This window comes from Trematomus bernacchii, unplaced genomic scaffold (assembly GCF_902827165.1).
Source record: "Trematomus bernacchii unplaced genomic scaffold, fTreBer1.1, whole genome shotgun sequence".
Classification (NCBI taxonomy): domain Eukaryota; kingdom Metazoa; phylum Chordata; class Actinopteri; order Perciformes; family Nototheniidae; genus Trematomus; species Trematomus bernacchii.
Window position 1 is genome coordinate 1,879,991 of NW_022987581.1, and position 72,089 is coordinate 1,952,079.

At 40.4% G+C, this 72,089-nt stretch overlaps 2 protein-coding genes across 3 annotated transcripts in view; both read left to right on the top strand.

Moving 5' to 3' along the window:
- The first annotated feature begins 1,798 nt into the window (after positions 1 to 1,798).
- Positions 1,799 to 45,922, top strand: smarca4a (SWI/SNF related, matrix associated, actin dependent regulator of chromatin, subfamily a, member 4a). Of its 2 annotated transcripts, none has more exons than XM_034127069.1 (34): positions 1,799 to 1,908; positions 5,073 to 5,335; positions 6,173 to 6,308; positions 8,549 to 9,034; positions 9,275 to 9,373; positions 9,962 to 10,217; positions 10,776 to 10,902; positions 11,440 to 11,613; positions 13,165 to 13,338; positions 15,349 to 15,519; positions 15,605 to 15,649; positions 16,669 to 16,799; positions 18,066 to 18,129; positions 18,222 to 18,373; positions 19,731 to 19,881; positions 22,595 to 22,758; positions 22,851 to 22,917; positions 25,229 to 25,339; positions 26,769 to 27,011; positions 28,915 to 29,028; positions 30,780 to 30,887; positions 30,980 to 31,066; positions 31,344 to 31,390; positions 31,474 to 31,640; positions 32,763 to 32,926; positions 34,623 to 34,886; positions 35,803 to 35,886; positions 36,835 to 37,053; positions 37,515 to 37,777; positions 40,392 to 40,500; positions 40,613 to 40,714; positions 40,959 to 41,097; positions 43,455 to 43,594; positions 45,230 to 45,922. In XM_034127069.1, the coding sequence occupies exons 2-34, from the start codon at positions 5,114 to 5,116 to the stop codon at positions 45,260 to 45,262; spliced, it is 5,013 nt and encodes a 1,670-aa protein (XP_033982960.1). In that variant the 5' UTR covers positions 1,799 to 1,908; positions 5,073 to 5,113; the 3' UTR covers positions 45,263 to 45,922. The 2 variants fall into 2 exon arrangements, with proteins under 2 accessions (XP_033982960.1, XP_033982962.1); XM_034127071.1 differs by having other exon boundaries at positions 6,176 to 6,308.
- A 13,221-nt stretch (positions 45,923 to 59,143) lies between these two features.
- Positions 59,144 to 72,089, top strand: part of ldlra (low density lipoprotein receptor a) — a 22,185-nt gene continuing 9,239 nt past the window's right edge. Inside the window, exons 1-9 of the mRNA XM_034127156.1 lie at positions 59,144 to 59,350; positions 64,019 to 64,144; positions 65,474 to 65,596; positions 66,242 to 66,625; positions 68,074 to 68,196; positions 68,656 to 68,778; positions 68,890 to 69,009; positions 69,990 to 70,115; positions 71,244 to 71,415. Coding sequence (XP_033983047.1) covers positions 59,266 to 59,350; positions 64,019 to 64,144; positions 65,474 to 65,596; positions 66,242 to 66,625; positions 68,074 to 68,196; positions 68,656 to 68,778; positions 68,890 to 69,009; positions 69,990 to 70,115; positions 71,244 to 71,415 — 1,382 coding nt within the window. The 5' untranslated portion in view covers positions 59,144 to 59,265. The remainder of the gene's footprint in view (positions 59,351 to 64,018; positions 64,145 to 65,473; positions 65,597 to 66,241; positions 66,626 to 68,073; positions 68,197 to 68,655; positions 68,779 to 68,889; positions 69,010 to 69,989; positions 70,116 to 71,243; positions 71,416 to 72,089) is intronic.

The window sequence follows — 72,089 nt, forward strand, 5'->3', positions numbered from 1 at the left end:
GTCCCCAAGGATAACCAGCCTGGTGAAAGTAGGGCATATAGTTGTGAGTAGGCTTGAGAAGTCTGAGATGAAGGTTTTATTTGCCTTTGGTGGTCTATAGATCACCAAAGTAAAGACACTACATACTGATATACACTTGAACATCAGCAGGAGAGGACTCTTTAAAGTAGAGACACTATATACTAATATACACCTGAACATCAGCAGGACAGGACTCTTTAAAGTAGAGACACTAATGAACCTGAAAATGATCAGAATATGGCCCCGGCAACTATGAGATTTGTTTCTGCTTCAGGCCAGGCTCACTTTATGCTGCGTTTCCATTACAGTTTAGGAACTGGGGTAGTAACGCAGTGTAGGCGGGGCGAATCTTCAATGCGAACCACAAAACCAGAATTACAGGGACATTCTCCCTGGGGTAACTAAGGATTAAGTGCCTTACTCAAGGGCACACTAGTGGTGGTGTTCCTGTCGGGATTTGAACTCACAACCTTCCAATCTTCAGCCCACCTCACTATCCATTAGACCACCACTATCCTTTTCTTTTTTTTCATTTTTTTGCACAAATTGCAAAGTGGCAAAGTATTATAACTTATTGTTCTAGCAAAGGGATTGCACAATTGTATTATGTATTAATCTTTTGGAGCACACAGACCTCTGGAGCATTGTTTTATTATCACTGTTCTAGCAAAGTGATTTTTTTATTTTTTTGAAAGGAATGCTCACGTTCATATTGATGTATTTTAATAAATGTTAACTTGGCCCATTACGTGACTATTTGTGTTGGGGGGGGCCCGACTTTTTTTTTCTCCCAAAGGGGGGGCCTGACAGAAAAAGTTTGAGAACCATTGAGTTAGTGGATGTGGCTAGTTCCTAAAACTCAAGCCTCAGCAAGAAGAAGGGATTACTGAAGGAGCCTCCATCCAGGGGACATGGGACCCCCAACCATTGCCTACAAAATGATACTCAAAGTACCATAGGGCAACATAAAAAAGACTATAAAGACTTCAAACAAATGCAAAAGCCTTAAAGAGATGCTTAACGACTGCGAAGAGAGACACAAAACAACTACAGAGAGACACATTATGACTAAAAAGACACCAAAATTCAAACATAGCTACAAAAAGACCAATATTTTACATTAACAATAGGTACATAAAAATATAGTAACATCAAAGTTGAATTAAAAATGTGCACATTCTACAATATACCACTGTTAACATGTATTTACTGTTTGTTTATTTATTTATATTATAGATTTTGATTCACATTTTGATTTCAACTTCTTATATTTATATACATTTTTATTCTATGTCATTCCAAAAAAACATAACAAATAAATGTACAAGAAAATATTGCAATAGACTAAATTAGGCTATTTTGAATGAAATAAATAAGAACTGTATGCATTAGAATAAGATAAAACATGTACAATACTGTAAAGTCGCCAAAAATATATGCAATATGTAGTAGAAAAGTAAAATCCTTTATAAGTCTCTAAAATAAAAACCCGGGGAATGTTTGTTGTGTTTAACCTATTACATATACCATATTAAAAGCCTATATAATACGTGGACATGGGGACTATGAACAGGTGTGTACTGCATGTGTGTGAGTATTTCCCTGGTGTTTTCTCATATAATCAGAAGCGTGGTTCTTGCTGTTCTCTCCCACAATTCCCATCCCCCACGCCGGCTCCATCCCTGCCTGTTAGCGCGGTGGAGGAGGGGGGCGCTGCGGAGCCACAGAGCCCGTGTCTGTGATACAATCTGCGGACAGAGAGAGAGAGAGAGGGAGGGGGGTGGAGAAAAAAAAAAAACCGACTGGGTGAGTCGCTCTTTGTTTCTGGCTAGGAGGAAAAACCTAAAGACGTTGCACCCGGCAAGGATTCAAACACCAACCATTCGTGTGAGTAAAAACCATCATGTTTTTGTGATTTTAAGAGAGTTTTTTCTGTGCTTTTCGCTGGGGAAATGAGCGTTTATTCGGTGTTTTTCTCGGGTGAGGAAAAAGCCGACATTACAGTAGCTGTGGCGCGACAGTGTGCAATGAATGAATTTTTGGAAATGTGCTGAGAGTGGAGCACCGTGCCAAGGGTACGGGAGGCGCGATGGATCAATCATAGGATGAGGGGTGATTACCCGTTCACATGTCCCGGAATCTGTGGAAACTCATCGAAAAAAACCTACATTTTCCTAATTAGTCCGGGAGGGCATGGCCGGCTAACGCTAGCATGCTAGGCACAGTCGGCAGCCAGCCTATATTGTTTCAATACAAGAAGCTAAGCTAATGCTAGGTAGCATCTGCAGGCAGCTTGTCTCCATGTTTGCCTGTTTATGTGTTTATCATGTTAACCTCTTAAAATATTTATTATATTGTACGGTGTCGTGAAAGGCGCACTTAAATAACATGTATTGTTATTATGCTGTATCAATGCAAGAAGCTAAGCTAATGCTAGCACGAGTCAGGCCGGTGTTCTTTGTCACTTTTCGGTCGAATTACCCTAATTTTACGGTCAAACTGTGTGTTCATTGAACACCAGTAAACTCATAATGCACCGTAGAAAATATGAGGTTAAAAAGATGGGTTTATTGTGTAATAACAGCCGTAATGTGACGGTAACGGTTAATAACGGCTAGGCCAGGTTAGAAAAGCTAGCAATGCTAATGGATAACCAAACTGTTTTTGTTTGTAAATGTAAACATTGCACCATTGAGTTACACACGTTTTAAATCGGGATAAAAAGCTTATTTGTATTGCTTATAGTAGTTGTTTATGTGTATGAGCAATGGTTTTGAGCGTCGTCTATTTAGTTTTATAACAATAGTTGATTGAAGTGACAGTTTAGATGACCTCTTGTGTGTTTTTAAATATTATATTTTCATTTCTTTGTTGTGTGACTTGTTGCTCACATGTGTTGTATCAGTTTTGTGAATAACATTGCTCATTTATGTACTGGCCATCTGTCCCACTTGAAACAAAAGCAGCGTCTCTCACAACAACACAAAAACTATTCCTGTGATGAGTTTAGTTTACACACAACAACAAACATTTGAAAACACACATATTTTTTGTTTTAATAATGACCCAAGAATGTGAAATGATCCACAAAGTTTATCAAGAGTTACTTTAATGGTCATTTTACGTTAGAACGTGCTCTTTGTTGTGAGACTTGTTGTTTGTGTGTTTGTGAATAACATTGTTCCCATTTAAGTACTGACCATATGTCACACTTGAAATGTTAAAAAAGCACTGAAAAGCAGCTTCCCTCACAACAACACAAACGCTATTCCTGTGATGAGTTGTTTAATTTACACACAACAACATTAGTTGCGGTTTTGTTCTTACCACACAACAGATGCCTTGTGTGTGTGGTTTGCACTTTACAAAGCACCTAAACATACATTTGAAAAACACATCTGTCATAAATAATGACTCGAAATTATGAGTTTTATCAAGAGTTACTTTCATAACTACATCGCCAATTATCCACTACACTGTTTCTGTATGACTGTGATCAACAGTGTGACTGTACTTTGAAAGAAACACTATGGTCCCAGCCTACAAATGGAAATCCTACATACTTCATAAAAACAAATACATGTTATGTAAAGATGCTCTTAAAAAAACCACACCATGAAGATTGTATTCTCATAATTGGACTTATGTTTCAAAAATTATAATTCCCTCTCATATTTCACAAATGCAATATCAGTCAAAATCTCGCAGTTCAATATAAAACCGTTTTTAAATATATTATTTTGATATTATTTTTAACTCGTGCAATTCCTTGTCAACATGCTGCTGTCGCATAACAATTGCCCAAATTGGAATAAAGAATGTACAACCAATCTGTTTTTTATTATTAATATTTGTATTAATACTAACACACTACTGTTAATACTGTAATATACACATTTTTCCATATTTATGTTGTTCTAATGATATGTTATAGTATAGTAATCGGTTGTATTAATGAATCAAATCATAGTCAATATCACAAAACACGTTTGTCTCAGTGGGATTTACAGATAAACAAACATAGATGACGGTGTACAAGATTATTACAATGACTAGAAAATTATAAACGCCATGATAGAACGCGAAATACCAAAAAAATATATATAAAAAAGACAGTAAAAATATAATAAAACAATAACATAAAATGTAGGACTAAGGAGGACAAACAGGCTAATCTGAAACCAGTGCTAACTATAGGCTTTATTAATAACGACGGTCTTCAACACACTCTTAAGAGAAGACACACTTTATTGATCCTACATGTATTCGTTACAGCAGCATGTAGAAAACAAACCAACATAAAATAGAAAAAAAAAAGAACTAAAAAGTTAACCTTGAAAGATAAAATGCGGTGTAAATAAACATATATATATATATATATATATATATATATATATATATATATATATATATATATATATATATATATATATATATATATATATATATATATATATATATAATCGTCTGATCACAGCTAGATCAGAAACTTGGTTTATTCCAGGTAGGTTGACACGTACGAGGAGTTAGACTTGGTGTCGTGGTGCCTACATAAAAGTATTTTTTTGTTGTTGAAAAACACAGATAAATAATTATTTTAAGAACACTGTATAACATTAGAAAAAATGAAAGAATCTAATAAAGCAGTATTTAGATCTGGATATTACCTTGAATGTGATGGTTAATAACGGCTAGGCCTGGTTAAAAAAGCTAGCAATGCGAACCAACTGTTGTTTGTAAATGTAAACATTGCACTATTGAGTTACACACGTTTTTAAAAGGCTTATTTGTGTTGCTTATAGTAGTTGTTTATGTGTATGAGCAATGGTTTTGAGTGTCGTCTATTTGGTTTTATAACAATAGTTGATTGAAGTGACAGTTTAGATGACCTCTTGTGAGTTTAAATATTATATTTACATTTTGTTGGTGTGTGACTTGTTGCTCACATGTCTGATATGTGGTATCAGTTTTGTGAATAACATTGTTCCCATTTATGTACTGACCATCTGGACCTGACCTTGACTCCTCTCCTCTCTCCTCTCTCCTCTCAGGGGTTCTTTCTGCTGCCACACATTCCCAGCTTCCCTGAGAGATGTCCACCCCTGACCCCCCGATGGGAGGGACCCCTCGTCCGGGACCCTCCCCAGGACCGGGGCCATCTCCGGGAGGCATGATGGGTCCGAGCCCCGGCCCCTCTCCAGGCTCCACCCACAGCATGATGGGACCCAGCCCGGGGCCCCCAGGGTCCGGACACCCCCACCCGGCACAGGGGCCCTCGGGATATCCTCAGGAGAACATGCACCAGATGCACAAAGTACGAACGCTTTTATTTCTTTATTTAAGGTTGAAAATATTCAGCTTTAATTTTCCATAGAAGTTAATATATATATACCGTATGTAAATATAATAAATGTGTATTTAATTACAGAACGTAAGTAAAGGTAATACACTTAATTCCACCACTACAAAATACACAGTCAGTGAGCAGAAGGCAGACATACACACACACAGAGGCAGACACACACACACACAGAGGCAGACATACACACACACAGAGGCAGACATACACACACACAGGCAGACATACACACATACAGAGGCAGACATACACACACAGGCAGACATACACACATACAGAGGCAGACATACACACATGCACAGTTGGAACAAGTACTCAGATCCTTTATCTAAGTAGAAGTAGAAATACTACAAGTGAAAGTCCTCATTCAAAATGTTACTTGAGTAAAAGAACACACATTTTATACTCAAACGTGAAAGTATTGAGTATGCTGATTGGCTTTTAACAGAATTATACTGTTATTAGAGGTGTTATATTTGTATATCGCGCTTTGAGACCTAATATCTTCTTAGATTTGTGTTTCGTTATATCGTATGTGTTGCTTTTTCCTCGCTTCCTAAGGCTGCTTAACAGCAAAGTGATGTCATGTTACAATAGATTAGTTCTGTAATTGTCTATATTCAGCAATTAATATATGTACCATATTTAAATATAACAAGTAGTACCGCAAAATGTGTACTTAATTACAGAACATGAGTAAAGCTAATGCACTTAATTCCACCACTTAAAAAATCGTAAATGCAGCTTCACTTGAAAATATTTATTTATTAAAATTCTCGTTTTTTTTTTTAGCAGCCAATGGAAGCCATGCATGAGAAAGGAATGCCCGACGACCCCCGCTACGCCCAGATGAAGGGCATGAGCATGAGGCCGGGGGGGCACAGCGGCATGGGACCCCCTCCAAGCCCCATGGACCAACACTCCCAAGGTAACATCTCATAATGACCCACTTCACAATCATACTTATGATTCAAGATGCAAGGCTTTTCTTGTCATGTGTACAATATATCAATGACAATCTGAGCTCACAGGCTCCTCCAACAGAGCAACACAATAACACGGATACAATAGTGCAAGTAAAGGAGAGGAGAGTCTATACACAAGTCATTGGAATATGATACATTAGATAAATATGAAAGGACTGGATAATGTTTATGGATGATAAGCTGCCTTCATCAGATATTGTGCTTCCTGTGATCTGAATATTGCACCAGTCCATATTCAGATTTAGATATTTATATATCTTTGTGCTGCAGTGTGCGTGCCTGGTGAAGGTCGCTGGTTTCAATCCTCAGATTTCTAGAGTTATGAACATCATAAAAATGTAGCGACACTAAAAAAAAAACCCAGATCTTTCTGTCCCTGAAAAGCTCCACACAGGAAGAGCAGCTAACTCTGACATACACAGACCTAAAGTGCGTGTGTGTTGTGTGAACCCATCCAGCCGGTTTCTCTTATTCTTGTGTTGCTCATGAGCAGACAGCAGCAGGCGGGAGGGGGTTTCCCCTTTCAGACAACAACAAAAGAAGCTGCCTGTACGAAACACACAGTCAGTGAGCGGAGGGAAGAGATACACACATACAGAAGAAGATCCTTTACGATAGTGAAAGTAGAAATACTACAAGTGAAAGTCCTCATTCAAAATGTTGCTTAAGTAAAAGAACACAATCATTTTAAAAGTGAAAGTATGCAGTTTGGCTTTTAACAGAATTATACTATTATTAGAGGAGTTTGAGACCTAATATCTTCTTAGATTTGGGTTTCGTTACATCGTATGTGTTGCTTTTCCCACGTTTCCTAAGGCTGCATAACGGCAAAGTGATTTCATTTTCTTAAAGTGGACCTATCATGCTATATTATAATAATACAACCCAGTCTCACGGCATTTCGTGTTATTAGTCACGAAATTAATTTAATCTATTGATTCGTGTTCACCAACACGATTTTCACCTTTTTTTCGTGTCACACAGAACGATTTTAAAAGCAATGTATTTCTATTGGTAGTATGTTTCGTGCCTGCAACACGTCTTTTTGTCCGGTCGGGTCTTGGAAGACCAGAAGCTGTGTGGTTCATAAAAACATGTTCTTACTCAATATCTTACCCTAAGCCTAACCCTATCCCTTTTATTTTAAATTGTATAATGTCGGAGTTTTTTTGCCGTCCGCGAGGAAAAGAAATGGCTCAGAGCCTCAGAATACTGACATCTGTATTTTTTTTAATCTGTTTTTCCTTCTAATTTGTTATTATTTACATTGCTTTTAAAATCGTGTGACACGAAAAAAATGGGAAAATCGTGTTGGTGAACACGAATCAATAGATTAATTTCGTGACTATAACACGAAATGACGTGAGACTGTGTTGAATAATATAGTGTAGGACCATACCTATATAAGGCATATTTATACTTTTTTTTTTCTTCAAAATACCAAACAGATCATGCATTTTAGCCATGCCTCATTTCGCTCAATTTGCACTTTTTTACCCCTGTTTTTGCAAGGGCTGATTCTGTGAGAACAGCACCACCTACAGGCCTGGCATATGTACTACAGCGTCTCCAGCGCTTTCGAACGGCAATGGCTGTCTCCTCCTGATTGGTGGAGTTGGCCCAATAGCCGTAGCGCCACCGTCCTGACGTCAGGACAGTGTTCAAATCTGGATCAGTTTTTATCAGATCCGTTGCAGCCCCTTTTTTAGAGATTTGGGTATGGAGGAAAATAGAGAGGGTTGTGTTTTCTGACACTTGGTGAGTTCCCTGGAACACCGGGGACACATATTCATGTATAAAAGACGTACAAAAGTGCATTTTGCATGATAGGTCCCCTTTAAGTTAACACCCTGTTCTTGCCTTTACACACTCTGTCATTAAATGTCATATTTAAATATTATGTGACGGCACCACAAGTCAACCCTTCAATATCAATATTGGACATCATTTGATTATTTTCATACCCATGATGCATCTGTCCCCTAGGTTACCCCTCTCCATTGGGAGGTTCAAGATGTTCTTAATATCGCCCAGCCCTCATCCTGAATAATAATAATAATAATAATAATAATACATTACATTTTTATAGCGTTTTCCCCAAAATCAGAAACAGAAACGGCACAAAGAATGCCTTATTTATTTGATGTTCATACCCATGATGCATCTGTCCTCTGTCCCCCAGGTTACCCCTCTCCATTGGGCGGTTCAGACCACGCCCCCAGCCCAGTCCCATCTAACGGCCCCCCCTCTGGTCCCATGATGCCCGGCGGACCCCCCGGCCCCGGCCCCATGGAGGGCGGCGGGGACCAGAACCAGAACCAGGGGATGGGCCAGCCGAACCGTGGGGCTCCTCAGGGTCCAGTGGGTCCAGGGGGTGTCGTGGGAGGACCAGGAGGGCCAGGAGGACCAGTTGGACCAGGTGGACCAGGTGGAGCTGGAGGACCGGCCCCCTTCAACCAGAACCAGCTGCACCAGCTCCGGGCTCAGATCATGGCGTACAAGATGCTGGCCCGCTCCCAGCCGCTGCCCGACCACCTGCAGATGGCCGTGCAGGGCAAGAGGCCCATGCCCGGGATGCAGCAGCCCAACATGCCCAACATGGCTCCGTCTGCTGGGCCCGGAGGACCAGGAGCCGGACCAGCACCCGCAAACTACAACAGACCTCATGGTGAGTGGCGTCAGGAAAATGTGTTTTCAATCCATACCTGTATATTCATTGTCATTAGCTACTGTGTGTTTGTTGGCAATTCAGAACGGACTTACCTGTTTTAATAAGGGCTAAACATTGAAACAAAGAAAGCAGAATGTTATCGCTCAGCAGAGACACCTGGTGGCTGGAGATGAATGTGTTATTTATTAGCCATCTTTATATTCACTAATAACCTAAAAAATGAATTTGTTGTTTTAGGCATGGTGGGTCCTAACATGGTGCCTCCTGGACCTGCAGGAGTTCCCCCCGGTATGCAGGGCCCCCCCACCAACGGACCCCCTAAATCCTGGCCTGAAGGTAAGAACTTGATTTTGATTCTCACTTTAACACTTTCAACAAAAAATTAGCATCCTTCCAGTTCTGTGCTGCGGCTAGTTTAGCTAGCAGTGGGTTCAACCTGCGAAACACCTAAGAATCAGTTTGCTTTTCGGCTAATCAGCCAAGAGAAGCCGTCATGACTTATTAGTTTTCATCGCTGCAACTCCAGTGAGACATTAACAACCATGATTGTCTGGGATGGAGACAGAGACCTCGTTCCCATGCAAAGTACCTAATGACTCAGCAACTGTCGCCTCACCAACTTTTAGCTTACCCTCCCCTGAGTCATATTTACCCATAAATGCATATCTTTTTTCAGTTTGAATTAACAATTTCTGGCAATATAGCCTGTAAAATAAAGAGTTGAATGATGAAGTTTCTCTCTTACTATATGGATGATGTTAGCCTAGCCACCGAAGCCAGTCTGACTTACCAACAATACGATTTAGAGCCACAACCGCTGAAGTAGAAACCGGCCCTCAACCCTCGGTGGAAAATGGGTAAAAGTCAGCACATCATGTTCATGTTCTCATTCAGCCAGTCCAACCCTCTGCTTCCTCTCTTCAGGGCCGATGGTGAATGCTGCCGCTCCCTCTAACCCCCCTCAGAAGCTGATCCCCCCCCAGCCCACCGGCAGACCCTCCCCCGCCCCGCCCTGCGTCCCCCCCGCTGCCTCCCCAGTGATGCCCCTTCAGACCCACAGCCCCGGGCAGCCCAACCAGCCGCCCCCCATGATGCTCCACCAGAAGCAGAACCGCATCACTCCCATCCAGAAGCCCCGCGGGCTGGACCCGGTGGAGATCCTGCAGGAGAGAGAGTACAGGTGGGGGGGCGTCCTAAACATAAGAGTATAGTAGCTTTAATGTGCATCAGAGAGGGTACAAGTACACACATCCTTTACTCAAGTAGAAGTACAGATACTCGTGTTTAAAAATACTCTGGTGAAAGTAGAAGTATGGAAAATGTAAGAAGTAGAAAGTACAGGTATTTGTGTTCAACATGTAAGAAGTAGAAAGTACAGGTATTTGTGTTCAAAATGTAAGAAGTAGAAAGTACAGGTATTTGGGTTCAACATGTAAGAAGTAGAAAGTACAGGTATTTGTGTTCAAAGTGTAAGAAGTAGAAAGTACAGGTATTTGTGTTCAACATGTAAGAAGTAGAAAGTACAGGTATTTGTGTTCAACATGTAAGAAGTAGAAAGTACAGGTATTTGTGTTCAAAATGTAAAAAGTCGTCAGAAAAATAAGTAGTGGAGTAAAGTACTGATACCAGAAACATGTACTTAAGTACAGTAACGAAGTATTTGTACTCCACTACTTCCCTCCTCTGCTGTGCATCATATGTTTGCGTGTGTTGCTGATACCTTTAACGTGTTCTCCAGGCTTCAGGCTCGTATTGCTCACCGGATCCAGGAGCTGGAGAACCTTCCGGGTTCTCTGGCCGGAGATCTGAGAACCAAAGCCACCATCGAGCTGAAGGCCCTGAGGCTGCTCAACTTCCAGAGACAGGTACACATTCAGGAAACGTTCAAATATAGATTATATTTAACATGTCATTGTGTTCCTAGTAGAATAAATAAAGGGTTCATTACGTCCACCTTTTTCCACCTGACTTCATAAATATCGAATTAAAACTAAAACACCACTCTGTATATAGTTATATTTTATACATGTCGTATTTTGGAGTACAATGTGGACTGTATAAATATTCATATTTAATCTTGTATGTACTCTAACCTTTTATGACTATTTATTTATTGAACATTTGATTTGGTCTTCTTAAGTGACATTTATGATCCTATTTTATTTAACCAAAAATATGTTTATATCAATTATTTAAACTTTTTATTTCACCTTCTTACTTAAACTTCTTTGTGTTAATTTTGTATTCCATTTTGTTTATTTTATTTTATTGTACATTATTACTTTTACTTCTGATGGTTCCATCTTTTTTAATGTATTATTCATTGTTTTAAATGTCATTCTAAAAAGTATATTTCCCGTGGAATAAATAACACTCCTGACCCTGATGTGATTGTCCTGCAGCTGCGCCAGGAGGTGGTGGTCTGCATGCGTCGGGACACGGCGCTGGAAACCGCTCTGAACGCTAAAGCCTACAAACGCAGCAAACGGCAGTCTCTGCGTGAAGCTCGCATCACGGAGAAGCTGGAGAAACAGCAGAAGATCGAACAGGAGCGCAAACGCCGGCAGAAACACCAGGTACAAAACAATTTTGTAATAATATATTGTTGTAAATTGTTTCTTTATTGAATTGTATTATCAAAGTCAACTTTAATGTCCATTTTTCTGTGTGTTTGTACGGCAAGGCAAGTTTATTTATATAGCACATTTCAACACAAGGCAATTCAAAGTGCTTTACAAAAATGAAAGACATTAATAGCATTTAAGAAATATATTATGAAATGATATCTAAAAACACTCATTTAAAAGCAAAGACACATGAATCACAGTTACAGTGCAGTGTGAGATACACACATCTGAACGAACCCCCCTTTGGAAAATTATAATCTGACCCCATGGTACCTTTTTACTTTTTGCCGAAACTATTCCTCTTTTTTATTTTTAAATGCACATAGTTAAAGGCGGGGTAGGTAATTCACTTCAGAAACACTTTTTGTTATATTCCATGGAATGCTCTTAATATCCCGATAGCAATGAATATATTAAATGCTTTGACAAAAAATCCATAACAAAATGTCATCTGTGGAAGCTGTAGTACTGTAAAAAGCACGACCAATCATTTGAGCCGGCCCGGCTAAAATAACTGGATGGCCTACCTGCCTGTCAGCCTTCCATCTGTGCACAAACTTATCTCGTGCCCTCATTGGTCATGTGCGCGTTCGTGTGTGTTGGAGGAGGGGCTCTGTAAGGAAGTGGCAGATTTTCTCCGGTTGTGTATTTTCAAATTCCAGCGCACTCGAGCTGGTTTCTCCATTCTTACATACCCCACCTTTAAGTTTACTTTGTCTTTCTAGGACTTTTTTTAGTATCCTCCGTGAACCAGGGTCTTGAAACCAAAACTAATTCCTGTACCCCATGGTACCTTTTTAGTTTTCACCCAAACTATTCCTCTTTTCATTAAAGGCACATTAGTTACGTTTAAGTTGTCTTTTCTAGGACTTTTTTGGTGTCCTCTGCGAACCAGGGTCTTGAAACCAAAACGGCACACGTAGGGGACTTCAACCCCAATAATGACTTTAACTACCTACGGGGGGACTCAACAAGGCAATTCAAAGTGCTTTACAAAAATGAAAGACATTAAGAAAATGGCATTTAAAAAGCAAAGATAATCAAAGTGACAGTGCAGTGTAATGTAATGTGAATATATCAATTAAAAGCAGCGGCAAAAAGCAAAGTCTTCAGCCTGGATTTAAAAGTAGTCAGAGTTGCAGCGGACCGGCAGGTTTCTGGGAGTTTGATCCAGATATTTGGAGCATAATAACTGAACGCTGCTTCTCCATGTTTATGTACAGACAGAGAGATCGAAATAGCGTTTCCAACAATCCCAAATACAATAACCTAAATATGTATATCCTCTATGTATACAATCAACAGACACATTTACACACATTAAGATAAAACACAGCAATCAATATATACAAAATAACGCTTTGGCAATATTGTTCAACTGACAGTCGTGCCAATAAAGCGCCACGTTGAATTGACTTGAAACCAAAGTGTTGGAATGACTTGTAGATATTCTAGAATCTTAATCACCCTGATGTTTATCTTTGTTTTTGCCGTTGTCAGGAATACCTCAACAGCATCCTGCAGCACGCCAAGGACTTCAGGGAGTATCACCGCTCCATCACAGCCAAGATCCAGAAGGCAACGAAGGCCGTGGCCACGTACCACGCCAACACGGAGCGCGAGCAGAAGAAGGAGAACGAGCGCATCGAGAAAGAGAGGATGCGGAGGCTCATGGTGAGAGTCAGAGCTAATGAGGGGAGAGGGGGGAGGGGGGAGGGGGGATGCATTATCCCGCCTTCCTGTCAATCAGCATTCTCTGTTAAAGCTGCACTAGTGTGGAGCTCCAAAGCCTGTTGTTAGCCTCTCTGCATGTTTTTAAAAATGTGATTATATTGTTATTTTTTAAATATTATAGCTTGCAGGGTTTAACCAGGGAAACGGGGGCGCTAGGCCTTCATACAGTGATGCAGATTTTCCCCGTGAAATGTTAAAGTGATGCCAGAAAACCATATTTCTGTTTGCCATCGACTGTTAAATCACTCCAAAAATATGAAAATGGTGTCGAGTAGAGCGTCAGACGGCAGAGACAGCTTTGTCTCTACGGAGCTCGTTGTTGTTTACGTCCGCGGCGACATCTTGTATACAGGCGTCATGTTCTTGACATAATTTAATTATCTTATATACAAGATCAGCGACACAGTATCACCTAGTACTATATCTTTCTAGAAAACCTAGCTTGTTTTTAGGATGACTTTGTAGAGTCTGTCCAGGAACTGCAAATGGATACAAGCCTCTCATTTAGAGCACTGCTTATTAATGTAACTGTTAATTACATAATAAATACAGTTTAGAAGATAGACAACTTAATAAGCACTTAGATCGGTCAGCACTAAAGAATTTACTGCACTTTTCCTGTCCTTTTTCAATTATCTTTTCTTATATAGAGATATCCTGTTTTGTGAGCCACTTATGTTTCATTTTTTATGATTTTATTACATTACACGTCATTTGTTAGACGCTTTTATCCCAAAGCGACTTACATACATTCAGTACTGTGGACATCAACCACAGGAGCAATTTGGGGTGAAGTGTCTCAGGGACACAACGACATGCTGACTGCAGTGGGACTCGAACTTGCTACCCTCTGATTCGAAGATCAACGCACTATCCCACTGAGAAAATTAACTTTTTATATTTTAAAATATTAGTTTTTACAATGAATCTTAAACGTCTATTAACTACAGAAGAAAAACAGCCTCTCTGTGAACTCTGCCACATTTACAGCAATGTCACTTAACGTGCACTGTTGAATAAACTAATATAATAATAAGGAAAACTTAAATACAAAACGGTTTTAGAACTCTGTATTAAAGGCTGACACCCAAGAGGCGCGTTCACACCGGAGTACTTTTCCCTTTTAGTTCCGATAGTTCCTGGGATTTTGCTTTCACACCAAAAAGAGAACTTTTCCCCCCTTTTCAGTCCCTGCTAGAGAGGTGGTACTTTCCTGGGGAGAAAAAAGTTCTGATAGGCTGGGCGAATTGCAAACCACCCCCCGTAAAACTCTGAAAGGTTTTGTGTAGCCGCCATTGTCTTTGCTGGCATTAGCATTATTAGCATTAGCATTAGCCCCGCGCACCAACGGAGAGAGAATAACTTATGGCAACACAAAAAAAAACATGGGAGCGGTGGAGTGATGAGGAGGTGTCGGCGTTCTGGCGATTTACTCTGAAGGCTTCAGTAGAAGCTGCTGGGAGTCCCAGCAGCTTCTACTGAAGCCAGTCCCCAACTCCGGGGACTTCCGGCCGGGGACTTCGGGTGGCAGTATACGCCGTGAAGTGGTTTGCGGCCTGCCAGTAAACCCAAAGCAGAAGAAGAAGAAGTGACGTCAGCGGCTTCATTTGCGTAATCTTCCCTCAGGGACTTATTCCGGTGTGAACGCGATCGGCTCTTAGTTCCATGGGGGTACTAAGTGCTGGGTACTAAGTGCTGGGTACTAAGTGCTGGGTACTAAGTGCTGGGAACTAAGTACGGCAAAGTACTTGGTGTGAAAGCGTCCAAGGACACCGTACAATTTGTTAAATATTCTGAGCGGTCAAAGCAACAGAACATGATACAAACATACCATCATGGAGAAGACAATTAAAGTGGACACAAATTATAGGGACAGGTTATTTGGGGGAAACAATCCTGTGATGCTTTACTCTTCTAAACACTGAACCCCTCTCTGTGGCTCTTCGTCAGGCTGAGGATGAGGAGGGGTACCGTAAGCTGATCGATCAGAAGAAGGACAAGCGGCTGGCCTACCTGCTGCAGCAGACGGACGAGTACGTGGCCAACCTCACGGACCTGGTGCGCGCTCACAAGGCCGTGCAGGCGCTCAAAGAGAAGAAGAAGAAGAAGAAGAAAAAGAAGGTACGATTTAGGAGACTGTGTGAGGCATTTTTCCAGCAGTTTGAATCACACATGGACTTAAATCTTGTTTTCCTCATATTTTCAGAAGCCAGAACCTGTGGAGGGAGGTGGTCTGGGACCAGATGGAGAGGTGAGTCTGAAATGGGGTTATTACTTCATTTTGTTATGTAATCATAGTCCTTTCCTTTTTAGTAAGTTAAGATTGTTTTAGTTTAAGTTAAAGGTCACCTATCATGCTATTTTTAGGCAATAGCATAGGTCTCAGATATATAAAAATATATAAAAAACATGTCTATGAAGTCTTTTGCTCAAAATACCAAACAGATCACCCATTCTAGCCATGCCTCATATCCCTCTATTTCACTTCCTGTTTCAAAAGTGCTGATTTTATGAATAAAGCTTTAAAAAAAAGATAAAAAAATAAAAAAAGGAGGGGGCTGAGCTCATGCGGGACCCGGCAGCTACCGTCTAAACTAAATACTGCCGTGATGAAACGCCATATCATGGATTATCAAGGATTATCTCTGAAACAGTATGGAGCTCAAAGGCTTTCTCTCTTGCTGGTTATACCACAAGGTGAGTTCCTTTTTATTTCCTGCTTCTTCACACACATGCTCTCTCCAGTACAGGTTAGCTCTGAGTGTTAGCGATGCTAATGTAAACAAAGACCATATTACGTCCAAAACAGTCGGGCATTGTTTCTGATAGCAACTTTCTGATAGGGCCGTGGGTCCACATTTCAGATATTACGTCATATCGGACGCAAATCTGGATCAGCTCCGTTGTACCCCCGTTTTTAGAGATTTGGGTACGGAGGAAAAGAGAGAGGGTTTTATTTTCTGACGCTGCGTGAGTTCCCTGACACACCGGGGACACATGATACCGGTAGATGTTTCTTGGTCAATACAAAATGTAACTATATCATTTGTAATCAAGGAAAACTACGATATAAGTCATTTTAAAGAGGCCCCATTTAGCTTTTTGTGGTTTTCCCTTTCCATATAGTGTTGTATAGGTTGTTGTGAAAGTAAATGGTCTCCAAAGCCTAACATCCCGGTGTTCCCCTCCAGAGGGAGTTTCTCAAAACAACATTGAACCTGATGTGGATTGTTAATAAACCTAATGTGCTTTATTTTCTTCCTCTCGCAGCCGTTGGATGAGACCAGTCAGATGAGCGACCTGCCGGTGAAGGTCATCCACACCGACAGCGGGAAGATCCTAGCGGGCATGGAGGCTCCGAAGGCCGGGCAGCTGGAGACCTGGCTGGAGATGAACCCAGGGTCAGTGCACCGTAATGCTCATTTAATAGCCATAGTGGGATGAAATGTGGTACATTTACTCAAGAACTGTGCTTAATGTATATTTTGAGATACTTTATCTGAGTTTTTCCATTTTATGCTACGTTCTACTTCTACTCCAGTACAATTCAGAAGCTGATATTGTACTTTTGGGTCAGTGTTACCATAGATATCCATTTAATAGCCATAGTGGGATGTAATGAAGTACATTTACTCAAGATCTGTGCTTAATTTCTGGATGTACAACATGTAGAATTATTGACAATAAAGCTGACTTTGACTTTGACTTAAAGGTGGGGTAGGTAATTCACTTCAGAAACACTTGTTATATTCCATGGAATGCTCTTAACATCCCGACGGCAATGAATAAATTAAATGCTTTGGCAATAAATACATTAAAAAATGTCATCTGTGGAAGCCGTGGCACTGTAAAAAGCACGACCAATCATCTGAGCCGGCCTGGCTAAAATAACTGGATGGCCTACCTGCCTGTCAGCCTTCCATCTGGGCACAAACTTATCTCGTGCCCTCATTGGTCATGTGCGCGTTCATGTGTGTTGGAGGAGGGGCTCTGTAAGGAAGTCTGAAGGAAGGGGCAGATCTTTTTCGGCTGCGTACTTTCAAATTCTAGCGCACTCGAGCTGGTTTCTCCATTCTTACCTACCCTACCTTTAAGGGAGATTTTGAGATACTTAATCTGAGTTTTTCCATTTTATGGTACTTTCTACTTCTACTCCAGTACAATTCAGAAGCTGATATTGTACCTTTGGGTCAGTGTCACGATAATGTTCATTTAATAGTCATAGTGGGATGTAATGAAGTACATTTACTCAATAACTGTGCTTAATGTATATTTTGAGATACTTTATCGGAGTTTTTCTATTGTATGCTACTCTATACTTCTACTCTGAGGACACCACAGACTGTGGATGCTTTTAACAAAGGCCTAAAAATGCATCTTTTTAGAATAGCCTTTTACTAGATCTTTAAAACCCCCACTTGTTGCCATGCCGGCCTAAACGTCACTGTTTTTATTCTGCTCCATTATATATATATTTTTTTGTTGTTTTGTTTCAACCCTTTTACTCTGTAGCACTTTCTGTTTTGTTCAAATGAAAAGTGCGCTTATAAATATAATGTATTATTACTCAAGTACAATTCAGAAGCCAATATTATACTTTTGCAGCAGTATATCAAGTAATTAGCTATTTTCACTTTGTCTAAAAGATGTTGTTCCTTGTGTTGCAGATACGAAGTGGCGCCGCGTTCAGACAGTGAAGAGAGCGGCTCGGAAGACGAGTACGAAGACGAGGTATGGGACACGTTGATCTCTACCTTAAAACCAAATGCTCACCTGTCATTTCCTGCACTCAGTTTCCTGATCTCCCTTTATTCCCATCACAGGGAGAAGAAGAGGAGCAGCCTCACACCTCTGCGGCTCCAGTAGTCGTCGTCGCTCCGGTAGTAGTAGTAGTAGCGCCACCTGTAGAGACGAAAAAGATCCCCCACCCCGACAGTGATGAAGTCAATGAAACGGACGTCCTGCACATCATCGAGTAAGATTTTGGTGTTAATAGATCCTTCTGTCATGGAGTTGGAGATGTACTTTTGTAGGCCGATCCAGAAGTTAGCATCTCCTTGGTTCTCTCCACAAAAAGCTGATGGGATTTCTGCATGGGGTTTTTGGGGTTTTTGCAGGAAATAATCTGTGTCAAACAAACGATTGTGATTCGTAAATGTCGTGTTCAGCAGGATGATCTCCACACATTAACACCACTTTATGATTTCTGAAGTAAAAAGCTAACGTTAGGCTATAAAGGAACTACAGCACGGTCACATGACTTCACGTCACCACCGCTAAGCTAAAGGTGGCTAATGTTGGGCTATAAAGGAACTACAGCACGGTCACATGACTTCACGTCACCATCGCTAAGCTAAAGGTGGCTAATGTTAGGCTATAAAGGAACTACAGCACGGTCACATGACTTCACGTCACCACCGCTAAGCTAAAGGTGGCTAATGTTGGGCTATAAAGGAACTACAGCACGGTCACATGACTTCACGTCACCACCGCTAAGCTAAAGGTGGCTAATGTTGGGCTATAAAGGAACTACAGCACGGTCACATGACTTCACGTCACCACCGCTAAGCTAAAGGTGGCTAATGTTGGGCTATAAAGGAACTACAGCAAGGTCACATGACTTCACGTCACCACCGCTAAGCTAAAGGCGGCTAATGTTGGGCTATAAAGGAACTACAGCACGGTCACATGACTTCACGTCACCACCGCTAAGCTAAAGGTGGCTAATGTTGGGCTATAAAGGAACTACAGCACGGTCACATGACTTCACGTCACCACCGCTAAGCTAAAGGTGGCTAATTTTGGGCTATAAAGGAACTACAGCACGGTCACATGACTTCACGTCACCACCGCTAAGCTAAAGGTGGCTAATGTTGGGCTATAAAGGAACTACAGCACGGTCACATGACTTCACGTCACCACCGCTAAGCTAAAGGTGGCTAATTTTGGGCTATAAAGGAACTACAGCACGGTCACATGACTTCACGTCACCACCGCTAAGCTAAAGGTGGCTAATGTTGAACGTGATGACGTTTAGTCGTCTCATTTAGACACTTGTTAGCAACCACCATTTTTTATTTTATGTCGTAGAACAAAACGTTAAAATCTCTTCAGCTTGTTGTAACCGCAGACCTTATTTTCAGGCTAACAACCAAACACACATTCACAAATATGTTGACTTTGTGACGAGAAAACAGAAAGTGCTAATCTTTCTGTGTTTGAGGACCGATTCCTGCAGCACTCTATAACTCTAATAATATGTTGGCTATTGCTTTCCCATGGTTTCTTGCAAAATCTCATTATATTTTGTCCTGTCTTTCGTCCTCCTCCAGACACGCCAAGCAGGATGTGGATGATGAGTACGGTACAGCCGCCAGCTTTGAACGCGGCCTGCAGTCTTATTACGCTGTGGCTCACGCCGTCACTGAGAGGGTCGACAAACAGTCATCGCTGCTCATCAACGGCCTGCTCAAGCAATACCAGGTACACGGCCTAAAGAGAATATATATATATAGACATTTATTTATTAGGATAAACCCCTTGAGATGCACCGTCTCGTTGTTCAAGGGTGACCCGACAAAAGCAACGTCTTACGGGCCCGTCCACACAGCAGCGTTAAAAAAATCTTGGAGGTGGGCGTATCTGAAGCTTGGGGATTTTTTGCGAGCAAGGCACCAACAACCAATCACATGAATCTCCCGCCATACTCTTCGCGACATACGAAGCAAAAAAGCCCGAAGTAAACTGGATATAAACTCCCCAAACAGGCGAAAACCTACCACTGTCTCTGCCACCTCCCTCCATGCCTGGCTCCTCCGGTTTATATCCCGGTAGGTCTGGTCATAAAGCACCGGGTGATTGATTCGCTACCGCTAATTTCTCCTCCATTTTTTGGAATATGAGGAAATGACATGCGGTATGTCTCTCCCAGCATACACGCGGTTTGATTGGCTAGCGCTTGAACTGTCAGATTTGCATACACGCGGTTTGATTGGCTAGCGCTTGAACTGTCAGATTTGCATACACGGGGTTTGATTGGCTGATGATTCCACCTCAGCTTCAAAAGTTGAACATTGCTCAACTTTGAATCCTGAAAATCCTGAAAATCTCCGCTCTGCTTCCCACAATGCAGTTCGGCGAAAAGTGAGGCAAAGTGACGTCACCCTAATTCAAAGTGAATGGGCAGAAGCGTTCCAAGATTTTTTTTAACGCTGCTGTGTGGACGGGCCGTTGCAGACATACATGAACAAAATAACAGAAAGCAAAACATGACAAACAAGGACAAAGCACGTACCGTCTGTTAAGTACAATTCATGAAGTAATACATACAATCATTACAATTTGATAGACGGTAGTGTCTCAGATCAGTTTCATCAATAACAAGAGCAGCTGAAAGTGAGATGATAATGCTGAAACTCAAACAAACGCTTACAGCTAGTCCAAAACGCGGCTGCACATTTGCTGACTGGTCACAAAAAGCGCGACCACATCACCCCTATTCTGGCCTCATTACACTGGCTTCCAGTTCGGTTCAGAATTGATTTTAAAGTCCTTTTATTTGTTTTTAAAGCCCTAAATGGGCTGGCTCCGGCTTATATAACTGAACTGCTCCAGCGCTACACCCCAGCCAGAGCTTTAAGGTCTGCTGACCAGCTGCTGCTGGTAGTGCCCAAGACCAGGCTCAAAACCCGAGGGCACCGAGCCTTCGCAGCAGCTGGCCCCAGGCTCTGGAACACTTTGCCCCTCCATGTGAGGTCGGCCCAGACCCTAGGGGTTTTTAAATCCACATTAAAAACACACTTCTTCTCTCTGGCCTTCTAATTAGAGCGGAGCATGACTCCTGACTTTTCCGTGTGTTTTATTCTTATTTTGTTTTTTAAGTTATATCTGTTGTAATTTATTGTCGTTTATTGTGTTTTGTAGTAATGTGTTTTTTATTACATGTACAGCACTTTGGCTCGACCAAAAATCGCTTTTAAATGTGCTTTATAAATAAAACCTGATTTGATTTGATTTGATTTGAAACATACCCAATGATGCAAGAGATCTAATAGCAGTCTGTTGGGGCTTTAAACATCAACGCTCTTCTGCCAATAGATTGTTTTGCAGAGGGGCACAGAGAAATAAATCTGGACAGTGTCTACCTTGACGAGTACGGTACAAAAGACTGCTTTTAAACAGGATGGAACAATCTTATTGTAGATTTACTGAGCTATGGTCCGATTGGGTTTCCTTTATTCGCCAGAAACGGCCACATTTCATAGACTTAACAAACTACTGATGAGCTGATAACCAGTTCTATCACCAAGACAAAAAGGCTGCTTGGTCTATTTACCAAAATATTGTAATGTTCTTGTTAGTTTGACTGGCAGGGTTGCCCTTCACTAAGTCAATTATGCCTCTGTCGCGAAACATCCCTTCTGTTATCGTATAAAGTTCATGAACATTGTATAAGATTCAAAGGTTTTATTGTCACAAAGCTACAGTGTAGACATGGCAATGCAATTCTTCTGACCTGAGCTCCTCCAACAATGCACAGGGTTCTTACGGTCATTAAAAACCTGGAAAAGTCATGGAAATTCAAAATACTAATTCCAGGCCCTGGGAAAGTTTTGGAAAAGTCATGGAAATGTAACTAAAGTTGCATCAAATATAATTTATATTTTATCTAATCGCCGAAATAGTAATACTACAATGATAATAAATACTGTATAGTAATGAAACGTAAAATGGCATTTAACTGACGAGGTGTTTTGCTGGTGAGAGATTTTAGTTGCTTTAGCGTGTAGAAGCTAGTAAGCCTACTATTTGATTTGTTTTAGATAGGCACAACATGTTTCATATGCAGACCTTATTTTCCTGTTCCATGTTAAAATAAACCATTTTCAGTGGTACGCTGAGAAAGAGTAATGTTTTTGGTCATGGAAAATTAGGTAAAGGTCATGGAGAAGTCATTGAAAATCATTGGTGAAAAAGTGTATGAACCCTGAATGCAACATATATAATAAAATAAAAAGTAGTGCAAAAAGGGTTTCAATGTATACTGTTCGCTTATTGCAAATGTTGACTACTCCCTGTAACTGCAAGTCTATTTCATTGCAACTGGTGACATGTGATGATGATGATGATGATGATGAGGGAGTCAGACAGTAGTGTTTGGTGTTGATTTGTCTGACTGTGACTCCTCTCCGCTCAGGTTAAAGGCTTGGAGTGGCTGGTGTCTCTCTACAACAACAACTTGAACGGTATCCTGGCCGATGAGATGGGTTTGGGGAAAACCATCCAGACCATCGGCCTCATCACTTACCTCATGGAGAACAAGCGCCTCAACGGGCCCTTCCTCATCATCGTACCTCTCTCGTAAGACTCCTCACCTCCCTGCAGCGCTACATGTGCAAAATGAAATGTGAAATTCTCATGTTCTCACGTTTCTGTCGTGTCTTTTGTTTCAGAACTTTATCAAACTGGGTCTACGAGTTTGATAAGTGGGCCCCATCTGTCGTGAAAGTGTCCTACAAGGTGAGAGAAAACAACTTCTGTATTCTTGTCAGTCACTTTTTGTCATGTAGTGCTTTATCTAAGCATTATCTCGCAAAACTAGAAAAAGACGATTAATAAATGAGGGAAATAGTTTCAACAGATTGAAAACCTGAAGCTGTTTCAGGGTCTTTTTGCTCCCATCACATTTTACTTAAAGGGGACCTATCATGCAAAATGCACTTTTTGATGTCTTTTATACATAAATACGTGTCCCCGGTGTGTCAGGGAACTCACGCAGCGTCAGAAAATAAAACCCTCTCTCTTTTCCTCCGTACCCAAATCTCTAAAAACGGGGCTACAACGGAGCTGATCCAGATTTGCGTCCGATATGACGTAATATCTGAAATGTGGACCCACGGCACTATCAGAAAGTTGCTATCAGAAACAATGCCTGACTGTTTTAGACGTAATATGGTCGGTGTTTACATTAGCATCGCTAACACTCAGAGCTAACCTGTAGTGGAGAGCATGTGTGTGAAGAAGCAGGAAATAAAAAGGAACTCACCTTGTGGTATAGAGTGGCGAAGTCCCTCCCCTTCCGGTTGAGCCCCATGGGACCTTATTTCGGAAAAGTTATGCATTGAAGTCAATGGAGAGAGAAAGATTATCTTTCGATCCCGTTTGACTTGTGCCACGAATTACACATATGATGTTTGTCAATTTAAAAGATAATTTTGCAAGTCAAAAAAATTAAAATGTGTCGTAAAACTGTGAAGTAACACATTTGTTTGTGTGAAAGGCTCAATGAACTACATCTCTGGTCAACCACACACGTCACCAAGATGGCCGTCACTACTGTCTTGTCAACAAACGATTCACTATCACCACAATGAAACACGTCCTGAAGAATGTCATGCAAAGCCTGCCTTCCTTTGATTCTCTCTGAACTGCCTGGTCGTTTTAATGTTTAATGTCAACCATTTGTGCAGATAGCATGAAGTAGAAAAGATCGCCGATGCTAACGTTAGCGTTAGCATTTCTCCCCCGGAATTAAATGGTGTATTATAGAATGATCACACCGGTGACAGTACTATTCAAAGGGTTCACGAAATATGACTACTACTCTTACTGTTTAACATTTTGGGTTACTTAATGTTACTTCATGTTAAGGCTAATAAAAATGACAAGGCTGTAATGCTAACTAACGTGCTAGCTACTAGCTAGCATGATCCAGACACTGCTGGTCCTTTCATCAGACGGGAAGCGAAAGAACGAGCAAGACCCATTGCTGGTATAATAACAACCTGGTACTAAGCACACAGGCATCTTGTTAAAGTTATCTTATCTTAGCCAGCGCCATATAGATAGATTATATCTATATTGCGCTGATCTTAGGTATCTGAATGGTGGAGGTAAACAATTGTGACATCACTTACGCGACTCTGGGATTTGTAGTCTTTCTAGTTACGTATTTTTCATAGTCTTATATTTCAACAGTTTTACGACAAACTGTGACTTTTTTGACATGGAAATGATTTTTTAAGATTGACAAACATCATATGTGTAATTCATGGCACAATTCAAACGGGATCGAAAGATAAGTTTTCTCTCCCCATTGACTTCAATGCATAACTTTTCCGGAATAAGGTCCCATGGACCGGAAGTAAGTGGGAGGGACTTCGCCACTCTATAACCGGCAAGAGAGAAAGCCTTTGAGCTCCATACTGTTTCAGAGATAATCCTTGATAATCCATGATATGGCGTTTCATCACGGCAGTATTTAGTTTAGACAGTAGCTGCCGGGTCCCGCATGAGCTCAGACCCCTCCTTTTTTATTTTTAAAGCTTTATACCCTAAATCAGCACTTTTGAAACAGGAAGTGAAATAGAGGGATATGAGGCATGGCTAGAATGGGTGATCTGTTTGGTATTTTGAGCAAAACACTTCATAGACATGTTTTTTATATATTTTTATATATCTGAGACCTATGCTATTGCCTCAAAATAGCATGATAGGTGACCTTTAACTTTTTTTTAATTGTTTTTAATGTGAAATGATCCTCTATGAATAAGTAGAGAGAACTAAACAATATATTTTCTGCAATATAATTTAGTTTTAACCATATTTAAAAAAAAAAAAAAAAATACAAACACCAGTAGAATTTCTTTCATTATGACTTTTTTTAACGTTTTATTTTTCTAAAATTGGAACCTATTTATTCTTACACTTATATTTATTAGTGTAAAATAGTCTTTGGGCCTCATGGGGGTTTAAAGCCGAGGTCAATAATATGGTGTGTGTGCACTTCTGTTGTTGAACATTAATTAAAATAATTGCTGTTCTTCCTCAGGGCTCTCCTGTTGCTCGCCGCGCGTTCCTTCCCATCCTGCGCAGCGGCAAGTTCAACGTGCTGCTCACCACCTACGAGTACATCATCAAAGACAAGCAGGTGCTCGCTAAGGTAAGGAAACATCCCTCAGATTCAGATATTCATTCATGCATCAGTCTTTTATTTATTGTTTAAAGGGGACCTATCATGCAAAATGCACTTTTGTCTGTCTTTTCTACATGAATATGTGTCCCCGGTGTTCCAGGGAACTCACCAAGTGTCAGAAAACACAACTCTCTATTTTCCTCCATACCCAAATCTCTAAAAAAGGGGCTGCAACGGATCTGATAAAAACTGATCCAGATTTGAACACTGTCCTGACGTCAGGACGGTGGCGCTACGGCTATTGGGCCAACTCCACCAATCAGGAGGAGACAGCCACGGCCATTGCCGTTCGAAAGCGCTGGAGACGATGTAGTACATATGCCAGGCCTGTAGGTGGTGCTGTTCTCACAGAATCAGCCCTTGCAGAGCAGAGCTAAAAAAAAGTGCAAATTGAGCGAAATGAGGCATGGCTAAAATGCATGATCTGTTTGGTATTTTGAAAACAGAAACGTATAAATATACCTTATATAGGTATGGCCCTACAATATATCATTTAAATATACCATGATAGGTCCACTTTAAGGAGGGGCTGCCCTAGCAAGTTGTTGTTGTTACCAGTTTGTGACCGGGTAACTCTCGGTGAGAGATAGTTATTGTTGTGGGACACCTGGAACACATCCTTCTCGGGGTGTAGATGACCCCGAGCCATAAGCGACAACAAATGTGATTCAGTGTCCTCAGCTGTTTAGTCTATCGATTGAAGAATGTTGATTATTACACTCTGAACTAGTTAAAACCTGGAACTACAGGAGGGGTTTTCAGAATTGATTGTGGCATCTCAACCGTGTGGTCAACTCGTGGCCCGTGACATGTCTTGTGAATTCTCCGGCCTAAGCTCCAAATAAACCGTCAGTGTTTGCCATCAAAGCTCCAGCTCTCCTCTCTCTTTGAGTCCTGACTCCAATTGCTTCAGAAGTTTCCCCCACAGAAATAAAATAGCGTAAAAAGTTGAAAATATACACGTTGAATTACAAATTTAAACATATAAAGCAGGATATTCTATATACATAAGTATGTGAGGAATGGAATATTAAATATTAGATTGATATTTCTTTGAGTGCCTTGGATCCTATGAACTGGAAGGGACTCATGTTGGTGTTCTACCCAACTGGATTCTAATAAACTGGATTGAAGTATATATATCTATATATCTGTGTGTGTTATTTTGCAATGAAATATAACTGAAAAGAAGGGGATTGGTTTTGCACTGCATTGCGGTTTATGTGCTGGATTATTGAATGACTTTGTGTATGGTTTGACTTAACTATTTTTGTTCCTTTTTTGATTATTATTTGTCAGACTTGTTTCTGACTGGCACCCCACTCATTAAAACAACAATTACAAAATGTAAAATGTACAGTGTGATGTTTTAACTCCTCCTTTCCCCCCCCCGTAGCTCCGCTGGAAGTACATGATTGTGGACGAGGGCCACAGGATGAAGAACCACCACTGTAAGCTGACTCAGGTCCTAAACACTCACTACCTGGCGCCCCGCCGCCTACTGCTCACCGGCACCCCCCTGCAGAATAAGCTGCCCGAGCTCTGGGCGTTGCTCAACTTCCTGCTGCCCACCATCTTCAAGAGCTGCACCACCTTCGAGCAGTGGTTCAACGCCCCCTTCGCCATGACCGGGGAGAAGGTGGGTCAAAGGGTTTATACTCACCTATTATGCAAAAATCCACTTCTTCATGTCTCTTCTACATCAACATCAGGGCTCTCTTCTTCATGTCTCTTCTACATCAACATGTGTCCCCTCTTCTTCATGTCTCTTCTACATCAACATGTGTCCCCTCTTCTTCATGTCTCTTCTACATCAACATGTCCCCTCTTCTTCATGTCTCTTCTACATCAACATGTGTCCCCTCTTCTTCACGTCTCTTCTACATCAACATGTGTCCCCTCTTCTTCATGTCTCTTTCTACATCAACATGTGTCCCCTCTTCTTTCATGTCCTCTTCTACATCAACATGTGTCCCCTCTTCTTCATGTCTCTTCTACATCAACATGTGTCCCCCTCTTCTTCATTGTCTCTTCTACATCAACATGTGTCCCCTCTTCTTCATGTCTCTTCTTCATCAACATGTGTCCCTCTTCTTCATGTCTCTTCTACATCAACATGTGTCCCCTCTTCTTCATGTCTCTTCTACATCAACATGTGTCCCCTCTTCTTCACTGTCTCTTCTACATCAACATGTGTCCCCTCTTCTTCATGTCTCTTCTACATCAACATGTGTCCCCTCTTCTTCATGTCTCTTCTACATCAACATGTGTCCCCTCTTCTTCATGTCTCTTCTAACATCAACATGTGTCCCCTCTTCTTCATGTCTCTTCTACATCAACATGTGTCCCCTCTTCTTCATGTCTCTTCTACATCAACATGTGTCCCCCTCTTCTTCATGTATCTTCTCATCACATGTGTCCCCTCTTCTTCATGTCTCTTCTACATCAACATGTGTCCCCTCTTCTTCATGTCTCTTCTACATCAACATGTGTCCCCCTTCTTCTTCATGTCTCTTCTACATCAACATGTGTCCCATCTTCTTCATGTCTCTTCTACATCAACATGTGTCCCCTCTTCTTCATGTCTCTTCTACATCAACATGTGTCCCCTCTTCTTCATGTCTCTTCTTCATCAACATGTGTCCCCTCTTCTTCATGTCTCTGCTACATCAACATGTGTCCCCTCTTCTTCATGTCTCTTCTACATCAACATGTGTCCCCTCTTCTTCATGTCTCTTCTACATCAACATGTGTCCCCTCTTCTTCATGTCTCTTCTTCATCAACATGTGTCCCCTCTGTGGAAAGAGACTCTAAAAGTTTCAGGAACAAAGATTCTCTCTCTTTTTGTCCTGATCCATTTCTATAAAAACCTGTCTGAAAATGAGCTGATCAGATTTTGGCCACTTTATGATGTCATAACGATGTTTTGTCTTGTGTAACCATTAGCCAATCAGCAACCAAGGTAACCCCCCCCCCCCCCCCCACCGTATCACCTGAATCTCCTCCTAGAGCACCATTGAGTTCTTTGTAACCAAATATCTCTCAGAGGGGCGTGGGGAGGGGCTCCTTATTTTCATCTAAAGTAACAGACAGAGAATCAGCACTTTGGAAACAGGGCTGAAACAGAGGGGATTATGGGATGCTGCAATGATCTGTTTGGTGTTTCAGCCAATCAGAGACAGGCTCTGGATATATCTGAGACCTGTGATATATTGATGAAAAACAGTATAATGGGGGATCTTTTAAGCATACAATGTACACTATCTGTTTGTTGTGTGTTTTGGATCGCATTTCATCTTCAGTGTACATATATACATATGTAGTTAAATAGTTTTACAGAGTGGTCCGTCTTTTCAATAAGCACACAAGAACATGGGGTGTTTTCTTTTCCATATAAAACATTGACGGTATAGATCATTAAATAAGAGATTCAAACGGTTAAACAAAAGAAGGGCGTATCAGTGTAGTATACGCTTTCCATTTCTCCCAAATAGAGATTTCAACTCTCCCTCCTCATCCTCACTTCTCTTTTCCCCTGAAGGTGGACCTGAATGAAGAAGAGACCATCCTCATCATCAGGCGTTTACACAAAGTGCTCCGGCCCTTCCTGCTGCGCCGACTCAAGAAAGAGGTCGAGGCTCAGCTGCCTGAGAAGGTAACATACTGTCGTCATGATTTCACTCCTGCACGAACATTAAAGCTCCAGATCCCAATGTTTTTGTTCATATATTGAAAATACAATATAAGATCAGAGATGGCCAAAGTACACACATCCTTTACTCAAGTAGAAGTACAGATACTCGTGTTTAAAAATACTCTGGTAGAAGTACTGACTAAACTTCTTTACTCAAGTCAAAGTAAAGAGGGCTTTGAAATGTACTTCAGTAAAAAGTACCCATAACTAGCAGCTGTTTTAAAGAGTACCTGACCTCCCTTTATATTAATAGAACAATAATGTCATTGTTAGCTAATGAATGTTTCCATGCTGAACAACGGCAACATGACAACGTTTTCATTGGTCCCTCTTCTTTAGAGAAGACCAGGAAATGATGGATACACGGATCGTGTTCAAATCAATAGGCACGCAATGACTCTAAATAATAATGATCACGCCACCAAACACACATTCAAACTAAAGGAACCAGCCTGTTTGGGAAATGTGAGAAGTAGAAAGTACAGGTGTTTGTGTTCAACATGTAAGAAGTAGAAAGTACAGGTATTTGAGTTCAACATGTAAGAAGTAGAAAGTACAGGTATTTGGGTTCAACATGTAAGAAGTAGAAAGTACAGGTATTTGAGTTCAACATGTAAGAAGTAGAAAGTACAGGTATTTGGGTTCAACATGTAAGAAGTAGAAAGTACAGGTATTTGAGTTCAACATGTAAGAAGTAGAAAGTACAGGTATTTGTGTTCAACATGTAAGAAGTAGAAAGTACAGGTATTTGTGTTCAAAATGTAAGAAGTAGAAAGTACAGGTATTAGTGTTCAACATGTAAGAAGTAGAAAGTACAGGTATTTGGGTTCAACATGTAAGAAGTAGAAAGTACAGGTATTTGGGTTCAACATGTAAGAAGTAGAAAGTACAGGTATTTGAGTTCAACATGTAAGAAGTAGAAAGTACAGGTATTTGTGTTCAAAATGTAAGAAGTAGAAAGTACAGGTATTAGTGTTCAACATGTAAGAAGTAGAAAGTACAGGTATTTGGGTTCAACATGTAAGAAGTAGAAAGTACAGGTATTTGTGTTCAACATGTAAGAAGTAGAAAGTACAGGTATTTGAGTTCAACATGTAAGAAGTAGAAAGTACAGGTATTTGGGTTCAAAATGTAAGAAGTAGAAAGTACAGGTATTTGTGTTCAACATGTAAGAAGTAGAAAGTACAGGTATTTGGGTTCAACATGTAAGAAGTAGAAAGTACAGGTATTTGGGTTCAAAATGTAAGAAGTAGAAAGTACAGGTATTTGTGTTCAACATGTAAGAAGTAGAAAGTACAGGTATTTGGGTTCAACATGTAAGAAGTAGAAAGTACAGGTATTTGTGTTCAAAGTGTAAGAAGTAGAAAGTACAGGTATTTGTGTTCAACATGTAAGAAGTAGAAAGTACAGGTATTTGTGTTCAACATGTAAGAAGTAGAAAGTACAGGTATTTGTGTTCAACATGTAAGAAGTAGAAAGTACAGGTATTTGTGTTCAACATGTAAGAAGTAGAAAGTACAGGTATTTGGGTTCAACATGTAAGAAGTCAAAGTAAAAAGTCGTCAGAAAAATAAGTAGTGGAGTAAAGTACTGATACCAGAAACTTGTACTTGTACTTAAATACAGTAACAAAGTATTTGTACTCCACTACTTCCCACCTCTGGATAATGTGGTGTCTTTGTTAATTTCCCCCTCTTATTGTTGTCTTCCAGGTGGAGTACGTGATAAAGTGCGACATGTCGTCCCTGCAGAGAGTTCTCTACAGACACATGCAGGCCAAGGGAGTGCTGCTCACTGACGGCTCAGAAAAAGACAAGAAGGTGAGAAGAGAAGACGTATTTCTTTCGGACATTTAAACTATTTTAGAGCCAAAAAACGGAGACTAAAAGGTGTTTTGTTTTTCCTTCTCCAGGGTAAAGGTGGCACGAAGACCCTGATGAACACTATCATGCAGCTGAGGAAGATCTGCAACCACCCCTACATGTTCCAGCACATCGAGGTAATCTACACATTATATCTAAAGCTCACTAGAAGATTAGAAACTGAGGATTTTCTCTGGCTCTTAAAATGTCGCTGGATTTATAGTCGGCATTAGCACCCAGACAGACCTGCATGAGGTTTGGTTAAATGGTTTTATTCAGATTCATTTGATCTGAGAATATGTAGTCCTAAAGCACTCTTTATATGGCATTCCTATCAATGTTGTTGAGAGGATTTTGGGGGGAAATGGATATGCTGAAGGAGTATATATGACCGCTTTTGTGTTTGTTTTACAGGAGTCTTTCTCTGAGCATCTCGGCTACTCTGGAGGAGTCGTGAGCGGGTGAGTACATCTTGATATGGTTTGTGTTTAGTCACAGGAAGTGGAAATATATTGGCTCATTCTGTTTATTTCTACCCGTCCAGCCCCGACCTGTACCGCGCCTCTGGTAAATTTGAGCTGCTGGATCGAATCCTGCCAAAGCTGTGTGCCACCAACCACAAAGTGCTGCTCTTCTGTCAGATGACCACGCTCATGACCATCATGGAGGACTACTTCGCCTTCCGAGGCTTCAAGTACCTGCGTCTGGATGGTGAGACTCCTCCTGACCACTAATTACTTCTCTGATAGTTCCTTTATAGCCCAACATTAGCCTCCTTTAGCTTAGCGGTGGTGACGTGAAGTCATGTGACCGTGCTGTAGTTCCTTTATAGCCCAACATTAGCCACCTTTAGCTTAGCGGTGGTGACGTGAAGTCATGTGACCGTGCTGTAGTTCCTTTATAGCCCAACATTAGCCACCTTTAGCTTAGCGGTGGTGACGTGAAGTCATGTGACCGTGCTGTAGTTCCTTTATAGCCCAACATTAGCCTCCTTTAGCTTAGCGGTGGTGACGTGAAGTCATGTGACCATGCTGTAGTTCCTTTATAGCCCAACATTAGCCTCCTTTAGCTTAGCGGTGGTGACGTGAAGTCATGTGACCGTGCTGTAGTTCCTTTATAGCCCAACATTAGCCACCTTTAGCTTAGCGGTGGTGACGTGAAGTCATGTGACCGTGCTGTAGTTCCTTTATAGCCCAACATTAGCCTCCTTTAGCTTAGCGGTGGTGACGTGAAGTCATGTGACCGTGCTGTAGTTCCTTTATAGCCCAACATTAGCCACCTTTAGCTTAGCGGGTGGTGACGTGAAGTCATGTGACCGTGCTGTAGTTCCTTTATAGCCCAACATTAGCCACCTTTAGCTTAGCGGTGGTGACGTGAAGTCATGTGACCGTGCTGTAGTTCCTTTATAGCCCAACATTAGCCTCCTTTAGCTTAGCGGTGGTGACGTGAAGTCATGTGACCGTGCTGTAGTTCCTTTATAGCCCAACATTAGCTTTTTACTTCAGAAATGATTAAGAGGTGTTAATATGTGTAGATTTTCCTGCTGAACAAAACGTGTAAGTATCATAAATGTTTGTTTGCCTCAAAGATTCCCTTTTTATTATCATATAATCTTTTACCTCCTTGTGTCTCCTAACCTGTTAAAATATTATAGTTTGCTGCATGAACCTGTAAAGTTCTTAACATCTCATTTTGTGTTGTTTATTTTTAACTTGTAATGGGTCGCCATTTTGTAAAGCACTCTGAGCTGCATGTGTGGTATGAAAAGTGCTATATAAAGAAAGCTTTATTATTATTATTTCTTCACACTCTTAATCTCTCCTCCCCCCACAGGAACCACTAAGGCAGAGGACCGTGGGATGCTCCTGAAGACCTTCAACGACCCGGCCTCGGACAACTTTGTGTTCCTGCTCAGCACCAGGGCTGGAGGTCTGGGCCTCAACCTGCAGTCAGCTGACACCGTGGTCATCTACGACAGCGACTGGAACCCACATCAGGTACTGAGATAACCTCATTTGTTTCAAATATTTTTATTGAGAAGAAGCATACAAGGGTACACTGGAAAAAATGCTGCTCCAAAAACAAGTTGTTCTCACTTAAAATAAGTACAAAAAGCTGCCAATAGAACAAGTGAAAATTAGCTTGCTAAGATGTCTTGAAATAAGAAGGGATATTTAGATAAATCAGATCTTGTAATTAGCTGGGAGAACTCATTTTTAACTATTTTTCACCAGAATCAGGAAATGTTGTTACAATATGAGCTGCAAATGCTCAAAAGTGTTCTGTTTTCTGATGTTAGTTGGTGATTAAATATGTGAAAAAAAACAAGTTTCAACTGAGATACAACTCAAAATAAGATGTTTTGACTTAACAAGATGATGCATTGTCTACAAACAAGACCTGATATCTCACTGCAATGTTTCTTCTGAAGTTATTGTGTCTAATATCTAGTCAGAATATGTCTCTACTCCTGATATAAGACAAATATACTGGGCAAGATTTCAAGTTTTTGTAGTGTTAGCAATAGAGTTCTTTGGGGTGGAAATCATACTTCCCCTTTCAACCTGGAAGACAAACAGAACAGCCAACAAGAAATAATAAAGAAAAAACACAGCATGACAGGAATACCATACTTAATGACACACATAGTCATAGTGGGAAAGGACATACAAAATAAAGGGTGCAGAGATAACCTAATTTGAGCCTTTTTTACAAAGTCTGTCTTGCCTACTTTGAGTAAGAAGTAGCAGGTCGCGGAGGTATCAGTTCCAGCAGAGAGCCCCAAACGTTCCTTTCCCTCATCAACCAGCTCTGACTGGGGGATCCCAAGGTGCTCCCAGGCCAGCGAAGAGATATAATCCCTCCACCTGGTCCTAGGTCTACCCCTCGGTCTCTTCCCAGCTGGACGTGCCTGGAACACCTCCCTAGGCAGGCGTCCAGGTGGCATCCTTACTAGGTGCCCGAACCACCTCAAATCGCTCCTTTCAACGCGAAGGAGCAGCGGTTCAACTCCGAGTCCCTCCCGGATGACTGAACTTCTCACCTTATCCCTAAAGGAGACGCCAGCCACCCTGCGGAGAAAACCCATCTCGGCCGCTTGTATTATTATGCCGTTTAACCAATTATTTAAATGTGTTTAAACCGCATCATGTAAGTTGCGCTGACGGGTGAAAGAGGTCCACACACTGCTTCCCCGCAGCGAGGCTCCCCCCGCCCTCCTGCTCACAGTTCACGAGCGTCGAGCTCTACCCTCAGTTCACGATCGTCGGCACACTGATCCCAATTTTTTATGGCAATTTCATATCAAAAAGGTTGCCGACCCCTGATTTAGAGTCATTGCGTGCCTATTGATTTGAACACGATCGTGTATCCATCATTTCCTGGTCTTCTCTAAAGAAGAGGGACCAATGAAAACGTTGTCATGTTGCCGTTGTTCAGCATGGAAACATTCATTAGCTAACAATGACATTATTGTTCTATTAATATAAAGGGAGGTCAGGTACTCTTTAAAACAGCTGCTAGTTATGGGTACTTTTTACTGAAGTACATTTCAAAGCCCTCTTTACTTTGACTTGAGTAAAGAAGTTTAGTCAGTACTTCTACTTTCACCAGAGTATTTTTAAACACGAGTATCTGTACTTCTACCTGAGTAAAGGATACATAAACTAACCCTCATGTGTTTCTCTCCTCCAGGACCTCCAGGCCCAGGACAGAGCTCACCGCATCGGGCAGCAGAACGAGGTGCGCGTCCTCCGCCTCTGCACCGTCAACAGCGTGGAGGAGAAGATCCTGGCCGCCGCCAAGTACAAGCTGAACGTGGACCAGAAGGTCATCCAGGCCGGGATGTTCGACCAGAAGTCTTCGGGCTGCGAGCGCCGCGCCTTCCTTCAGGCCATCCTGGAGACCGAGGAGCAAGATGAGGTCGGGGCGCAGGCAGGAGCCCGGCCCAAAGCATGGGTGGGTCCTGATGCACAACACACACACACCCTGCCTCCAGTCTCATTGTCTTTCTCACCCCTTACTTTGGTTTTCCCTGTCAAATTTGACCTTAACACAATTATGGACCAAATGTTATTTAACACCCTTTTAAGCTGTAAACAAAGTCTCAGACTACTGGTACATGAATAACTGCAGTGAATATACAAAGCACAGACACGGAACATATTTTCCAAAACTATGGATGTCTATAGATGACACCTACGTCACTTCCGGGCGAAAATTACGTCCCCGCCCACTTTTGGGGGAAAACAACGCTGTCATTTGAACGGCGGTCGATACAAATTCTGAAGTTTTTGCCAATCCGATCAGAAATGTTTGAAAACCGTGGATTTTCTGATTTTCAAAGAACCCGGTTACGATGGCCAGTCAGGCAAACAATTACATGAAATCGACGATCGGGATCGATATATGGTTAAATTAAAATCAGTAGGCGAGGCTGTAATTTTCGCCAGCTGTTACTCTCATGAGCGAGGCAGAAAATAATACTTGTATCATGCCAACAAGCTGCTGTGTCGTTTATTACACCTCAAACATTAAAACAAATCCAGGTATCGAAACACAACAGGAGGGTAAAGTAAAAGTAGCGTACTATATTTGACTAGAAAACCCCCTGACTATTATAGAAACATTACTTTGTCTGAGGTTTTTTATTTTAGGGTGAAATATTGTGACAGATTCTCACAAAATACCTCGATAGAAGCTTTTATTTTCTTCGGTACAGCCCTAATAAATAATAATAATAATGAAATCCTCTGTATAACGCTTTTCTCCCTCTTTCTTGTAGATTAGTTTGAACTAAAGTGGCTCTGAGGTGCTACTTACATCACCGTTGGACTTCTGTCACTAAACATCCTTTGTTTTTGTATTTTTTCAGCAACAGGAGGAGGACGAGGTTCCCGATGACGAAACCGTCAACCAGATGATCGCCAGAAGTGAAGAGGAGTTTGAGCTGTTCATGGTATGTCCCAAAAAAATACTACATACTGATATACACCTGAACATCAGCAGGAGAGGACTCTTTAAAGTAGAGACACTACATACTGATATACACCTGAACATCAGCAGGAGAGGACTCTTTAAAGTAGAGACACTACATACTGATATACACCTGAACATCAGCAGGAGAGGACTCTTTAAAGTAGAGACACTACATACTGATATACACCTGAACATCAGCAGGAGAGGACTCTTTAAAGTAGAGACACTACATACTGATATACACCTGAACATCTGCAGGAGTGGGACTCTTTAAAGTAGAGACACTACATACTGATATACACCTGAACATCAGCAGGAGAGGACTCTTTAAAGTAGAGACTCTACATACTGATATACACCTGAACATCAGCAGGAGAGGACTCTTTAAAGTAGAGACACTACATACTGATATACACCTGAACATCAGCAGGAAAGGACTCTTTAAAGTAGAGACACTACATACTGATATACACCTGAACATCAGCAGGAGAGGACTCTTTAAAGTAGAGACTCTACATACTGATATACACCTGAACATCAGCAGGAGAGGACTCTTTAAAGTAGAGACACTACATACTGATATACACCTGAACATCAGCAGGAGAGGACTCTTTAAAGTAGAGACACTACATACTGATATACACCTGAACATCAGCAGGAGAGGACTCTTTAAAGTAGAGACACTACATACTGATATACACCTGAACATCAGCAGGAGAGAACTCTTTAAAGGTAAAATATGTGAAAATGTCTTCTTTGGAGCTGCAAACAGTATTCTACAGATTAATAACAATCCTTGTTTGGTGCAGATCATCTTATAAAAATCATGCCATGATAAAACATTTTCAAATTATGCAACTCTACTTTGAATGGCCTTGTTGTTGAAATGTACCTTTATAAACAAACCTCACTTATTGTATTATTCCAGCGCATGGATCTAGACAGGCGCCGCGAGGACGCTCGCAACCCAAAGAGGAAGCCCCGTCTGATGGAGGACGAAGACATGCCCAGCTGGATCCTGAAGGACGACGCTGAGGTGGAGAGGCTGACCTGCGAGGAGGAGGAGGAGAAGTTGTTCGGACGAGGATCCCGCCAACGCAAGGAGGTCGACTACAGCGACTCGCTCACTGAGAAACAGTGGCTGAAGGTGAGATGTTACCCTGTATCTCAGGAGGTCAAAGTGAAACCCTAGAGTGGTGTTGGAAGGAAACCAGGAAATGAGTTTTAGCACTCTTGTTTCAAAGTCAGTAGTTTTCTGAATGTGTTTTTGGTTGTTCGCCTGTAAGAAGGTCTGTGGTTAACCCAAGCTGAGAGATTTTTATTCTACAACATAAAATAGGTCAGTAATACCCCACTGGTGAATTAAAGAACCGGTTGCTAACAAGTGACTAAACATCATCACGCCCAACATTAGCCACCTTTAGCTTAGCGGTGGTCACGTGAAGTCATGTGACCGTGCTGTAGTTCCTTTATAGCCCAACATTAGGTTTCTACTTCAGAAAAAAATCATAAAGTGGTGTTAATATGTGGAGATTATCTTGCTGAACAACCTCTAGTTAGTACATTTAGGCTCAGATTTAACTCTGTGATAACCTCTCCTCTCCACAGGCCATCGAGGAGGGGAATCTGGAGGACATCGAGGAGGAGGTGCGTCACAAAAAGACGACCAGGAAGCGTAAGAAGGACCGGGATCACGACAGCGGTCCGGCGACGCCTGGCTCCAGCAGCGGCCGAGTGAGAGACAAGGACGAGGACGGGAAGAAGGCCAAGAAACGAGGCCGTCCCCCTGCAGAGAAACTCTCCCCAAACCCCTCGGCCCTCACCAAGAAGATGAAGAAGATCGTGGACACCGTCATCAAATATAAGGACGGGTGAGGACAACTGTTCGACCACACTAAGATAACTTTATACACACTGAAGTTGGGCTTGGTGTTAATGTCTCTGTTTAGGCTACAGTAATTCCTTTCAAATAAACTATTTAATTTAACTTGTGTTTTTCCTGGTTGAATAGTTTGAATTTAAGAGGTAACAGAGCTCGTTTAAGAGATTTAAGAGGCCTTTTATTTTACAAATCAACATCAGAATGTCCTGATACAAGAGGCCTTTTATTTTGAAAATCCACATCAGAATATCCTGATTTAAGAAGCCTTTTATTTTTTGAAAAATCCACATCAGAATATCCTGATTTAAGAGTATTTTTATTTTGTAAATCCACATCAGAATGTCCTGATACAAGAGGCCTTTTATTTTGAAAATCCGCATCAGAATATTTTTATTTAAGAAGCCTTTTATTTTGAAAATCCACATCAGAATATCCTGATTTAAGAAGCCTTTTATTTTGAAAAATCCACATCAGAATATCCTGATTTAAGAGTATTTTTATTTTGTAAATCCACATCAGAATGTCCTGATACAAGAGGCCTTTTATTTTGAAAATCCGCATCAGAATATTCTTATTTAAGAAGCCTTTTATTTTGAAAATCCACATTAGAATGTCCTGATTTAGGAGTATTTTTATTTTGTAAATCCACATCAGAATGTCCTGATACAAGAGGCCTTTTATTTTGAAAATCCGCATCAGAATATTCTTATTTAAGAAGCCTTTTATTTTGAAAAATCCACATCAGAATATCCTGATTTAAGAGGCCTTTTATTTTGAAAATCCACATCAGAATGTCCTGATTGAAGAAGCCTTTTATTTAAAAAAATCCACATCAGAATGTCCTTATTAAAGAGGCCTTTTATTTTGAAAATCCTCATCAGAATGTCCTGATTTAAGAGTCTTTTTACATTACATTGCATTTAGCTGACGCTTTTATCCAAAGCGACTGACAATAAGTGCATTCGACCAAGAAGATACAAACTTGAAGAAAACAGAATCATATAAGTACATCAGGTTTCATAGAGCCAAAACATTTCAAGTGCTACTCAACTGGCTTTAGATAAGCCAGTCCTTTATTAGTATATAAGTGCTTTGTTAGTAATTATATCGCTCGAAGTGGAGTCGAAAGAGATGGGTTTTCAGTCTGCGCCGGAAGATGTGTAAGCTTTCTGCTGTCCTGATGTCAATGGGGAGCTCATTCCACCATTTAGGAGCCAGGATATCAAACCCACGTGTTTTTGCTGATGGGAACTTGGGTCCCCCTCGCAGTGCGGGTGCAGCGAGCCGTTTGGCTGATGCAGAGCGGAGTGCACGTGCTGGGGTGTATGGTTGAACCATGTCCTGGATGTAGGAAGGGCCAGATCCATTCACAGCATGGTACGCTAGTACCAGTGTCTTGAAGTGGATTCTAGCAGTTACTGGAAGCCAGTGAAGGGAGCGGAGGAGCGGTGTGGTGTGGGAGAATGTAGGAAGGTTGAAGACCAGACGAGCCGCTGCATTCTGGATGAGCTGCAGAGGTCGGATGGCACATGCAGGTAGACCAGCCAGGAGGGAGTTGCAGTAGTCTAGGCGTGAGATGACGAGAGCCTGGACCAGAAGCTGCGTCGCTTTCTGGGTCAGGAGGGGACGTATCCTCCTGATGTCTTTTATTTTGACAATCCTCATCAGAATGTCCTGATTTAAGAGGCCTTTTATTTTGAAAATCCTCATCAGAATGTCCTGATTTAAGAGGCCTTTTATTTTGAAAATCCACATCAGAATGTCCTTATTTAAGAAGCCTTTTATTTTGAAAAATCCTCATCAGAATGTCCTGATTTAAGAGGCCTTTTATTTTGAAAATCCTCATCAGAATGTCCTGATTTAAGAAGCCTTTTATTTTGAAAAATCCATATCAGAATGTCCTGATTTAAGAGGCCTTTTATTTTGAAAATCCTCATCAGAATGTCCTGATTTAAGAGTCTTTTTATTTTGAAAATCCACATCAGAATGTCCTTATTTAAGAAGCCTTTTATTTTGAAAAATCCTCATCAGAATGTCCTGATTTAAGAGGCCTTTTATTTTGAAAATCCTCATCAGAATGTCCTGATTTAAGAGGCCTTTTATTTTGAAAATCCTCATCAGAATGTCCTGATTTAAGAGTCTTTTTATTTTGAAAAATCCTCATCAGAATGTCCTGATTTAAGAGGCCTTTTATTTTGAAAATCCTCATCAGAATGTCCTGATTTAAGAAGCCTTTTATTTTGAAAAATCCACATCAGAATGTCCTAATTTAAGAGGCCTTTTTTTTGTATAAGTCCACATCTGAATGTTGTGCTAAAAAAATCAAAAAATGTATCTTTCCTTTGACTTTTTATTACAATTTTTCTTTTGTTTATTTATTATTACTATCTTATTGAACTAATGCTTTATTGCCTTTTACGTTCACCGAAAGGTCGCTCTTATTTTGAAGTCACTTCTCACACTTTGATACCATAACGCCTAGTAATTACACGTACCGATTACCATGCAAACCATACCGTGCATTACCCATTTACTAAGTGTTCATTTGAGACTCAGCATTGACTCTCAGCGATGCGTGCTAAGAGAAATATTCTGTGTTTCAGGAATAACGGGCGACAGCTGAGCGAAGTCTTCATCCAGCTGCCGTCTCGCAAAGAGCTGCCCGAATACTACGAGCTCATCCGCAAACCTGTGGACTTCAGGAAGATCAAGGTGAGCCTTTCTGCTCTTCGTGTTTTAGGGTTAGGGTTAGCAACAACAGTTATTTTCTTGTGTGTTTTCTCGTCTACTGTTTGTCTGACTGTGATTTCCTGTGTGCCATTAGGAGAGGATCCGCAGCCATAAGTACCGCGGCCTGAACGACCTGGAGAAGGACGTGATGCTGCTCTGTCAAAACGCCCAGACCTTCAACCTGGAGGGCTCTCTGGTGAGATCACATTAGAAATGATCAGAGGTGGGAAGTAGTGGAGTACAAATACTTTGTTACTGTACTTAAGTACATTGTTCTGGTTTCAGTACTTTACTCCACTACTTATTTTTCTGACGACTTTTACTTCTTACATTTTGAACACAAATACCTGAACTTTCAAACAAACAGAGAGTGATGGAAACATAAATATATTTCACATGAATGCAACTCTAAAAACCTCGATGTCTCCGTGCTCCTCCAGATCTACGAGGACTCCATCGTGCTGCAGTCCGTCTTCACCAGCGTCCGACAGAAGATCGAGAAAGAGCTGGAGAGCGAAGGAGAGGACAGCGAGGAAGAGGAGGACGACATCGACGACGGCTCAGAGTCTGAGGCTGAGGGTCAGTAACCCCTTTTATTCTTCTTACACTTTAACACGGGGGTGACCTCATTTGATGTGGCCCCGCGAGAGCGTGCAAAGAATATAATATCCAATTGTTGAATATTTGCTTTCAATTATTTACCCTAGACTTCTGTTTTCAGACGTATTTAATTATGAAGTTATTACCAGAACTGATGATAATCCAATGATATAATATTCAAGATGCAAGGCTTTTATTGTCATGTGTGCATAGCTACAGTGTAGATATGTTGATGAAAATCTGAGCTCACAGGCTTCTCCAACAGAGCAACAGATACAACAGATACAATAGTTAAAATAATGCAAGTAAATAGAATATAGTAGAAATAGTGCAGAATAGTCTATATACAAGTAATTGGAATATTGATATATATATATATAAGTTGCAAACAGATGAATGTTATGGATGTTCTTTCAAATATGATACATTATTTAACCCTCATGTTGTGTTGGGGTCTCCCGTGACCCGTTTCAAGTTAAAATTATATAATAACTACGCTCTAGTTTTTTGTATCGGAACGAGGCTTCATGATATCCTCCACCACAGCTACATAAACACTACAGAACTGATTTTAGCCAAGTCTGAAAGTCTCTAAAAAAAAAAAAAAAAAAAGTTTATAATTTGGTATTGGGGTCTGGGGAGACCCGGCAGCATGTTGTGGGTGACTCGGGTCAAATTTGGCCCAATCAAGATTCATCTTTGACTTTAGACACCCCTCCCCCTTCATCCACTGTAACAATCATTTTTCGCAACATGCACCTGCTCTCCCCTCCCTCCGCCCCCCCTCCCCCCACGGGAACTCCACCTTTCTCAAAGAATATGTACACTAACGCAGCGTCCACACGGCGGCGTGCGTTGAAGCTTGCCGGCAGGCGGGCGTGTCTGAAGCTCGACCAACAACCAATCACATGAATCTCCCGCCCCGGACACACAAGCACGCGGTTTGATTGGCTAGAGCTTGTACTGGTATATGATTTGATTGGCTGATGCTTCCGTCGACGCTTCAAAAGTTGCTCAACTTTTGAAGCGAGCAACGCAAGCAAAGCGACGCTCCCACAATGCAGTTCGGCAAAGCGTGACGTCACCCCATTCAAAGTGAATGGGCAGAAGCGTTGAAGCTTCAACGCACGCCGCCGTGTGGACGGGCCGTAACACTTGAACCTGAACTCACACATGCACGTGTGCAATATGTGGTGTAATGTGTTTTGGGCCATAGAATAAAATCACAACAGGATTGTACGGTTATGAATGCACTATAAGTTAGTTATGATGTAGTTAAAACAATATTGGATGATAGTCATTATTTTGAGTGTTTTGGACTGAGATAAATCATGGGTCAAAATGTACCCGAGAACACCATGAACGGTAACAGCTTTCGAACACAACACAAGGGTTTATATATATATATTATATATATATATATATGTATATTTATATAGTCTTAAAGTTGCAACCGGCCCTTTGAGTGCAACCTTAACGCTGATGTGGCCGCCATGAAATTGAGTTTGACTCCCGTGCTCTAACATCTTCAATTAAAGAGGTGAATGCCCCTGCTACTACAATAATGCAGTGTGTAGTACACACTTCATACAATATGATCACGGTCAAGTCCCCTAAGCTTACCATGTTATCTTGATCCATTAGTTTATGATTTTTTCCCTTTTTAAAGGTGGGGTAGGTAATTCACTTCAGAAACACTTTTTGTTATATTCCATGGAATGCTCTTAACATCCTGATAGCAATGAATACATTAAATACTTTGACAATAAATATATACAAATATTTCATCTGTGGAAGCCGTGGCGCTGTAAAAAGCACGACCAATCATCTGAGCCGGCCCGGCTAAAATAACTGGATGGCCTACCTGCCTGTCAGCCTTCCATCTGTGCACAAACTTATCTCGTGCCCTCATTGGTCATGTGCGCGTTCGTGTGTGTTGGAGGAGGGGCTCTATAAGGAAGTCTGAAGAAAGGGGCAGATTTTTTCCGGTTGTGTATTTTCAAGTTGTAGCGCACTCGAGCTGGTTTCTCCATTCTTACCTACCCTACCTTTAATTGTTATTATTTATGACTATGTATTTTTTGTTGTTGTTTCTTTGTCTGCTGTACTTAGTGTTTTGGTCTTTTCAATTATGTCTGTATTGGTTTTGCACGATCACCAGTCTGTGGACGCTGGGTGTTCTAGTAATGTCTCATTTTCGATGCAGAAAGGTTGTAAGACATCAAGTATGTCAAAGTTGCAATTCTGTTTGTTTGTTTTTATGATGTCCAAATTAAATGAAAGTGAAACAGGTGATTTGTGCAGAAACGTGAAAGAGGTTTTGATTTGTGTTTCAGCTCGCTCTGTGAAGGTGAAGATCAAGCTGAGCCGGAAAGAGAAGGGCGATCGGGGGGGAAAGAGTCAGAGACGGAGGGGCCGCGGAGCCCGAGCAAAACCTGTGGTGAGCGACGACGACAGCGAGGAGGAGCAGGAAGAGGTGAGGAGACGATACTCAATATAAATAACATCAGAGTGGAAGAAACACGAGGACGCTTGTGCAGAAAGATATTCTCTCTTTGTTAAGTGCTCTTAAGTAATGCTAATGCACGGTTATAGTACATGGAAATGAATTGGCTATGATTCTGAGCAACTGCAGTCTCGTGTTTTGAACTGTTGCATCAGAGAAATGAAATGATTATAAACTCATAGACATTGTGAATGGCATTTTAAGTTATTCTTTGACGATATAAGAATGTTTTGTGCATAGATGTTAAGTCCAAATGCTTTCAACGTATGTTCAAGTACAAACTAAATGTATTTAAAGCATTTCCAAAATAGCTTAAACAATAAATAAATCTGTAATTGAGCGTCCTTAACAACGGTCAATAAGTCCTTGACAGCGGTCTGTCTGTTCAGGATTAACAACGTGTCACGTGTTCTGAATTGACCAATCAGAATCGAGTATTCAACTAAACCATGTAATAAATGTATTTAAAGCATTTCCAAAATAGCTTAAACAATAAGTAAATCTTTAATTGATAGATACAAAAAAAAATGAAATATTCACAATTTTCTTTTTTTATCAATACGTTGTTGAACTTGGCATCTCAACTAGGGCTGTGCAATTAATCGTATTTTAATCGCAATTACGATTTTGGCCTGCCACAATTACAAAAACAACATAATCGATTAATTATTTAGCTTTGCTAGGTTGTGACAGTGCAACATATTTGATCTAATTCATTTTGGTCTCATTTATTTGTATTTATCATATTTATATATGTTTAGTAGCTTGGGGAAGTGCGCTCCAAAATATTTGTTGATCTTGTTTATTGGTATTTATTATTTTGATATTATTTATTTAAATGTATCATTTATTTTTGTATTGGTTTTTCAGTTGAATTATACGTTCAGGGTAATCAACAGTTAAAAAGATACTGTTCAAATTATTATTTGTTTTAAAGTTCAATAAATGGATTTTTTTCAAAGTCAATGAATAATCGTATTTAATAATCGTGATATCAATTATTGACCACAATAATCGTGATTATGATTTTTGCCATAATCGCACAGCCCTAATCTCAACTGATAATCTATAAATTAATTTTTTTTTAAATTGTACTCAAATAAGCCATGAAAACAAGTCACGTATTGTCATTTCTTCCCAATGAAAGCTTCTCATGTGAGGATTTTGTCCTTTTGTTGATCTGAGAAAACAGGAAATTGTAAAGTGACATTTTTGACTATTTAAGACACTTAAACAAAACATTAAATAATAAAAACACTTTGCAGATGAACTGCTAATTTGTAAATAAATAAAAGGTTAATTAAACCCCAAAGTAAAGTATTATCGTATCAAGTAACATGAAAATAAATCCTGTATTCAGTCGGTGTCTCCAGATCATATTTGTATACATTTCTAGAGGATTTGACAAATGAAGATGAAGTTGTTGACATTTCCCAAAGCAATAAGAATGCCTCTCACTTTTTTACTTTGCTGTGAAGAGAATTAGCATTAGGAAGTGCAAACTGTCCTTTATCCCTTTTTAGAAGTCTCAAAACGTTTCCTTATTTGTTGACTTGCTTAAGTGTGCTTCTGTTGGATACTAACCGTAATGTGTTGTGTTTCCAGGAGCGTTCGGCCAGTGGCAGCGAGGAGGACTGAAGGAGCTCTCCTGATTGGACCGACACTGCGCCCCTTGACTGGACTTTATATATTTTACTTAGATACAGCAGGGAGACAGTCGGTGGAGGAGGCCTAGTTTTACCTAGATCAGCTGATTTTTAGTGGGACAATTGTATTCTCATTAAAGTATACCATTAATTAAAAACCAATTTAAAAAAAATGAAACTAAAATATGAAAGCTATGACCATTCACTTCCATATTTAAACCGTTTTTCCCAGTATGAATAGTAGTGTCTCTTTGCCTTCTTGTTTTGTTTTCTCCTGTGAGTGGAAGATTGACAGAGCCTGAATTATAGACTGATCGTGGGCCATAAAGACAGCTAACTGTTTTATTGGTTTTTTTTGTAAGTGGTATTCATTTTGTCTTTTTACTTTGAAGACGAAGCGTACATGTGAACCAGGAGTCACTCTGAAGTTCCTCTCTTTTTGAATGCATGTCGTGCGTGTGCACCTGGATGTGTCTTCGCTATTATCTCTGTGTTTAATTTAAGACTACAAGCGGGATCACGGTACATCCCACCCTGCAGACCCTCCCTCTCAGGGTGTGTATGTAAAGAGGGAGGGAGGGATCGGACCATTTTCTTGTGTCGGTGTCACTGGATTCCAAAAAGTACAATAAAGGCATCTCATAATTAACAAGTTGTCTCAACCTGCTTTCTTTTTTTAAAGGTCTCCTATTATACTGTTTCTCATCAACATATTATAGGTCTCAGATATATACAGAACTTGTCTCTGAAGTGTTTGGCTCCAAACACCAAACAGATCGTTGTAGCATCCCATAATCCCCTCTGTTTCAGCCTTGTATTGTAAAAATATGAACCACACAGATGCTAACTGATAATGAAAGCATCCGTGTAAATATTGTTAGGTATTTGCATTTATCAATTCAGTTTACCTCGTCTGGAAGTCAATGGTTTTTGTTAAGGGAGCCCTTGCGATGCTAACTTCTGTCTTACAAAAATACGTCCGTCCTGCACAACTCCTTAGCATAAGTGCCTGCTCATCTGTTTTCATATTCTGTTATAATAAAACCTTAAAGGTCCCCTATTATACTGTTTTTCATCAATATATCACAGGTCTCAGATATATCCAGAGCCTGTCTCTGATTGGCTGAAACACCAAACAGATCATTGCAGCATCCCATAATCCCCTCTGTTTCAGCCCTGTTTCAAAAGTGCTGATTCCCTGTCTGTTACTTTAGATGAAAATAAGGAGCCCCTCCCCACGCCCCTCTGAGAGAGATTTGGTTACAAAGAACACGATGGTGCTCTAGGAGGAGATTCAGGTGATAAGGGGGGGGGGGTTACCTTGGTTGGTGATTGGCTAATGGTTACTCAAGACAAAACATCGTTATGACATCACAAAGTGGCCAACATCTGATCAGCTCATTTTCAGACAGGTTTTTATAGAAATGGATCAGGACAAAAAGAGAGAGAATCTTTGTTCCTGAAACTTTCAGAGTCTCTTTCCACAGAGGGGACACATGTTGATGAAGAAGAGACATGAAGAAGAGGGGACACATGTTGATGTAGAAGAGACATGAAGAAGAGGGGACACATGTTGATGTAGAAGAGACATGAAGAAGAGGGGACACATGTTGTTGTAGAAGAGACATGAAGAAGAGGGGACACATGTTGATGTAGAAGAGACATGGAGAAGAGGGGACACATGTTGATGTAGAAGAGACATGTAGAAGAGGGGACACATGTTGATGTAGAAGAGACATGAAGAAGAGGGGACACATGTTGATGTAGAAGAGACATGAAGAAGAGGGGACACATGTTGATGTAGAAGAGACATGAAGAAGAGGGGACACATGTTGATGTAGAAGAGACATGAAGAAGAGGGAACACATGTTGATGAAGAAGAGACATGAAAAAGAGGGGACACATGTTGATGAAGAAGAGACATGAAGAAGAGGGGACACATGTTGATGTAGAAGAGACATGAAGAAGAGGGGACACATGTTGATGTAGAAGAGACATGAAGAAGAGGGGACACATGTTGATGTAGAAGAGACATGAAGAAGAGGGGACACATGTTGATGTAGAAGAGACATGAAGAAGAGGGGACACATGTTGATGTAGAAGAGACATGAAGAAGAGGGGACACATGTTGATGAAGAAGAGACATGAAGAAGAGGGGACACATGTTGATGTAGAAGAGACATGAAGAAGAGGGGACACATGTTGATGTAGAAGAGACATGAAGAAAAGGGGACACATGTTGATGAAGAAGAGACATGAAGAAGAGGGGACACATGTTGATGTAGAAGAGACATAGAGAAGAGGGGACACATGTTGATGTAGAAGAGACATGAAGAAGAGGGGACACATGTTGATGTAGAAGAGACATGAAGAAGAGGGGACACATGTTGATGTAGAAGAGACATGAAGAAGAGGGGACACATGTTGATGTAGAAGAGACATGAAGAAGAGGGGGACACATGTTGATGAAGAAGAGACATGAAGAAGAGGGGACACATGTTGATGTAGAAGAGACATGAAGAAGAGGGGACACATGTTGATGAAGAAGAGACATGAAGAAGAGGGGACACATGTTGATGTAGAAGAGACATGAAGAAGAGGGGACACATGTTGATGTAGAAGAGACATGAAGAAGAGGGGACACATGTTGATGTAGAAGAGACATGAAGAAGAGGGGACACATGTTGATGTAGAAGAGACATGAAGAAGAGGGGACACATGTTGATGTAGAAGAGACATGAAGAAGAGGGGACACATGTTGATGTAGAAGAGACATGAAGAAGAGGGGACACATGTTGATGAAGAAGAGACATGAAGAAGAGGGGACACATGTTGATGTAGAAGAGACATGAAGAAGAGGGACACATGTTGATGTAGAAGAGACATGAAGAAGAGGGGACACATGTTGATGTAGAAGAGACATGAAGAAGAGGGGACACATGTTGATGTAGAAGAGACATGAAGAAGAGGGGACACATGTTGATGTAGAAGAGACATGAAGAAGAGGGGACACATGTTGATGTAGAAGAGACATGAAGAAGAGGGGACACATGTTGATGTAGAAGAGACATGAAGAAGAGGGGACACGTGTTGATGTAGAAGAGACATGAAGAAGAGGGGACACGTGTTGATGTAGAAGAGACATGAAGAAGAGGGGACACGTGTTGATGTAGAAGAGACATGAAGAAGAGGGGACACGTGTTGATGTAGAAGAGACATGAAGAAGAGGGGACACGTGTTGATGTAGAAGAGACATGAAGAAGAGGGGACACATGTTGATGTAGAAGAGACATGAAGAAGAGGGGACACATGTTGATGTAGAAGAGACATGAAGAAGAGGGGACACATGTTGATGTAGAAGAGACATGAAGAAGAGGGGACACATGTTGATGTAGAAGAGACGTGAAGAAGAGGGGACACATGTTGATGTAGAAGAGACATGAAGAAGAGGGGACACATGTTGATGTAGAAGAGACGTGAAGAAGAGGGGACACATGTTGATGTAGAAGAGACATGAAGAAGTGGATTTTGCATAATAGGTGACCTTTAAGTGCACTCATTGTATTTGTACACTAGATGGCCTACTGACGACAGGAAGCTGCTTACATGAGGATTTTTTTTTTTTTTACATCTGCTACCAAGCCATCATTTTCTCACCACTAATTGTCATGTTTCAGGTAAAAGTAAGTAGTTTTTAAGGAAATTCTGTCATTTTGTACTTGTATATATATATATATATATATATATATATATATATATATACGTCTTGTTTCTGTTCTAACTTTATGTAAAGCGTCTTTGAGCATTTGGAAAAGCGCTATACAGTACAAAACCCTTGTATTATTATTATTATTATTATATATTTTGGCTATAAGGCTTTCAAAACTTTACTAAACAGGTTTTAAAAGCGATAGGTAGACCTCCAAACCTTATAAGAGTTAGGCTCAGGGTATGTTATGGAAATGATTTACATTAGTTATCAGAAAAAGATGAATACACAGCCTTAATGTGTGTGATAAATGTAGTCATTTTTTACTTGTATTCCTGCTCTAAGACTATATAGACTATATATGTTGGCTATAGCCTAAGGCTTTCAAACCTTTACTTAACAGGTTTTAAAAGCAACAGGTAGACCTCCAAACCTTATAAGAGTTAGGCTCAGGCTATGTTATGTTATTAGTTATCAGCAAAGGATAACTTAATAGCCTAAATATGTGTGATTTGAATAAAGAGGAAGTTTAGAGACAGTCATTTTGAGGAAATCTGCAGCATTTCCCACTTTCCCAGAGTCGGAAACTATTAATAAATACCTTCTATATATTTGGTATAGTCATTCAGGATTTCTTGGCTCAATTGTTGAATGGCTCTGGAATCCAATAGCATAATGATGATCCCCCGAGAGTCCGGGAAGTGAGCCAAACTGTACGAAGAAACTGAGGGGGGGGGGGGTTCAGGGGCGCCTGTTTCCAAGCTTTGTCTGATTGGAGGTCCACATTCTCAGATGTTAAAAACCACTGCTTGAGACGTGTCCTCAGAGCACCATCTGATGAACTTAAATACCCTTTTATAAACACTGCCATGTGTACATTTGCCTTCGTTTTAAACTGGATGTTATTTAACCCTAGCATTAACTGTGATGTGGATGTTTCCTCGACTTTTTTTTTTCATTTTTTGCTGGGGGGCCCTTAGTGGCTGGGAGCCCTAAGCGGCCTCTTATGTCGCTTAATGGGTCGGGCTGGCTCTGACTTTAACAAACTATTCAACTATTTTCAACCATTAGCCCTTAGCTAAGGATCGGGATATCAATGCTAGCTTGCTGACTAGAATCGTTTTTCAACAACACCATAATGCTAAGTAGCTAAATGTAGAATGCTTTTCATTATTTTTTATAAAAACATACACAGTGGTTGAGCTACTCCAAAATATTTACTTTAGACAGCAGAAGCACTCCCAGAGGAAGCTCTACTTCCTGATCTTCTGATCTTATTTTCTCAACAAACCTGTTTTCACTCCTCAGAGGTCACTCCTTGACCCCGACACAAATCCTCCTTTCCCTCTAGTGATTTTTCAGCACCTGAACAAACATGGCGGGACATATTTGCTATGAATTTGCAGCGTGGGTGATTTCCCGTGAGTTTTTAGAGGAACAGTCAGCATGATTTTCCCAGCTGACACATTTTTCTGTGTGAATGTATGTTTGTACAGTTGTGGCTGTCATTATTTCAAGATTCACTTGCTGTTTCCACTATAAATATTCTCTATTTTGATGTGTTTGTGCTACTCACCTCAGATGTTACACAGGCGCCTTGTGTCTTGTTGTCTTTGCTAAATCTGGAATAAACCTGACCCGTCTTTCACCAAAAATGATTCAAACTAACAAGGACATTATTGATTAATTCCGTTTCCAAACATTGTCAGTCTTAACTTCTTTTCCAGGGCCAATGGGATGAAGCCAAGAACTACGTCATCCTCTGAGCCGCCCTCCATATCCATCAGACAAAATAAAGTGGTGCAGGAATGAAGTGTTTTTGTAGACCAAAGTTAGCATCGCAAGGGCTCCCTTGATAAAAGCCGATGGGAATTTTCAATTGGTTTCAAACAGGATTATCTCCACATATTAACACCAATTTCATAAATATTAAAGCGTAAATGCAATTGCCAGAGGTGAAAAGCTAATGTTGGACTTTGAACAAACGATATCAAGGTTGCATAGCTTTACGGCATCACCGCTAAGCTAAAGGTGGCTAATGTCTAATGGATGATGGCGTTTAGTCGTCTCATTTAGACTCTTGTTAGCAACTGCCATTTTAAATACATATTAAAGCTTCAGACATTCAGCAGGATCTTTTCCTCATATTAACACCACTTTATGATTATTGAAGTGAAAAGCTAATGTTGGGCTATAAAGGGACTACAGCACGGTCACATGACTTCACATCACCACCGCTAAGCTAAAGGAGGCTAATGTTGGGCTATACTTTAAGTCGTCTCATTTAGACACTTGTTAGCAATCGCTGTTCTTAAATTCACCAGTGGGGTATTTTACTGACGTATTTTGAGACGTAGAACAAAACTTGAACACCTCTTAAGCTTGTGTTAACCACAGACATTCTTATAGGAATCTATTGAAAATCAACAAAAAAACTCATCGAACTAATTTCCAGGATTTAAGATTCATTCCTGTGTCGTCAGGTTTCCAGTAGATAATAGAAAGCTAAACACACACACACAAAACTGTCTGAAATATTTAATGTAAACCAGGAATCTTTCTTTGTCCTCGTCCTACCCCGTTAACAAAACTCTCCCACTCTCATTTGACAGAAAAAACTCCCCACTGTCCGGCTTTTCCCGAGCCAAAAACCGTGCTCAGCTACATCTGGAAGAACCTGATCTGACCTAAAGGAGAAGACAGAATCAGGAGAAGACAGAAAATCCGTTGCAGCCAACACTCTGTTTATTTAGTCAGGCGAAGCAGTGAAAGGGATCCGAATACTGGAAGAACTAGAAAGTGTTTACAGAAGCTCAGGAGGTTGAGATTATATAATAATAGAGAGTTGTAGTGAAGGGGTGTGTTCTAGCCTCTGGTGAATTATAGAGAGGAACGTCACCTCATAGGCACTCTTGTTTCTATGCATTCTCTTTCTAGGAATACAGGAGATTGTTGTTCTATCAGCCAACATCTCATCGGGAACTTAGAGGTTAACCCCGGAACGTTTCATGTTTCACAGTCGGTCCCCCAGTTTTAGCAGAGGCCTGAAATTCCTTGTCACTTCTTATTAAATGCATCACAATGTGCCGTACAGTGGGGTTAGAGGGGAGTGGGTTCACTGAGAGCATTGGACAGAAAATGTGAATGGTACAGGACGTGGCTCTGGTGTTGATTAATGTGACATGTCACTGCGTTGATGGAGTCCTTTGTGGGAAGTTACATGGTTGCACCAGAGCTGGAAAGTGTGTACTGTACTACATTGCAATATGGAGGTTGTTACTTGGGCAGAGATGGTAAAAGTACACACATCCTTTACTCAAGTAGAAGTACAGATACTCATGGTACTCTGGTAAAAGTAGAAGTACTGACTAAACTTCTTTTCTCAAGTAAAAGTAAAGAAGTGTTGGCTTTGAAATACTTCAGTAAAAAGTACCCATAACTAGCAGCTGTTCTAAAGAGTACCTGACCTCCCTTTATATTAATAGAACAATAATGTCATTGTTAGCTAATGAATGTTTCCATGCTGAACAACGGCAACATGACAACGTTTTCATTGGTCCCTCTTCTTTAGAGAAGACCAGGAAATGATGGATACACGGATCGTGTTCAAATCAATAGGCACGCAATGACTCTAAATAATAATGATCACGCCACCAAACACACATTCAAACTAAAGGAACCAGCCTGTTTGGAAAATGTAAGAGGTAGAAAGTACAGGTATTTGTGTTCAACATGTAAGAAGTAGAAAGTACAGGTATTTGTGTTCAAAGTGTAAGAAGTAGAAAGTACAGGTATTTGTGTTCAACATGTAAGAAGTAGAAAGTACAGGTATTTGTGTTCAACATGTAAGAAGTAGAAAGTACAGGTATTTGTGTTCAAAATGTAAGAAGTAGAAAGTACAGGTATTTGTGTTCAAAATGTAAGAAGTAGAAAGTACAGGTATTTGTGTTCAACATGTAAGAAGTAGAAAGTACAGGTATTTGTGTTCAACATGTAAGAAGTAGAAAGTACAGGTATTTGTGTTCAAAATGTAAGAAGTAGAAAGTTCAGGTATTTGTGTTCAACATGTAAGAAGTAGAAAGTTCAGGTATTAGGGTTCAAAATGTAAGAAGTAGAAAGTACAGGTATTTGTGTTCAAAATGTAAGAAGTAGAAAGTTCAGGTATTAGGGTTCAAAATGTAAGAAGTAGAAAGTACAGGTATTTGTGTTCAACATGTAAGAAGTAGAAAGTACAGGTATTTGTGTTCAACATGTAAGAAGTAGAAAGTACAGGTATTTGGGTTCAACATGTAAGAAGTAGAAAGTACAGGTATTTGTGTTCAAAATGTAAGAAGTAGAAAGTTCAGGTATTAGGGTTCAAAATGTAAGAAGTAGAAAGTACAGGTATTTGAGTTCAACATGTAAGAAGTAGAAAGTACAGGTATTTGTGTTCAACATGTAAGAAGTAGAAAGTACAGGTATTTGTGTTCAACATGTAAGAAGTAGAAAGTACAGGTATTTGTGTTCAACATGTAAGAAGTAGAAAGTTCAGGTATTTGTGTTCAACATGTAAGAAGTAGAAAGTACATGTATTTGTGTTCAACATGTAAGAAGTATAAAGTACAGGTATTTGTGTTCAACATGTAAGAAGTAGAAAGTACAGGTATTTGTGTTCAAAATGTAAGAAGTAGAAAGTACATGTATTTGTGTTCAAAATGTAAGAAGTAGAAAGTACAGGTATTTGAGTTCAAAATGTAAGAAGTAGAAAGTACAGGTATTTGTGTTCAAAATGTAAGAAGTCAAAGTAAAAAGTCGTCAGAAAAATAAGTAGTGGAGTAAAGTACTGATACCAGAAAAATGTAGTTAAATACAGTAACAAAGTATTTGTACTCCACTACTTCCCAACTCTGTACTGATCTCCTTTCTCCATAAAAACACTGACGTTGTTATAACAGCGCCTGTTGACCCGGTTTCTTGTTTTATTTAAATATTGAACGTCTGCCAGAGTAGGTAGACTCGCTTGGACTTCAAACACTTTGATTTGGAACATCTTATTTACTTTGGTGGGGGGGGGGGGTTTCTATAATATACTTTAATTTCAGAGGGGAATATCAGTGGTGGGAGATATTTCTATATGATTTTCTTGCTATACAATAGCTGCCCACTGCTCCTAGTAGGATGCAGAGGTCAAATGTCACTGTGTGTGCTGTGTGCATATATGTGTGACCATTAAAGAGGGTTTCATCATCCTATTTATCTTGAGTTAAAGCAGCAATAACTCACCATGAAAATACCAGAATGGCTCAGGAGGTAGAGTGATCTCAGGAGGTAGAGTGATCTCAGGAGGTAGAGTGATTGTCCACCAATCTGTAGATGTGGCTCCTAGTCCTGCAGTAAATATGTCTATGTGATAATACACAACCCCAAAAATCAACCCTATGTTGCTCTTGATTGCTAACTGTGTGTGAATGTTGGCAACCTTGTATGGCAAACTATGTTCCTCTATATTGATGGGTGAGTGCTGAGATGTATGTAAAACTGCTTTGAGTGGTGGCATAACTGGAAAAAGCACTATGTAAATGCGATCCATTGACATTTGCTTTTTCCTGGTGGTGTTTTTATGCTATTTATGCTAACGGTGTTCATTTGTAAAGATTATCTCTCACGCAATATTATCTGCAATAATCCAGAATCTAATGGAAGAAATCCCATTGGCTTTTTGTCTAGGGAACCAAGTGGATGATAACTTGCGTACCATGCTGTGAATGGATCTGGCCCTTCCTACATCCAGGACATGGTTAAACCATACACCCCAGCACGTGCACTCCGCTCTGCATCAGCCAAACGGCTCGCTGCACCCGCACTGCGAGGGGGACCCAAGTTCCCATCAGCAAAAACACGTGGGTTTGCTATCCTGGCTCCAAAATGGTGGAATGAGCTCCCCATTGACATCAGGACAGCAGAAAGCTTACACATCTTCCGGCGCAGACTGAAAACTCATCTCTTTCGACTCCACTTCGAGCGATATAATTACTATCAAAGCACTTATATACTAACAAAGGACTGGCTTATCTAAAGCCAGTTGAGTAGCACTTGAAATGTTCTGGCTCTATGAAACCTGATGTACTTATATGATTCTGTAGAGTACTGGAAATTACATATTTTGCAGATTACCTGAAGTTATTACATTACATTACATTACAAGTGCTACTCAACTGGCTTTAGATAAGCCAGTTGAGTAGCACTTGAAATGTAGAGTGGTTAAAACTAGTTTCTTGACTGGCTTAAAAAATGCAGTTTTGATACGTTAACTTCATGATCTTATTGTACGTAAATAAATTGGATACTTGATCTTTGAATATATCCATATGACATACACTTTGTCTCTATTTCTTCCATATGCCTGCTCCCTCTTTGTGTGTGCTCCATGATTGCGGTACATATGTTATCTCAGTGTGACAGCCCTGGCCTTGATCCTAGATGTTCCATGATGTACTCTATGGACAGCAGATCTTCAGAAAGCCTGACAAGATCATGTTCTGTCTTCTGGTGCTCACATGTTTATTGTTTTGGTGCACATGGGAGTAACTGAAGGTCACACGTGATATAATAGACCTGTAGTCTAAGCAGATTATCAAGAGTTGTTGCATGTTATCTCAATGTATAACCTTTCGTTTGATAGTAAGGGTCAACGTATTACCTTGTCACTGAGACCACTTGTATAATCGAGACCACTTGTATAATCGAGACCACTTGTATAATCCCTCTACGTTAGCTTCTTGTTTTTCTAAATGTTCCTGCTCCTTTTCCATGAAGCACGATCAAAACAAACATGTGGATTATTCATTTCCAATTACCAACTATCCCAGAGGATTCCTGAACTACATGACGCATTCTTTACTCGGTTCAAGGTTGTTGTTTTGAAGTTTTATCTCACATCTTTACATTTTATCTGCTCCTCTGAGGTAGATCTCATTGTAAACGATGGTATGGACCCAGTAGCCTGAGACTTTGGACCTTAAATAACATGTTTTCATTATGAGAGTTGACCAACCTCCATTCAGGAAGTAGGGGCGTGATATGGAGATACAAACTAATGACTTTATGGACTGCTGTCGTATTGTTTTAGAAAGTTTTACTCACCAATACACCTTATGTAAAAGAAGGTGATGAACATAGAATAAGTTACTTATCTAATTGCTCCATAAAAACATCAACGTTGTTATAACAGCCCCTGTTGACCTGGCTTCTTGTTTTATTTAAATATTGAACGTCTGCCAGAGTAGGTAGACTCGTTTTGGACTTCAAACACTTTGATTTGGAACATCTTATTTACTTTAGGGGGGTTTCTAGAAAATAAAAAGGTATATCATGACGGAAACTGCTTAGTATTTTGGGAGAAAAAGTCAAACGGTTGTAGGAAAAAGTCCACATAATTTTTACAGAAACAAGTCGTGGTATTATGAGAAATGGCATTATGGAAGAAAAAGTGAATCAAGATGCAAATGTCATGAGGTGTGACTGGATTGACTATTATTGTATCCTCTTTTAGTTTGTTGTGTTTTAATATATGATATTGGTATAGGATAATATAGGATATATTCATTTTCCATATTATTCACAATATTATTCTGCATAACATTTGGAACAAATTATACGTTGTTGTTTACGTCCGTGACGCCATCTTGTATACAGGCGTCATGTTCTCGCCATAATTGACGTCTGTGACCAAATCGGCCTTTTTCCATCTGGAACATTGCCAGACTCCGACCGTCACTCTCGGAGTCGGTTGCCGAAACCCTAGTCCATGCGTTTGTCACCTCCCGCTTGGACTACTGCAATGGTGTCCTGTTCGGGGTTCCCAACAAAACCCTGGACAGGCTCCAGTATGTTCAAAACTGTGCTGGGGACAGGGTGTCGTATTGTCATACTGATGTTCTGTACAAACTGTGAAGTCCACTGAGACAAATGTAACATTTGTGATATTGGGCTATATAAATAAACATTGATTGATTGATTGATGGCTGCTAGGGTACTCACACATACAAAGCCGTGGCAGCATATCAGGCCCCGGCTCCACGGGAACCCATACGGCAAAACGCATCGGGGTAACGCAAACGCAACCGCAAAAAACCTTCCGCCCACACGCAATATACACCGGATTGTGTCAAGCTCCACGAGACAGCTCCGTTTACATCCAACCGCTGGAAAAGCTGCAGTACATATGCCGAACCTGTACGTGGCGCTGTAACTTCCTCCACAAAAGCAGCAACTTCCTCCACAAAAGCAGCGAAGAAGAATGGTTGTCATGGCTGCACTTCTGTTTATTCTCCGCGGTGGGGGCGGAGGGAACCGCGCAGAGTTTTTCGCCGGTCAATGTGTGTTAAAGTTTAAATCTTCATGCTTCCTCATGCAGCAGCTGATCCAGTAAGTAAACCCGACAGTAAAAATAAACATATTTATAACTAGTTTAGGTAGTTTGAGAGGTAATTAAAATAGCTAAGGGTGGTGATCTGACTTGAAGTGTGTGTTTTGCTCCTCCCGCTGCATCACAGCCGGAGGAGCTGCGTGTCTCCGTCCTGTCAGATTAGACTTCACTCGCCTTTATGTCCATATCGAGATAAAGATAAATAATCTGAATTCAGTGTACAGTGTACTTTGACGCGGGGGTGGGCAGCAGAGGCGGGGAGAGGCGGGGCTATTGCGTCGTCATTATCAGAAACGGATGACCGTATAGGCGACCACACGGCCCCGTTGGACCCCCCAGAGCGCTCCGTTCCCAGATCTATCCACCTTTGGACCCGTTGTCGTTTGCGGGGTCTGTTTCTACGTTTCCGTTACGGCGTCGTCGAGCTTAAAGGGCTATACGCAAGAGAAATATGCGGATTCAACCCGTTTTCGTCCCCGTGGAGCCTAGGCCTCACTCCCACCCTCATCCACCTCCACTGGTTGCCGGGTCAAGTCCCGTATATCCTACAAAGTACTCCTCCTTACCTACAAGTCCCTCTATGCCCTTGCCCCCCAGTACCTATCGGACATCCTTCGCCCACATGCCCCACCCCGGAACCTGCGGTCCTCAGACTCTGGCCTGCTTACCACCCCCCGCACCAAACTGCGAACCTTCGGGGACAGAGCCTTCAGTGTGGCAGCCCCCACCCTCTGGAACGCTCTCCCTGCGGAGATCCGCAACATCCCCACACTCGACGCCTTCAAAAGGGCCCTCAAGACCCATCTGTTTGCTCAGGCCTTTGGCCCCTAATCTATCTGTTGTTTTGTCTGACTGACTGGTTGTCTGACTGCCTTTTGTTTTTGTTATGTTTGATTTGCCCCTGGTCTTCTTTGTAAAGCGACCTTGGGTCTCATGAAAGGCGCTATATAAATCCAAGCTATTATTATTATTATTATCTATTTTTTTCCTTCTTTACTTGCTTGTAAAGCGCTTTGAGCCCCAGGAAAAGCACTATATAAATAACATGTATTATTATTATTATTATTATTATTATTATTATTATTATTATTATTATTATTATTATTATTATTATTATTATTATTATTATTATTATTATTATTATTATCATTATTATTATTATTATTATTAATATTATTATTATTATTATTATTATTATTATTATTATTATTGTTATTATTATTATTATTATTATCTTATAAGATCAGCGCCACAGTACGCCCCATACTATATATTTTCTAGATAACCCCCTGAAAACATTTATTAAAATATTCACTACTATAATGTTAATGATGAGTTTCACAGTTAAGAGGCTTATTATGGAATAAGTCCAGTATCACGTCGTCAACATTTCCCATTTGTTGGTTCTAAATCTCTGACTTTACACTCAAGATATTTCAAATTCTTCCTCCCCTTCCCCCTCCTCAACCTTGAGTTTATGGCCCCCCAATTTCGGTCCCAGAAACCCAGTCTACGCCCCTGTCAGAGTAAGGAATGAAACTCACCTGATGTATACAAACACGGTCTCTCCTCCCTCTCTGAAAGGGTTAACTGGTAGTAAATCCATCTCCCCGGAGCTCCTCCTCCCAATTGTTGCTGCTGTTTGCCTCAGAAATCACACCACTCACCAGGTCCCGCCTCCCATACCGAGGGGCCCCTCCGGCCCCACCCACCCTGGACCACATTGAAATGGGTCTGATGTTGTTGTCAAACAGTACAGTGAGCAGGGCATCCATCCTATGAGCATCTCTGCAAAACAGCCACTTGAGACATTGGTGTAAATCAAATTTCTGACAGTGTGTTTTTATCATAATTAGATTATTTAGTCACATCAGAGTGCATGCATCTTCCAGTGCGCCTGGGAAACATGGGACTGCTGTTTCACGCATCTTTGTTATTCTTTCTCTTCACCCTCGTTCATACAGGTAAGTTTTCCTTCATTTGATTGACTAATTATGACTTAATTAGCTCAATGTGTGACTTGGTTTGCGCATTAAATCAGTGTAAGATTCACTCTGTGCGTCATGATGGTGTTGTTTGGTAGAAATGTGTTTTTAAATGATGGTTTAAATAAGATTAGAGTCCGTGTGTGTTTAAATTGCCCACTCCTGTGACAGCACCGGATGCAAGGTGATGGGGGAGGGCGCACTTATTCCGAGAATGTAGGTCATGCGCTCTCACCGTGACGCTTTCACTCATATTTACGCGTAATTTACCGTGAAAATCCTCCTGTTATCATGCTTTTTTATGGCTTATTATCTGCTTAAATCTTTGGCTGTTTTTGAATGCAGCCGCATGTTTTGTTTAATTGACCCGTTGTGCAGCCAATGAGCTTTGAGGAGGGTGAATGTGTAAAAAATGTAAAGCACGATTTTGAAAAAAAGCCGGTTTTTGCAGCCATTATATTATAATGTGGGAAATTGGCTCCACTTGTATATAAATCAGTGTAGAGGAAACACTTCTATCCTAGATCTACTGTATTCCTCCTATACATGATGCAATGTGCAGCCTGTTTGCACCTCCCATCATGTGTGTCCTGAAACGCCCTATACTGTGGAAATGAATAGAAGCCCTCCAACTCATGCTCCAACACAAACACTCAGTGTGTCTGCCAGCATTCCTCCAGCTCTGGTTGGATGTGAGTGTCCGTCAGACCTGTTCTGTTCCCTGTGTGTGTCGCTTCTGGGAAACGGTGTGTGTGGTGAAACATGTTGCAACTGATTGTTGTCACCTATGACCTTTTTTCTCACAGACATGTGTGGCAATGAAACGTGTCCCGTTTCCATGTTGGGAAAAGGTCGCCTCCCACACATGTCTGGGCAGAGGAGCAGTGTCTGATGTGGTTTTTAGGAATGTTTCATCCACTAAATGATGATTTGCAGATAAGCTACTCACCTTGGGAAACCTTGAATTTGGAAAGTTGAACTAATAGTCTAAAAACTTACCAAATTCTTGCTGAATTGAAGTAATTTAGGGCTGTTTTCACCAGGAAAATCACATCATAACATCCCTTTACTAAATCTTACCCAACTTAATATAAATGCAGTATAATTGCAGTGTTATAAAAGTCTCATTTATCCAGTTTTCTAATGTGTTTACACTCAAACGTAAGATTGAATACACTTGAAAGTAGCGTGCCTTTGCAAACAATGATCAATTAAATATTGTATTGAAATGCATGTGTTTGTGAAGTAACGTACGACTGGATAAATGATTGATCTCCGCACGTCCTGAAGTTTTCTTTATAAGTTCAAGGTGACTCATATAGAAATACATTTTGCAGGTGAAGTTTTCCTTCTGTCAAATTCATCTTAATAACTGCACAAAATGGCTTAAATAAAAAGACAACAATATTGATGGATTGATTCGTTGAACACTGTGGGGGCTAGTTTTCCTCACAAATTCAATGTTATTGATATACAAATGCATTTTGGGGGAAAGTATTACTTTAATCTCACTTGGGGGCAACTTTCTGGCTTTGAGAAATGGTTCTAAAATACACAATATTTAAGCCTCCAGTCGCTCTTTCTGCTCGCCTCAAGGTCAATGAATGAAAAGCTTGAGACGTCACAGATTGGGCAACAAACAAGAGCAGATTTGTGATTTGCCCAGCATGGATTTGTCCTGGATCGATAACGCTGACATTTTGTTGTTCAAGGACTGAACCTGCTGAGCCCGTTGAGTACACACCGAGCGTGAACGTGTGTTTGGTGACGAGGCTTCAGGGAATATAACTGATCTATTGAGGGACAAATCCACTCTTGCAGGAAATTAGAAGATAGAAATCGACCTGAGTCGAACCGTTTGAGGGTTTTATACCATCTGTTTATTTGTATTATTACCCTACAAGGATATCCTCTTGATTAGAGCCGGTTTATCAACATCAAGCTGATGACTCTCTTTAAGAAGCAATAACACACACCCTTTCACATTGAGTCATAAAGATATCATGGCCAGATTTCATTTCTTCACTGCCACTAGTAAGCCTACTATTTGATTTGTTTTAGATAGGCACAACATGTTTCATATGCAGACCTTATTTTCCTGTTCCATGTTCAAATAAACCATTTTCAGTGGTACGCTGAGAAAGAGTCGTGTTTTTGGTCATGGAAAATTAGGTAAAGGTCATGGAAAAGTCATGGAGAAGTAATTGAAAATCATTGGTGAAAAAGTGTATGAACCCTGACTTATGTAAAAAGAAGTAGGCAAATATAGTCAAAGTATTTAAACGTAAAAATGTAATCTAAAATAAATAGAAAAACAACACAAAAAATCTAAAATATTCAAAAATATATATGAGAAATATTTACATTTTCATAGATGTCAATTAATGATCACTCAATTGGATAGTTGATTATTAGACTTGAGCTACTCTTGTATGAACTGTTGTCTATAATATATATTGATGTGTGTTGTAATGTGTAAGTCTCAAAGTCAACTTTAATGTCAATTTTGTGTGTGTGTGTACAGACAGAGAGATCGAAATAACGTTTCCAACAATCCCGAATACAAAATACAATAATACAAATATGTATTAATATGTATATCCTCTATATATACAATCAACAGACACATTTACACATATGCACATATTAAGATAAAAAAAAGTCTTTGTAAGTTACTAGTAAAAGTACAATATTTCCCTTTAAATTGTAGTGCAGTTGAGGTATAAAGTGTTCTTAAAGTATGTTAAATGTGCATTTAAGTACAATAAAGTAGGCTAGATTAAATTAGATATACTTTATTGATCCCAAATTGGGTTTGTCAGACACAAAAAGTTAATATATATGTATCAGCAGTAGAAGAAAATACATATCAACAAGGAATACACAATATAACGTAAACACAGAATACATTAGAAAACTTGAATTGAGTACGATTATGCAATACTTGAGTAAACGTCCCTCACAGTCCTTCACTGCAGATGAAAACATGTCCTCCCACAGAAGCAGCAATAAAGCGTCCCTTTGTTTTGAACTGAAGCTTCGGCCATGACCGACGGCAGCAGACGTTTCACGCCAAACTGTTATTATGATTTATTGTGCTGTCAGCCAGTCAGAGCAATGCATAATTCATCATTTTTACAACCTATCACAAAGGACTATGAAAACATACACATAAATACTTCATTGGAGTTAGAATTAAAAAGCGAATCCTGCACTTAGTGAATCAGACTATTTGATCGATGCTAATGGATAGCTGCTAAATGCTTCAGTTGTAAACACCTCCTCCTGCACCTCATTTCTCAGGAGCAGGTGGCCGTATGGGGCCCCGGGGCCAGAGGGAGGAATGAACTCTAGTAACCCTTTCATGAGGTGCTGTTTCCCTGATACACAATCTAATTACTCCTTCTGGTTCAGAGGCTTCATCGGGGTCCATTAAAGATGGGGGGATGTTGTGTTTACACTCGTGTCGAATTACGTGAATTTCTGCCAGCAGGAACCATAAAACCTGGAAATCCAAACAAAGCAGATTTCTGTTATGAAGCTGCCATATCAGCAGCTGCCTGATAACGGGCTGATACATGTGGGTTTACATTCAGAGAGTGTCCCTGTGTGACTCCCAGCTCAACCATTCATCCGCCCTCGTTAAACAACATCCTACAGGCACGTGTGTGTGTGTTTGATCACGTGTGTAGGAGTGTAGTAGGAGTATTCAGATTAAGTCAAAGTACTAATACCACACCTTTAAAAGACTCTGGTACAAGTCAAAGTCTTGCGTTGGAAATGTAACGTAAGTAAAAGTAAGAATCGTCAGCATTGAGGGAAAAGTGCCAAATGCAGAGAAATCCAGAAGGAATTGAAATAAACACTATAACTTTTAGTAGCATTAGCTGTTATTCATGACAACATTGCAAACAGATTGTTTTGTAAGGAAACGCAGGTGCCGTTAACTTCCATTCATCAAAAATCTTCTCCATTTTTGGAGAGAATAACAACGTTTTATAGCAACTTTATTTGGATTAGCTGTGATTTGTTTGATGAGACAAGGTTTACGTTCAAAACTAATATTTTGAATTTGTTTTGACGTTAAACCACAACTTCCGTTTCATCACGAAAGGTTGAAGGCATGCGAGAATAACAACGTTTTCTTCATGAATTCAATGTACCACTGGATGAGTTATAGACATATATTTTAGTGCTGAAGAACTTATTTAATAGAATTCTGCACAATTATTTTCCTATGGGTCTTTTTTCATGGACAGCCAAATCACTTAGGAAAGAGTGAACAAAGAACTACAAAACAACATTTCTTTTTTTATTAGCTCCGGGTATCGACATGAGACAACATTAGAATTTGTGAACCTGAGGATTTGATATTGTTTTGTTGACGTTTCCTTTTGCTTCCATTCATCAAGAATTCATGCAAAAGTTTTCCTCATGAATTCAATGTACCACTAGACAATTAATAGATATTCAAATTGTCGTTTGTTTGGTTTAAAACTACTTGAATAGAGTTCTGCAGAATGATTATCCCCACCTTACTTTATCTCATGTGCAGCCATACTGTGTATATGAGGACTCCTCCCTGATGAATGATAACTCAAACAATAAGCCTTGGTTTAACTGTGTGTTATTATTTCTCTGTTACAGATACATTGACGACATGTGGATCCGATAATTTCCAGTGTGGGAACGGTAAATGCTTGCCGGCTCGATGGGCGTGTGACGGCATGGACGACTGTGGAGACGCCACTGATGAACTTCCTGCTACCTGCAGTGAGTACACTACAAAAACTCAAAATCTTGCCCAGTATATGTGTCTAATATCTAGTCAGAATATGTCTTTCTTTACACCTGATATAAGTTACAATAACTTCAGAAGTGACACTGCAGTGAGACATCAGGTCTTGTTTGTAGACATCTTGTTAAGTCAAAGAATCTTATTTTGAGTTGTATCTCAGAAGAAACTTATTTTTTTCACATATTTATTGGAAAATCACCAACATCAGAAAACAGAAAACTTTTGAGCATTTGCGGCTCATTTTGTAACACGGCATTTCCTGATTCTGGTAAAAGATAGTTCAAAATAAGTTTACTTTCTACTTCTTACATTTTGAACACAAATACCTGTACTTTCTACTTCTTACATGTTGAACACAAATACCTGTACTTTCTACTTCTTACATGTTGAACACAAATACCTGTACTTTCTACTTCTTACATTTTGAACACAAATACCTGTACTTTCTACTTCTTACATTTTGAACACAAATACCTGTACTTTCTACTTCTTACATGTTGAACACAAATACCTGTACTTTCTACTTCTTACATGTTGAACACAAATACCTGAACTTTCTACTTCTTACATGTTGAACACAAATACCTGTACTTTCTACTTCTTACATGTTGAACACAAATACCTGTACTTTCTACTTCTTACATGTTGAACACAAATACCTGTACTTTCTACTTCTTACATTTTGAACACAAACACCTGTACTTTCTACTTCTTACATGTTGAACACAAATACCTGTACTTTCTACTTCTTACATGTTGAACACAAATACCTGTACTTTCTACTTCTTACATGTTGAACCCAAATACCTGAACTTTCTACTTCTTACATGTTGAACACAAATACCTGTACTTTCTACTTCTCACATTTTCCAAACAGGCTGGTTCCTTTAGTTTGAATGTGTGTTTGGTGGCGTGATCATTATTCTTTAGAGTCATTGCGTGCCTATTGATTTGAACACGATCCGTGTATCCATCATTTCCTGGTCTTCTCTAAAGAAGAGGGACCAATGAAAACGTTGTCATGTTGCCGTTGTTCAGCATGGAAACATTCATTAGCTAACAATGACATTATTGTTCTATTAATATAAAGGGAGGTCAGGTACTCTTTAAAACAGCTGCTAGTTATGGGTACTTTTTACTGAAGTACATTTCAAAGCCCTCTTTACTTTTACTTGAGTAAAGAAGTTTAGTCAGTACTTATACTTTTACCAGAGTATTTTTAAACACGAGTATCTGTACTTCTACCTGAGTAAAGGATGTGTGTACTTGTACCATCTCTGATCTTATCTCTGTTGTGATTTCAGTGACTAAAACCTGCAAGCCGATAGAGTTCAGCTGCACGGACCGTCTGAACCAGTGCATCCCGGAGAGCTGGCACTGTGACGGGAAAGCTGACTGTGAGAATGGAGCTGATGAGGAGAGCTGTGGTGAGAAGAGTTAACTACAGGGGGGAGAAGAAGAAGAAGACCACACATCTGTCTCACTGTTCTTTCAAATGTGATTTATCTTCTTCGATTGCTCTCAGAAACCACAGCTTCTTCTTTCCTCCCTTATCTGAAGTATTCCTGGTCTTTAGTTACTCTAATTGCCCTGTTTCAGATAAGATAAGATATACTTTATTGGTCCCAACTTGATAAGGACATATGTTGGTCGTGTTAAAAATAAAACGGAAGTTGAAGTTGTGCAGTAGTGTAGGGATAAAGGATTGTTGTTGGCCCACCCTGAAGTTAGCATCTCCATGGTTCCCTAAAAAAAGCCAATTGTATTTCTCAATGCTAAGCTAAAGGCGGCTAATGTTGGGCGTGATGACGTTTAGTCGTCTCATTTAGACTCTTGATAGCAACTGCGTTTTTATATTCATCAGTGGGGTATTTACTGAAGTATTTTATGTCATAGAACAAAACGTTAAAATCCTAAAACGTTAAAAACCCAAAACCCATTCAAAAAAACATTTGAAACAAGCTAGCCAAAAATGCTAAAATGCTGACTTGTTCCCATGTTTTAGGAGTCATTTCTTGACCACTTCCTTCACCGAAAGACTTCCTTATATCCAATGTCTCTTCTCTTTTTAGCGCCAAAGCTGTGCACGAACACAGAGTTTCGCTGCGGGAGTGGTCAGTGCGTATCGTCGTCCTTCGTGTGTGACGATGAGGCGGATTGTGACGATGGCAGTGATGAAGCGTCCTGTCCGCCGGTCACCTGCAGCCCGGCCTCCTTCCAGTGCAACAACACCGTCTGCGTGCCTGGTCTGTGGGCCTGCGACGGAGACATGGACTGCTCCGACGGCTCCGATGAGTGGCCTCTGAGCTGCGGAGGAGCGAAGACACCGGTTACTGTTCCCGCTCATCAGTGTTCGAACCTGGAGTTCCCCTGCGGCAGCGGGGAGTGCATCCACAGCAGCTGGAAGTGTGACGGAGGCGTCGACTGCCTCGATAGATCTGATGAAGCAGGATGTGGTGAGAGTCATAAGACAAGGGTTCCTTATTATGCAAATATTATGCAAAATCCACTTCTTCATGTCTCTTCTACATCAACATGTGTCCCCTCTTCTTCATGTCTCTTCTACATCAACATGTGTCCCCTCTTCTTCATGTCTCTTCTACATCAACATGTGTCCCCTCTTCTTCATGTCTCTTCTACATCAACATGTGTCCCCTCTTCTTCATGTCTCTTCTACATCAACATGTGTCCCCTCTTCTTCATGTCTCTTCTACATCAACATGTGTCTCCTCTTCTTCATGTCTCTTCTACATCAACATGTGTCCCCTCTTCTTCATGTCTCTTCTACATCAACATGTGTCCCCTCTTCTTCATGTCTCTTCTACATCAACATGTGTCCCCTCTTCTTCATGTCTCTTCTACATCAACATGTGTCCCCTCTTCTTCATGTCTCTTCTACATCAACATGTGTCCCCTCTTCTTCATGTCTCTTCTACATCAACATGTGTCTCCTCTTCTTCATGTCTCTTCTACATCAACATGTGTCCCCTCTTCTTCATGTCTCTTCTACATCAACATGTGTCCCCTCTTCTTCATGTCTCTTCTACATCAACATGTGTCCCCTCTTCTTCATGTCTCTTCTTCATCAACATGTGTCCCCTCTTCTTCATGTCTCTTCTTCATCACATGTGTCCCCTCTTCTTCATGTCTCTTCTTCATCAACATGTGTCCCCTCTTCTTCATGTCTCTTCTACATCAACATGTGTCCCCTCTTCTTCATGTCTCTTCTACATCAACATGTGTCCCCTCTTCTTCATGTCTCTTCTTCATCAACATGTGTCCCCTCTTCTTCATGTCTCTTCTTCATCAACATGTGTCCCCTCTTCTTCATGTCTCTTCTTCATCAACATGTGTCCCCTCTGTGTAAAGAGACTCTGAAAGTTTCAGGAACAAAGATTCTCTCTCTTTTTGTCCTGATCCATATATATAAAAACCTGTCTGAAAATGAGCTGATCAGATTTTGGCCACTTAACGATAACGATGTTTTGTCTTGTGTAACCATTAGCCAATCAGCAACCAAGGTAACCCCCCCCCCCCCCCCCACCTTATCACCTGAATCTCCTCCTAGAGCACCATTGAGTTCTTTGTAACCAAATCTCTCTCAGAGGGGCGTGGGGAGGGGCTCCTTATTTTCATCTAAAGTAACAGACAGAGAATCAGCACTTTGGAAACAGGGCTGAAACAGAGGGGATTATGGGATGCTGCAATGATCTGTTTGGTGTTTCAGCCAATCAGAGACATGTCCTGGATATATCTGAGACCTATAATATATTGATGAAAAACAGTATAATAGGCGACCTTTAAAACAACTATTTCTAGAATAATGTATCGTCCAACAAAAGCTGTTATCGTCACAGGCCTAGTCATTCGTTAATCATCTCTTGTAATCTAATTTCTACTCTAGCACCCACCACCTGTGCTCCCGATGAGTTTGAATGTGATGACGGTTCTTGTATCCACGGCAGCCGGCAGTGCAACCATCAATTCGACTGCAGGGACCGCAGCGATGAATTCGGCTGCGTCAACGGTACGAATCTCTCTTTTTTTTCCTGGATCCTAGCAACTCTATTCAATTCAATTCAAGGCTTTATTGTCATGTCACACACACACACTTTTTATATAATAATATGTAGGCCTATATATATTTTTATTTGCACGTTGTTGGCCTATCCAGTACGTTTTGTATTATGCTGTTGTGCCACATGTATTGTTTAGTGTTGATTTTTGTTTTGTTCTGTTATAACGCCTTGTGCAGAATGCTTTGACAATACTATGTTTAAAATGTAGTCATGCAAATAAAGCCCCTTTGCATTGTATTGTATTGTATACATAATCTGCAAGATGCAAACAGATGAATGTTATGGATTTTTCTTTCAAAAGTCCAGGTGTTTAACAGTCTGATGGCCGGTGGGATGAAACTGTCCCTGAGTCTAATGTAAACTCTAGTGTTTTTTTTCCATCTATAACTGTATGTCTTATATCCCAGCAACCCACTGTGATGGTCCGACCCACTTTAAGTGCCGCAGCGGGGAGTGTATTAGCATGGAGAAGGTGTGTGACAGGAACCGTGATTGCAGGGATTGGACAGACGAGCCTCTGAGGGAATGTGGTGAGTTCAGACGTCTGTCATCCATAACTGTCTGCTTGATTACTGCTTTTATGTTGAGAATGCTAGTCCTCGGAAAAGAAAGATGGTTAACCTTTCTTCTTCCAACTGCAGGCTCCAATGAATGCCTTTACAACAACGGCGGCTGCTCGCATATTTGTAATGACCTGAAGATCGGATACGAGTGTCTGTGTCCTACTGGATATAACCTGGTGGAGAAAAAACGCTGTGCAGGTAACAACATCCCGCAGTTAAACTTATATATAACCAGTAATGCATATGGTTTGTGGGGTAGAGATGACGTATTTATTTTAGGTTGAACCAGAACTTAGCATCACATTTTTGCAGGAAATAAGATCTGTGGCAAACACACTTTTATGATACTTACATGTTTGATTCAGCAGGATAATCTCCACATATTAACACCACGTTTATAATTGAAGCTAACGTTAAGATATTAAGGAACTACAGCACCGTCACATGACTTCACGTCACCACCGCTAAGCTAAAGGTGGCTAATGTTGGGCTATAAAGGAACTACAGCACGGTCACATGACTTCACGTCACCACCGCTAAGCTAAAGGTGGCTAATGTTGGGCTATAAAGGAACTACAGCACGGTCACATGACTTCACGTCACCACCGCTAAGCTAAAGGTGGCTAATGTTGGGCTATAAAGGAACTACAGCCCGGTCACATGACTTCACGTCACCACCGCTAAGCTAAAGGTGGCTAATGTTGGGCTATAAAGGAACTACAGCGCGGTCACATGACTTCACGTCACCACCGCTAAGCTAAAGGCGGCTAATTTTCGGCGTGATGACGTTTAATGGTCTCATTTTGAAATGTGTAAACAACCACCGTTTTTATGAGATATTGAAGCTTCGGACATTTACCAGTGGGGTATTTACTGACGCATTTGATGTCCTAATACACAAATCTCTTCAGCTTGAGTTAACCACAGACCTTATTTCAGGCAACTAACCCAAAACACAGATTCAGACAACCCTGAAATGCTCATTCATGCACCACTCTATTTGGGAACAGATTATCAAAACAGTGTTGCAATGTGCTTACTCTGACGCAACCTTTTCCATGTAACTGTCTGTGCTTCCAGAACAAGAGTATCTCTTACAGGAAGGATGACTCAGAATATTGTTTTTGTTACACCATGTGTGTTTTTTATTGAATGGTTCCCATCTTTTTTTTAATTAGACATCGACGAGTGTGCCAACCCGGACACCTGCAGCCAGATCTGCATCAACCTGGTGGGCAGCTTCAAATGTCAATGTGAGGAGGGGTACCAGGTGGACCCTGCAACCAAAGCCTGCAAGGCCATCGGTAAATATCAGCTGCTCTGTCCAGAGTGTATTTTACAGTAATGTGTAACAGTTCAATGATGAATAGCCTTCTTAAAGGTCTCCTATTATACTATTTTTAAGCATATATTATAGGTCTCAGATAAGACCTTGATATCTTTTGACGTTTTGTACGATACACTTATTGTACGATATATAGACATTACCTGGAAACCTGGATACTTTTTTATGTTTTCTACTTATCGTATGGTATATTGACAGGACCTTCATCTTATTTACATTATTGACTTATTCTACGATATATGGACATTATAACAAATCATTTTACTTTATTGGCTTATCGTATGACCTCAATCATTTCGTATCCGACTTATCATACAATAAATGGACATGACCTCGATATTTTGTATGCCTTCAATTCATTGTATTATTATATAAATAGCTTAAAAGGGTCCTAAAATTAATCGAACATAATTTAAAGCAACTATTTATTGGATTATGTATCGTCCAACAAAAGCCGTTATCGTCACAGGCCTAGGTCTCAGATATATACAAATATATAAAAAACATGTCTGAAGTGTTTTGCTCAAAATACCAAACAGATCACACATTCTAGCCTCATCCCCTCTATTTCAGCCCTGTTTCTAAAGTGCTGATTCTGGGTCCTTAGCTTTAAAAAAAAGATTTAGAGATTTGGGTACGGAGGAAAAGAGAGAGGGTTTTATTTTCTGACACTTTGTGAATTCTCTTACACATCGGGGACACATATAAATGTACATTTAGCATGATAGGAGACCTTTAAAGTATATGTTCCTAATGTGGATAATTGTTGGCAATGATGGGGTTAAAACTTTAACAATAAAATATGTTATGTTGTTGAATGAAAGGAGAATATCTGCCCTATTTCTGGCACCTAAACAAAAATAGCTTAGAAATGTTAATACAACGCTGTAGCAGCTGTTAGCACTTTTAGACATCTGTCCCTTTTTTAATATATAACATTTGGCAGGACCAATTAAGCTGAAATTAAGAAGAAAAAATATATTTCTATTCAATAGAAGTACACAAGACAAACCAAAAACACAGCCAGCATATATATGATTTCTAAGACAGCTAATCTCTTCTCTTCTTTGATTTTGTGTTTTTTCAGGTACAATCGCCTACCTGTTCTTCACCAACCGTCATGAAGTCAGAAAGATGACGTTGGATAAGAGTGAGTACACCAGAGTGATCCCCCGTCTGAAGAGCGCTGTGGCTCTCGACATGAACATGGCCACCAAAGACATCTACTGGTCCGACATCTCCCAGAAGAAGATCTACAGGTGAGATAAAAGGGCATCAGAATGAAGTAGAATCATTACATTCAGTCAGAGAGGGTACAAGTACACACATCCTTTACTCAAGTAGAAGTACAGATACTCGTGTTTAAAAATACTCTGGTGAAAGTAGAAGTACTGACTAAACTTCTTTACTCAAGTCAAAGTAAAGAGGCTTTGAAATGTACTTCAGTAAAAAGTACCCATAACTAGCAGCTGTTTTAAAGAGTACCTGACCTCCCTTTATATTAATAGAACAATAATGTCATTGTTAGCTAATGAATGTTTCCATGCTGAACAACGGCAACATGACAACGTTTTCATTGGTCCCTCTTCTTTAGAGAAGACCAGGAAATGATGGATACACGGATCGTGTTCAAATCAATAGGCACGCAATGACTCTAAATAATAATGATCACGCCACCAAACACACATTCAAACTAAAGGAACCAGCCTGTTTGGAAAATGTGAGAAGTAGAAAGTACAGGTATTTGTGTTCAAAATGTAAGAAGTAGAAAGTACAGGTATTTGGGTTCAAAATGTAAGAAGTAGAAAGTACAGGTATTTGTGTTCAAAATGTAAGAAGTAGAAAGTACAGGTATTTGTGTTCAACATGTAAGAAGTAGAAAGTACAGGTATTTGTGTTCAACATGTAAGAAGTAGAAAGTACAGGTATTTGT

Coding starts and splice junctions, on each gene's coding strand:
- smarca4a (XM_034127069.1), top strand. CDS start 5,114: ATGTCCACCCCTGACCCCCCGATGGGAGGGACCCCTCGTCCGGGACCC. Junction 9,035..9,274: donor AAACTACAACAGACCTCATG/GTGAGTGGCGTC, acceptor TTGTTGTTTTAG/GCATGGTGGGTCCTAACATG. Junction 37,778..40,391: donor GTCATCAAATATAAGGACGG/GTGAGGACAACT, acceptor TCTGTGTTTCAG/GAATAACGGGCGACAGCTGA.